This window comes from Trifolium pratense, linkage group LG3 (genome assembly GCF_020283565.1).
Source record: "Trifolium pratense cultivar HEN17-A07 linkage group LG3, ARS_RC_1.1, whole genome shotgun sequence".
Lineage (NCBI taxonomy): Eukaryota > Viridiplantae > Streptophyta > Magnoliopsida > Fabales > Fabaceae > Trifolium > Trifolium pratense.
Genome location: NC_060061.1, coordinates 31,689,513 through 31,761,601, shown reverse-complemented (window position 1 = coordinate 31,761,601; position 72,089 = coordinate 31,689,513). Strand labels below are relative to the sequence as shown.

At 34.6% G+C, this 72,089-nt stretch overlaps 4 protein-coding genes and 1 long non-coding RNA gene across 14 annotated transcripts; 2 read left to right on the top strand and 3 right to left on the bottom strand.

Annotated features, from left to right (window-relative positions):
* Positions 1-18,040: 18,040 nt before the first annotated feature.
* Positions 18,041-18,904, bottom strand: LOC123914959. Its single transcript, XM_045966121.1, has 2 exons — positions 18,702-18,904; positions 18,041-18,503 (listed from the first exon to the last, which is right to left on the bottom strand). Exons 1-2 carry the CDS (start codon positions 18,902-18,904, stop codon positions 18,041-18,043), a joined length of 666 nt encoding a protein of 221 aa, XP_045822077.1.
* Positions 18,905-23,889: 4,985 nt separating this feature from the next.
* On the top strand, positions 23,890-24,514 carry LOC123916394. Its single transcript, XM_045967845.1, has one exon. The coding sequence runs from the start codon at positions 24,100-24,102 to the stop codon at positions 24,316-24,318; it is 219 nt and encodes a 72-aa protein (XP_045823801.1). The 5' UTR covers positions 23,890-24,099; the 3' UTR covers positions 24,319-24,514.
* A 15,912-nt stretch (positions 24,515-40,426) lies between these two features.
* LOC123913320 (glutamine synthetase nodule isozyme) lies at positions 40,427-45,103 on the bottom strand. The gene is made up of 12 exons (XM_045964028.1): positions 44,809-45,103; positions 44,275-44,314; positions 44,071-44,174; positions 43,899-43,947; positions 43,675-43,781; positions 43,287-43,374; positions 42,524-42,652; positions 42,240-42,314; positions 42,067-42,120; positions 41,859-41,896; positions 41,424-41,583; positions 40,427-40,783 (listed from the first exon to the last, which is right to left on the bottom strand). The coding sequence occupies exons 1-12, from the start codon at positions 44,880-44,882 to the stop codon at positions 40,631-40,633; spliced, it is 1,071 nt and encodes a 356-aa protein (XP_045819984.1). The 5' UTR covers positions 44,883-45,103; the 3' UTR covers positions 40,427-40,630.
* A 6,342-nt stretch (positions 45,104-51,445) lies between these two features.
* On the bottom strand, positions 51,446-54,169 carry LOC123918799. 10 transcript variants are annotated; one of them, XR_006812921.1, is made up of 6 exons: positions 53,889-54,169; positions 53,539-53,590; positions 52,687-52,816; positions 52,540-52,605; positions 52,274-52,378; positions 51,464-52,172 (listed from the first exon to the last, which is right to left on the bottom strand). It is a non-coding gene; the product is annotated as an uncharacterized LOC123918799 (long non-coding RNA). The 10 variants fall into 10 exon arrangements; XR_006812925.1 differs by having other exon boundaries at positions 52,585-52,605; XR_006812923.1 differs by having other exon boundaries at positions 51,466-52,165; positions 52,540-52,584.
* A 5,812-nt stretch (positions 54,170-59,981) lies between these two features.
* Positions 59,982-64,879, top strand: LOC123914107 (NF-X1-type zinc finger protein NFXL1). Its single transcript, XM_045965110.1, has 2 exons — positions 59,982-60,184; positions 60,975-64,879. The coding sequence occupies exon 2, from the start codon at positions 60,993-60,995 to the stop codon at positions 64,482-64,484; it is 3,492 nt and encodes a 1,163-aa protein (XP_045821066.1). The 5' UTR covers positions 59,982-60,184; positions 60,975-60,992; the 3' UTR covers positions 64,485-64,879.
* The last annotated feature ends 7,210 nt before the right edge of the window (positions 64,880-72,089 follow it).

Genomic DNA, 72,089 nt, shown 5'->3' with positions numbered 1-72,089 from the left:
CACTAACTACCAAACTCAATAATTATAAGTACCGTTTGGCGGATTTTTTTTTTTTTACTTTTTACTCCATAAAAGTAGAAGTCGGGTCAAACAAGGTTTGAGAGAAATACTTTAAAAAAAAAACTTATTTTTATTGGACAAAATGGGAACAAAGAGTACTTGTATAGAAGTAGAAATTAGCTACTTTAAAAAAACACGCTAAGTTTTTTTCCTGGAACTCTCTTCAATCCCTGCCATTTCTTTCTCTTTTTTGTTTTTTTTTTCCTTTCTGAATTTTTAATATATTAAAAAATTGATTCATGAGTCGTGACTCTAGCTATTCCCCCCCCCAAAATCTAAATGATTTTTTATTTCTGCATACTATGCTTGCTTTACATAATAAATTGATACATTTACGCATTTACATTTTCATGGATATAATGACGTTGTTGGACATAAATTTGGTATTTATCAATTAAATATAATTGGTGGGTCCAATATTTATTTTGGAGGTTATATTATCAAAACAAAACTTTCAAAGTTGGTGTCGAGAACTCCCTATGTCGAAGCAGAAAAGCGTTTCGAAAGCTGTAGAGGATGCGTATAGTTTTGGTTTTACCAGAAGGCTATCGAAGGCGCAAAATCGAATCGAGAGATAGTTGGGCCAAGCCCAAAAAAGAAACAACGAACGGCCCAAAAGGCCTTGGCGCGCGCTGAAGGAATGAAAGATGAAAGTGGAAAACGTGGTCGACGTGGCAAATGGAGGAGCGTCCAGATGATCGAAGAACAGTTACCACTTTGTAGTAGTATTTATAGCAGTTTTTCATTCAGAACTGGGGTCACAAAATTTATACAAACATTCTCTCTAAAAAATTCTAAGTACTCAGCGATCGAACGAACGGAATTCGAAGGAGAAATGTATGTTTTGTGAACCATCTTTATTTGTAATTGTTTTTCATTCAATGCAATGCAATTTGTTTTCCAGTAATTTTTTCTAAGTCTGAATCCAGATACTTGCTTGAGAAACTGCTACTTCGAGGCGATTCGAATTAGTTTCTCTTGTATGCTTTAAAATATTTTAATTCCTAAATGTTTGTTTCCTTATTCAAACGAACATTCAAACAGTTTTCTTGAAGCGAATAAACACAAAATTGTCCTGAGATTTACTAGTTGATCTCGCGAGTTTAAATACTTAAACTAGCGGTTGTTTACCAAATTCCAACGTAAACAAATTGGCACGCCCAGTGGGACTGGTTTTGTGTTTGTTAAAGTCGTGTTTATTTTTATATTGTGGAATAAAAAACTTGTTACTTGCATATAACTCATGATAAGTTAGGTTATGGTTAAAACTACTCAGAGATCTAATCCTAGTAAAACTCCAAGTTCTAGTGCGATGAGTAGCGAAGCAAGTTCGAGTGGTGGAGTCGATCCACCTCCACAAAGTGTGGTAACATCTGAGTTAGTGAATGTTCCAATATTCTCCAGTCCAACTATTTCGACTGTGCATGATGTTATTCCAACTTTGCCAATTCCAACTATGGCAATTCCGTCCGTAACTGCTGGTTTTGGACGTTCGAAACCACCGTCAGGTCAGGGTTTTATGTATGGGCCTCCCCCTACACTTGGTTTAGGGATGCCAAGTTTCGAATCTGATAGGTATACTTCGTCAAGGGTAACTCCTACACCCTTAACGACTGCATCTGTGTTGTCTTTGAGACAACAAATGGATGAGAGCAACCATGAAATGGTTAATCTCTTAACACAACAAATGGGTACTGTGTTTAATCCATTAATTCAGAATACCAACGAGAGTTATCAAATGTTGGCATTTCAAATGAGTCGAATTGCAGATTTTTTTGGGACACCCCCACCACCTCCTAGAGTAAATCCCATTACTCCACAAGTAATACTACCTGCAATGTCTTCGACTCCAGTGCAGCAAAGGCCAACCTATGTGGCTACTGAAACAGTTCCTAACCCAACACCTACACCAGTTGTACAAGAGGAAACCTATTATCCTCACGAGGTTAATCAAATGCCTCAATTAGTACATCAAAACCCTCCTGTTATGAACCCAAATCCACAAGTGGTACATCAGAACCCTCCAGTGGTAATGGTTAGGAGGAACCAGGATCCTGACGAGGTAGTGCGAGAGGTGCAAAACAATAATTTGCTTGGCCAACACAATTTGGCTAACATGGTCGAAACGATTTTGGCCCAAAACGGCCTAAACACGGGTTGTCGAAGGCCAAACTTTGTCTCTGCCTTCACTGAATATGTGCTGCAAACCGAGTTACCAAGAGGTTGGAAAGTCCCAAAATACACTAAGTTTGCTGGGGACACTAATGAATCAACCGTAGAACATATTGCCAGGTATCTAGCTGAGTCTGGGAATTTGGCGAATAATGAAAATTTGCGAATGAAGTATTTTCCTAATTCGCTTACCAAGAATGCATTTGCTTGGTTTACAACTTTGCCTCCCAATTCGATCAATAGTTGGGCCCAATTGGAAAGGATTTTCCACGAGCAATTTTATATGGGCCAGACCAAGATAAGTCTGAAAGAGTTAGCCAGTGTAAAAAGAAAAAACCAAGAGTCAATTGATGACTATTTAAATAGGTTTCGTTTGCTGAAATCCAGGTGCTTTACTCAAGTGCCTGAACACGAGTTAGTGGAAATGGCTGCTGGTGGGTTAGATTATTCAATTCGAAAGAAATTGGATACCCAATACCTTCGAGACATGTCACAGTTGGCTGATAGAGTGAGACAAATCGAAAGGTTAAAAGCTGAAAAAGTTAGAAATTCTAAGTTTCAGAAAAAGAAAGAAATAGGTTTTGTTGATTCCTATGATAATGAAATTGATTATGAAACGAGTGATGAATACTTAGATTTCGATGATAGTGATATTAATGTGGCTGAATTAAAGCCTGGGCCTCCTTACACTTGCAAATTGTTGAGGCCGTCGAATGGAAAAAATCCTATCGAACCAAAAAATGATAAGTTTGTTACAAAGACTTATACTTTCGACATTACTAAATGTGATGAGATTTTTGATTTATTGGTGACTGACGGCCAAATTATTGTGCCAAAAGATATGAAAATACCACCAATAGAACAAAGAAAGAAAAGAGGTTATTGTAAGTTTCATAATTATTTGGGACATAAAACTTATCAATGTGTTGTTTTCAGGGATTTGGTGCAAAAAGCGCTGAATGAAGGAAGGCTGAAGTATGCTGATAAGGCAAAGCCTCCAATGAAGGTAGATTCAGATCCCTTGCCACCTGCAGACGCTACCTATGTCGAAGTCTATGACTGCAACATGGTTGAAGTGATAGACGCTGCTGCTCCAATCAAGGCTGTGCCTGAAGAGGAGTATGAAAAGAGGGTACGTGAGGTGTACCCCAATGCTGAGGAAGAATTGGTGGACTTCCTAAATAGGTGCAAGCTGAAGAATGCTGAAGTGATGCTTTGCCCTAGATGCAGTGCTGTGTGTGACAAAGAGGCTGCTGCAGGCCTTCAAAGTGTTGTACCTTATGCTGAAAACAAGAGAAAATGGCCAAAATCTAGGCCAAATCAAAAAGCTTGGCCTTACAAAGGGGCCAACTGGGGAAAGCCTATTACCAAAGGCCTTTCGATCCAGCAAAGGCTAGGCCCCCAAAACACTTTCAAACCATCTGGGAGAGCACCTGTTAACCAATGGGTGAGTGGACAGTACGTCACTTTCAATCGAAGGATGATGGAAAATGGAAGCTCTAGCAATGTTAATGTGAACATTGTATCTGAACCCAAGGGTTCAAAAGTGGTAGCTGGGAAGGAAAAAGTGAATGCTGCCACTGAAGTCAACAAATACTCTTATAGGAATAACTATAAGGGAAAAAATCCTATGACCCGCACTCAGTGGCGAAGGTTCCAGAGGAAACAAAAGTTGACAACAAAAGAGGCTGAGGCTGGGGGCAAGGCTGTAGCAACCCAGAAGGCTGAAAAGGTTGAAATGGCCAAGAGGCCAGTAAAGGAGAGGCTTTCCATAATATTGGAAGAGCCAATAGCTGAAAATGCCCAAGGAGGGGCAGAAGATGAGGATGACATGGAGGATGATGATCTCCTGGATGAGGGGTCTGATTTTGATGTCATGGTCAATGTGGTGTCGATTCTGCCACTGGAATATGATATACCTACTGAAGTCAATGAGCTGGAAGAGGACTTCGAAGCCCTCAATTTGGCTGATCATAAGCCAATGTGTTATTATGTTATGCAAAATGGTTGTGTCGAAGAGCAAAAAGCTGTCTTCGAAAAGCCAGATCTGGGAATGCAAAACCACTTGAAGGCTTTGTTCATCAGGGCAAAAGTGAATAACGTGGGAATCAATAAAGTCTTAGTGGATGGAGGAGCTGTGGTGAATATCATGCCTCACTTCATGTTGAAGAAATTAGGTCTCTATGACACAGACCTTCATTCCCACAATGTGGTGTTGGCCAACTATGAAGGAAAAACTGGTCATTCCCTGGGGGCAGTGCAGTTGGAAGTTTGTGTTGGTAGTACAGTTCGAAAGACCTTGTTTATGGTCATAGCTGCCAAGCCTAATTACAATCTGTTATTAGGTAGAGAATGGATACATGGTGTTGGAGCTGTTCCCTCAACCATGCACCAAAGATTAATCATCTGGAGAGAAGATGGTTTAGTCGAGAATGTAGAAGCAGATCAGAGTGCATATGTTTCAGAGACAGGCACTGTGACTTTACAGAATTTCGACAAAAACCTGGCTTCGATTGCTCCTTGTGGTGAGCAAGATGCTGCCTTCGATCCAAATGAAGTGGTATCAAAAAATGTATACCACTCAGTTAAGTTGCATCCAACCCATGGCTTTTGTTGGGAAAGGGAAGATATAGAGAAACCCTTATGTGAGGATGCATACCCACCAGTATCTGGATGGGTCAACCATGATGAGTTTGATGATTGAGTCCCCAGCATGGGATCGAATTACGGCTTACGCAGCCGAGAATAGAATCAAAATGGCTCTTGAGGCCATTAATGTTCAAGAAAATATGGCTGTCGAAGCCAACGATGACTTAAGGAACGAACTGGCCTTGGAGGCTAGTGAAGTAAATGATGGGAACAAGCAAAGGTTAGATTGCATCTATGATGATGAGCCTTTGGGTTTTGAGAAAGATCCACATAGTTCGATTCAGAGAATGCAAGCCCAAGACCCTTTGCAGGAGGTTGATATTGGAGATGGCTCTGTTAAAAGGCCAACTTACATTAGTGCCAATATAGACCCAACCTTAAGAGAAAAAATGGTCGAGTTGCTTAAGAAATACAGAGATTGCTTTGCATGGGACTATAACGAAATGCCTGGGTTAAGCAGAAATCTTGTGGAGCATAGGCTACCCCTTCGACCAGATAAGAAACCTGTAAAGCAGCTTCCAAGGAGGTTTGCACCAGAAATCATGACAAAGATCAAAGCAGAAATTGAAAGGTTGCTCAAATGCAAGTTCATTCGAACAACCAGGTATGTGGAATGGTTAGCTAACATTGTTCCTGTTATTAAGAAAAACGGATCACTTAGGGTTTGCATAGACTTTAGAGACTTGAATAATGCTACACCTAAGGATGAATATTCCATGCCTATAGCCGAAATGTTAGTTGATTCAGCAGCAGGGCATGAATATTTGAGTATGTTAGATGGCTATTCAGGTTATAATCAAATCTTTATTGATGAAGATGATGTGCCAAAAACCGCATTTCGTTGCCCTGGTGCTTTAGGCACCTATGAGTGGGTGGTGATGCCTTTTGGATTGAAAAATGCTGGAGCAACATACCAAAGAGCTATGAACTTAATTTTTCATGATTTATCGAAATATTTATGCAGGTTTATATTGATGATATTGTTGTGAAATCCGCTTCCCAGGATGAACATATCGAACATCTTAAAAAATCGTTCGAAAGAATGAGAAAATGTGGATTAAAAATGAATCCACTGAAATGTGCTTTTTGTGTACATGCAGGAGATTTCCTTGGCTTTGTTGTGCATAAGAAGGGCATAGAAATTAACCAAAATAAGACAAAGGCTATCATGGAGACAGAACCTCCAGGAACGAAGAAACAGCTTCAATCTTTGCTAGGAAAGGTCAATTTCTTGAGAAGGTTTATATCAAACCTAAGTGGTAAAGCTCAACCTTTTTCTCCACTGCTGAGGCTCAAGAAAGGTGATGTATTTGAATGGGGAATGGAACAACAAAAGGCATTTGATGATATTAAGGCATGCTTGTCGAAGCCTCCAACTTTAATGCCTCCTATTCGAAACAAAGCAATGAAGTTGTACATCGCAACATCAGATTCGACTATTGGAAGCATGCTCGCACAAGAGGATGAAAATGGCGTAGAAAAGGCTATTTACTATCTAAGTAGAATCTTGAATGATGCTGAGACTAGATATAGTCCAATTGAAAAGCTTTGTCTATGTTTGTATTTCTCTTGTACCAAACTGAAGCAATATATCAAACCAGTTCATGTTTATGTTTATTCTCATTTTGACATCATTAAGCACATGTTGTTAAAACCAATTTTGCATAGTCGAATTGGGAAATGGGCTTTAGCTTTAACTGAATATTCATTGACTTACCAACCCCTGAGGGCTGTAAAGGGTCAAGTAGTGGCTGATTTTCTCGTTGACCACTCGGTGACTGAGACCTCAATAACATATGTAGAACATGAACCTTGGATGTTGTACTTCGATGGCTCGAAGCACAAACATGGTACAGGAGTTGGAATCTTAATCATTTCTCCTTTAAAGATTCCAACAAAATTTAAGTACAAGATTAATGGAACATGCTCCAATAATGAAGCCGAGTACGAGGCTTTAATTGTAGGTCTAAAGATTATTTTGGACTTGGGGGCAAAACATGTTAAAATCAGAGGAGATTCTGAGTTAGTAATAAAACAATTGACAAAGGAATACAAATGCATTCAAGAACATTTGATGAAATACTTTGTCATTGCCTTCTCGTTACTAAAACGGTTTGATTCGTGCGACATTCAACACGTGCCTCGGATCGAAAACCAAGAAGCAAATGACTTAGCCCAAATAGCTTCTGGTTATAAGGTAACGGGGAAAAAATTAGATGAGATAGTTGAAATTAAAGAAAAACTAATCTCATGTGAGGTAATACCCTATCAGCTGGGGGCAAATGAACCAAATGGCGAAAGGGAGTCCGAAATGGCTGATGCACATTTTGATGAAGTAATGACTGAAGTCTTTGTGATTGACAATTTGGCTGACACGGATTGGAGACAACCCATTGTTAAATACATAGAAAATCCAACAGGTACAGCCGATAGGAAGGTTAAGTATAGAGCCTTGAATTACACAATCATGGGAAATGAACTATTTAAGAAGACTCCTGAAGGGGTTTTGTTGAAATGCCTAAATGAAAACGAAGCGTATGTAGCAGTTTCAAATGCCCATAGTGGAGCCTGTGGTGCCCATCAAGCAGGCCACAAGATGAAATGGCTTTTGTTTCGACAGGGTTTGTATTGGCCTTCCATGCTTAAGGACTGCATAGAATATGCGAAAGGTTGTCAAGAGTGTCAAAAACACGCGGGGATACAACACGTCCCTGCCAGTGAGTTGCATTCGATTATCAAACCTTGGCCTTTTAGAGGCTGGGCTTTAGATTTAATTGGTGAGATAAGGCCCGCGTCATCCAAGAACCAACGTTATATACTAGTTGGGATTGATTATTTTACCAAATGGATAGAGGCTGTTGCCCTGACGAATGTGGATCAGGAGACAGTGATCAATTTTATCCAAGACCATATTATTTATAGGTTTGGGCTTCCTGAGACGATCACTACAGACCAAGGAACGGTGTTTGTTGGTCGAAAGATGCAAGATTTTGCTGAACAATTGGGTTTTAAGCTAATGACTTCGACGCCTTACTATGCTCAAGCAAATGGCCAAGTTGAAGCAGCCAACAAGGTTATAATTAGTTTAATTAAGAAGCACGTTGCCCAAAAGCCAAAGAATTGGCATAAGACCTTGGATCAAGTCCTATGGGCATGTAGGAATTCCCCTAAAGAGTCAACAGGTTCGACACCTTTTCGACTAACATATGGTCACGATGCCGTGTTACCTGTTGAAATAATGATGCAGTCGATTCGAGTACAAAGGCAATGGGAACTACCTCCTGATCACTATGAGAACATAATGTTAGATGAGTTAACAGACGTGGATGAGGAAAGGTTGCAGGCGTTAGATGCTTTGATTCGACAAAAAGAACGAATTGCTAGAGCATATAACAAAAGGGTTAAATCCAAACTCTTTGACGTAGGAGACTTAGTTTGGAAAGTCATCCTCCCCATGGACAGGCGAGATCGAGTCTTTGGAAAATGGTCACCCAATTGGGAAGGACCATTTAAGATTTCTCAAGTGTTGTCAAATGGAGCTTATGAGATTGAAGAGTTAACTCCTGAGAAACGTTCAGTCAACATGAATGGCAAATATTTAAAGAAATACAAGCCAATGTTGCAAGAAATAACCATAAAAAATGAATAACGTAAGAATAAAATTTGCGAAATGGTAAAAGAAAATGCCAAGAATCAATTTTTATTCATACAAAATCAACAATACAACCAATCATTCAAGAATGTTCAAGAAAATACAAGAAATGGTTGAATGTTGAAAGATAAACACTTAAGGTTTACCCTGAACCCGAGTCCCCTCATCCTTTGAATCAGAATTGGAAAGTTCTGAGATCTGAGAGTCTTCATCCTCAGAAGAAGGAGTTGGAGTTCCTGGGTATTCTTCATCAGGCTCTAGGGTACTGAGGAACTCAAGGTAATCCTCATCTTCATCATCTGAACTAGAGCTTGAAGAATCAGAAGAGAGAATGATGGTTTCTACTACCTTGGCTGGTGCCGGCCTAGGGCGAAGGATTCTAGTGCGTGGAGGTTTGGAAGCTGGAATCTTGATTCGTCCCCTTCCAAGAGGACGTGGTGTGCTTGAGCCCGGGGTAGAGGAAGGAAGATCTTTCTTGTTATCCATTCTTGGTGGGGAGGTGTTGATGCGTTAGTTTGTATGAAGTGACGAGCAAAAAGAGTTGCAAGGTGTGGGTATTTATAGAAGAATTAAGACGCGTTAATGACTGGGCAGTTACAACTAACCACGTTCAGTTTGCATAGGAAAGGCCATTGCATTAATGCTCAAAGCCATGTAGTTAATTATGTTGACTGCTTTGGAAACATGTTCGCTTCATTCCTTACAAAGTGTCATTAATAAGGCTTGGGAGAATAGCCCAAAAGAGGGAAAGCAAGCAACAAGAAAAATAAAATACTCAGCAAATATATGAACATGCAGCATAAAAGGCCAAAAAGGGCATACATCTAAAAAAGCATGTACGACATTGTTCGACGGTTGCTAGTGTTAAAAGATTTACAATTACGACATCCAAAAATAACAAAAACTTGAGACTAAAAGGAAAATTTATAAAGTCAAGGTTGTTGTTGGGATGTTGAAGGAGGCTTTCGATTGGCCGCTTGAAATTGGTAATACTGAGTTCGAATGGACGCCAGTTTACGTTGTAGCATTTCCTTATCACTAGCAAGGTGCTCAACTCGCTTCTGGACAGCCAGACCATCACTGTAGTGTTGGATACCTTCACGTGCTAGCTCATCAAGCTTAACCTTTTGTGCTTCAATGGCCACTGCAGCTAGCTTTTCCATCTTAGCCTCCTCTTGTCGAATCTTTGCCTTTAGCGCTTCGATTTCAGATTGCCATTGAGCAATATTGTTCTCACAAGCCACAAGTTGCTCAAGAGCTTCATCAGAGGCAGCCTTGATAGTTGTGACCTCTGCATTGCAACTATTAGCTTGTTCGAAATGGTGTTGCTGGGTGGCAAGCAGAGATGTCAAAAGGCTGCTAGTCCTGGTTAGGAGCTGAGATTGACTAACGAATTGTTCTAAAAAGGTTTCAGCCTGAGTCACTAGAAGGAACATGGCTTCGTCAGTCCTTGGGTTCTGCAGCTTGCGAAAAAGGGCTTTGATATTGTAGTATATAGAAGAATCATGTTCAAGCAGGCCCAGCATATCCCCATTAAGGATCTCTCGCCTAAATCTGATTTCGTGCTCAAACTGTTCTTGCGCAAGTGCATCTTCCTTATCTTCCGTGTTCCCAACAGCAGAGCTAGAGGCGCCATGACTTGATAAAAGCTTGTTGAGTGCATCTGCCGGGGTTAAATCTCTTAGCTCTTTGGCAAGTTCAGCCGGTAAGACAACAGTAGGAGGAGGTTTCGACACGGAAGTTCCCTCTTCACCAAGTGAATCACCAATATAGGAGTTCCCATCTTCAGAGTCGAAAGTGCCAGCACTGGGTGAACTGGACTCATGGTTTGACCCACTTGGTTGTGGTTGATTGGTAGTGGAATGTTCGCCATCAACGGTTGGCCTTTGTTCACTGGAAAGGTTGGCAGCAGGGTCAACTTGAAAATTGGTTGGAGGATCATTTTCAGCTAATACTTGGGCAGGGTTCGTCAAAGGATTTTGTTGCGGTAGGCCTTGATCAAGTTGGTCCCCTTCATTGCTAGGCTTAAGGGTATCATCTTCGAAAGCGTGGTGAGGCGAGCCAGGAGCTTTGGGTGGTGATGAGGTTTCAGTAAGGACGGCCGTTTCGACAGGCTGAGGAGATGAAGGTTTTTCTGCCACACTTGCAGGATGCGTACCACTTGGTCCTTCGACCATCCCTTCAGCCGCTTTGCTAGGAGTAGGCTCATCCTGAGAAATAACTTGAACAGAGTTTTGTGGCTGAAACAAATAAAACCATGAAAGAATGAGTAACATAGCCAAAAGCTGGAGAAGTAACAAGAAATAAGAATGGCTTACTTGGGTGTGAGGGGTAGCAGAAGCTTCAGGTTGCGAAGTTGTTTCTTTTGCAGTAGCAGAAGCCTCGACAACAGTAGTTGCAGCAGGAGATTTTTTCTGCTTCTTTTTCTTCTTTTTCTTCCTCTCCGATTGTTCCAAAGGAGGATCTTCAGGTGATGCCAGAGTATCAGTTTGTGCCTCAATCTCAGAGGACTTGCGCTCAGGAGTACTTTCTTGGTTGGTTTGGCGCTCTTTCTTCTTCTTCTTCTTTTTCTTTTTCTCATCAGTAATGGGTTCAGCACTGGGAAAAAGATCTTGAGTGGTAGCAGCGGTAGTATGCTCAGGGATGGTCGAGAGAACAGGAATATCCTGCAAGCCACAACTCCGTAAGTTCGCAGGTAAGGAAAAGAAGAGAAAAGTCTTTTGCTAGATAAGTACCTTATCTGGAGCACTCGAACAAGTGGCTGGAACAGGCTTTTGTTTTTTCGAGACAGAAGGAGTTCCAGTTGAATGAGGCCTCTTGCGTGAAGCAATCTAGGAAGGGCATATCAAAGTTAACATAGAAATCTTACAGAAGTGTGAGAAGCTACAAGAAGATAAAAGCCTACCTGTAGTTCAACCTTAGATGGTGGAGGAAGAGGCTTACTAGAGTCGCTGGAACCTGCCTTCGACTTACTCCCTGCATCGAAGAGGTGCGCATAAGAGAAAAGCACGCAAGGTAAAAATGATGCAAGTAAAAGTAAAACTAAAAGAATACCTCTGGCGTTCAATTTCGACTTAATCTTGTTCAAAATAGATGAGTCGAACCCATTAGAGATAGCAGTGAGTAAGGCAGTCTTGTCAACCAGGCGTCCTTCATAGTGTCGAGACCACCAGGTAAAAAATTCCCTAGTGCAGGCATGTGAGGGAGCGAAGTCGAATGGGGTAAGCTCATAAGAAGGCTGATTGAAGTGGTTCAAGAATGAATGGAACTGTGGTTCTGTCATGCCATGCTTGCCTAAACAAACCTCCCTCTCTTCCAAATATATGCTCTTAGGGAGTATTTGAGTTAAGCCAAATTGGCGAGACACCAAGTTTGGGAAGTAGCCAACTAACCCAAAATCTCCAGAGGTCAAGCCAATTCGACAAGACAAGACTGTAGGCATCAAGTAAGCATTCCAAATGCTGTTGGTTACCATCTCAAATTCTGGTGGAGAAGGAAATCTGTGAGTAAACCAAGGAGGACCAAGTGGCCTATCCACAAAGGGAGCAAAGCTAGGCTTGAACTTCTTCAGGCTGAGAAAAGTATTAAAATACTGTTGGAAAGCCACATCATAACCAAGGCCTCTTTCCCTAGGCACCATTCTCGCCAACCTCGTGCCTTCGACTCGACGTGTTCTTGATTCCTCATAGTATGGCTCAGGCAAGAAAAGGTCAAGCTCAGCATGAAAAGTGGCAGTTAGCCATAATTGCAGTAACCAGAAAGGGCCAGCACCTAAAAAGGTGGATCCATCACCTGTTCTTTTAAGATGTTCACAAGCATCCCTCATGGATTCATAAAGACATCCAAGAATAAGTCGAGCGAAGTTGAATTGCTGGCACTCATGTAATTGAATAGCCATAGGGATGAATTTCTTGGCTACTTGGAGAGATTGAGTGCAGAAGACATACTGCGATAGCCATAAGGTTAAGAAAGCGATGTGCTCTTCATCACTTACTTCATCACTAGTCTTTCGATTCTCCACGATGTATTTAGAGTAAGACTTGTTTCGAAAGTCGAATTTGATAGTGTCGGAAGCTTTGCAAGGATCATAAGTGTCGCCAAGAGGCGATAAGCCAGTAATGGCAGCAACATCCAGCAGTGTAGGAGTCATCATGCCACATTCGAAGTGGAAGGTGTTGGTGGAAGACTCAAAGAAGTGTAAAGCAGCAATAATCATCTCTTGCTGATATTTAAGGCCTGTCCGAGAAAGTTGAATAAGGTCATAAATGCCACAAGCTTGCCAAATGTCAGCTTTGTCACGTTGTACCCTGTCTAACCAGCCAAGGTATTGATCATTCAAAGAAGGAGCTGATCGAAACACTCTGTTAGGCGCCTTGATATAGCTAAAATTATAGGGTTCACTAATGAAAACCCTAGGAACACAAGGTTTATAAACAGGAAAGATAGACAGAACCTTGGAATTACGGCTTTTATCACTTGGTTTGGGTCCCCCAAACGCATGCACAAGGTTATCAACAGAATAAGGAAAGATTAATTGACTTTCCCAAAACTTTTGCAAGTCCAGACGCAACGATGGTTCTGGAACCACATTCTCATCGTAAGAAGAAAGAGTGGCGGCGGTCCACTTACCGGCGTAAGGAAGGAATTTTCTGACACCTGAATCTGACGCCATTGATGAAGGTATAAAGATGGCGTGAAAGAATGGTGATTAGGGTTAAATTTGGGAATCGCAGGTTGTTTGCAACGGTTGAGGAAAATCCGAGTGAAAAGAAAGTTAATGACTGGGTGATAAGCAGAAAGGTGAGAACAAGAAGTCTTTTGAAAGCAAGAATTCAAGAAAGAATCGCAGAAGATGAAGAAGAAGATGAACAGTTGACAGAGCGAAAATTGGAGAAAAACGCAATAAAGGAAGAATCTGGCTATTTATAGAGGCACACAGATTGAGGAAAATAGCAAAGTTTTTCAACTTCTTATGTTGACAAGTGTCCAAACCCCTTGACAGGTGAAAAGAAAAAAAAAAAAACAAGTTTTGGAGCCAATCCAAAGTTTTGAATGGCAGCCTAAACGATAGGAGAGATAAATGGAAAAGAAAGTTATCCATTAATACTTTCAAAAATGCCACTTCCTCTTTCGATAGACACCGTCGAAAATGGCATTTTTGGGGGGCAATTTGTTGGACATAAATTTGGTATTTATCAATTAAATATAATTGGTGGGTCCAATATTTATTTTGGAGGTTATATTATCAAAACAAAACTTTCAAAGTTGGTGTCGAGAACTCCCTATGTCGAAGCAGAAAAGCGTTTCGAAAGCTGTAGAGGATGCGTATAGTTTTGGTTTTACCAGAAGGCTATCGAAGGCGCAAAATCGAATCGAGAGATAGTTGGGCCAAGCCCAAAAAAGAAACAACGAACGGCCCAAAAGGCCTTGGCGCGCGCTGAAGGAATGAAAGATGAAAGTGGAAAACGTGGTCGACGTGGCAAATGGAGGAGCGTCCAGATGATCGAAGAACAGTTACCACTTTGTAGTAGTATTTATAGCAGTTTTTCATTCAGAACTGGGGTCACAAAATTTATACAAACATTCTCTCTAAAAAATTCTAAGTACTCAGCGATCGAACGAACGGAATTCGAAGGAGAAATGTATGTTTTGTGAACCATCTTTATTTGTAATTGTTTTTCATTCAATGCAATGCAATTTGTTTTCCAGTAATTTTTTCTAAGTCTGAATCCAGATACTTGCTTGAGAAACTGCTACTTCGAGGCGATTCGAATTAGTTTCTCTTGTATGCTTTAAAATATTTTAATTCCTAAATGTTTGTTTCCTTATTCAAACGAACATTCAAACAGTTTTCTTGAAGCGAATAAACACAAAATTGTCCTGAGATTTACTAGTTGATCTCGCGAGTTTAAATACTTAAACTAGCGGTTGTTTACCAAATTCCAACGTAAACAGACGTTATCAATTTTATTTACATACATTTTGTCCAAAAAAATTATTTGTATACACACTGTTTTTTTTCCTATTAAATTTGTATTTAATTTTAAATAATTCATTCTTTTAATATTTTTTTAATAGGCCAAATGCATTTAAGTATGTAACAAAAAAATAAACGTCTAATATATTATAAATTTAAAGAACCAATTAGATTTAAAAAATTTAAAAGAATAACATGTTACAAATATTAAACTTAAAATACCTCTAAATGTATTTAACCTTTTTAATAAAAACAATAGTTTTATCAGATATTGACAATTCAACCTGAAATTTTAATTAAATATTGGATTAAATATTTTTTTTCTTATAATAGATTGGTAGTTCTACCTGATATTGCTTTGCATGAGCGGTGGATTCTCTAACACTCTGTTTGGTTTGATGGATTTAGTCCAGATTAATTTACTGGTTTGCGTAATTTTCTTTTCTCTCATTTTCTTTCCATCATACCAAACGGACCCTAAATCTAAATTCCATCTATAAAAGAAAAGACTTAAATGCAATTTTGGTCCCCTTATTTTGATTTTTGTGAATTTTTGGTTCCCCTATTTTAAAACTCAGCTTTTTGGTCCCCTTAGTTTTAAAAGTCAACATTTTTTTTAGTCCCCCTCTCATTTTAATGAGGTGGCACTGCATTTGCTGGTGTGGCAATGATGAATAGGAAAAAAAAAAATTCCATATCATTATGTTATTTCTTTATCATTTAAAATTAAAATTAGAACTAATAAAATTAAAATTACAAATATTTGTTTTTTTTTGTAAAAACAAATTTGATTCTTCATGTTCAAAGAACGAAAAACACTAAAATTAATACCCAATCTTCATCTTCTACAATTCTCCACCAATGGGTATTGTAGAAGATGAAGATTGGGTATTAATTTTAGGATTCTTCATTCTTTGAACATGAAGAATCAGATTTGTTTTTACAAAACAAACAAATATTTGTAATTTTAATTTTATTAGTTTTAATTTTAAAAAATAAAGAAATAATATAATGACATGCAAAGTTTTTTTTTTCTATTTATTGCCACATCAGCAAATGCAGTGCCACCTCATTAAAATGAGAGGGGGACTAAAAAAAATGTTGACTTTTAAACTAAGGGGACCAAAATGCTGAATTTTAAAATAGGGGACTAAAAGTTCACAAAAACCAAAATATAGAGACCAAAAGTGCATTTAAGCCAAAAAAAGAAAAAAAAGTTAAGCTAAAAAATTTGAATTTACCGAACAACTTTCGCTTTATTTTAAAAACTCATAATTTTAACTTTATTCTTAAAGTAGCATTAATGTTGAAAAAAAGTCGAGTCAAACGTGTTGATAAACTTTTAATCTACAGAGTTTGTGGAGTGCATTTCATTCCATTATTGGCTATACGAAATATGAAAGCAATATGCTATGTAATGTATATGTAGATAAGGGGAACGAATTAGTGAGATTTTCACCGGATCTTCTTTGGTTTAAATCTCACCGATTCAAATTTAATCTCACTTAATTTTATTTTTAATTTTAAATATTGATTTTAATAGTTGAAATTTCATAGGACTATAATGTGACAATTATCGAGTTTTCAAACCAGCATAATCAAATTTGTTCATGCACATTCCAAAGTTTCTTTGACAATTATCGATAATTGCGTCAATGATAAACAATTGAAATGGCATAAAGTTTCTTTGACTTCATTTTTAGGTTCATCATTATTAAGGTCAATGTTTGAAAGAAAAAACAACAACAACAATATTATACTAATAAAATATAGGCTTAAATGCAGTTTTGCCTTCCTATTTTGATTAAATCGGAATTTTACCCCCCCTATTTTACAACGCGGACTTTTACCCCCCTGTTTTATAATTTTTTGGATTTTGTCCTTCCTAAAATTCTGCTTTCAAGTCACAACTTCAAAGCTTCGCACACAACCCAATTTGAATCAATAATTCACCAAACGGATATCGAAATGACCGTAATCGAGTTATCTTTCCACAGAATCAAACCCCACTAAATTTGGAGTTACAATGAGAGATTAATTGCCATTTTAGTGAAGGTATGTCCCCCAAAATTCTGCACAAAATCTGCTTTCGAGTCACAACTTCAAAGCTTCGCACACAACTCAATTTGGATCAATAATTCACCAAATGGATACCGAAATGACCATAATCGAGTTAGCTTTCCACAGGATTAAACTCGAATAAATTTGGAGTTACAAAGATAGATTAATTACAATTTTAGTGAAAGTCTGTCTAATTACTAATTTTGCAGAAATATACTTATGACCTTTAAATTCAACATCATCTACCAAACACATCGTAACTCCAAATTTGACGAAATTTAAATGACAACAAGGGTAATTTCGTTAGCTTTCCGGAAATGTAAATACTATTGAAAAACGAGCTACAGGGTGAGAGACATGACAAAAATACCAGTAGTAGTTCCATACATTAATAGATTTGGACAGACCTTCACTAAAATGTTAATTAATCTCTCTCTGTAACTCCAAATTTTGTGGAGTTTGATTCTGTGGAAAACTAACTCGATTTCGGTCATTTCGGTACCAGTTTGGTGAATTATGGATCCAAATGGAATTCTGCGCGAAGTTTTGAAATTGTGACTTGAAAGCAGATTTTGTGCAGAATATTTGGGGGACATACCTTCACTAAAACGGTAATTAATTTCTCTTTGTAACTCCAAATTTAATGGGGTTTGATTCTGTGAAAAGATAACTCGACGACGGTCATTTCGGTATCCATTTGGTGAATTATTGATCCAAATTGAGTTGTGTGCGAAGCTTTGAAGTTGTGACTCGAAAGCAGATTTTGTGCAGAATTTTGGGGGACATACCTTCACTAAAACGGTAATTAATCTCTCATTGTAACTCCAAATTTAGTGGGGTTTGATTCTGTGGAAAGATAAATCGATTACGGTCATTTCGATATCCGTTTGGTGAATTATTGATCCAAATTGGGTTGTGTGCGAAGCTTTGAAGTTGTGACTTGAAAGCAGAATTTTAGGGGGGGCAAAATCCAAAAAATTATAAAATAGGGGGGGTAAAAGTCCGCGTTTTAAAACAGGGGGGTAAAATTCCGATTTAATCAAAACAGGGGGGCAAAACTGCATTTAAGCCTAAAATATAACATTGGTATCACTATCACATCATCTTCAGGTCATAATCTTCACTTTAACATGTTTGTTATAATATTGTTTAGCAAAAACTAACTATAAATGGGGTGACAATCATGCCAACCTGAGCCGTGGATAAGGCAGCAGGACCATAAAGGCCATGATCTTAGGCCCTTTATAATATACTTAGGCCCCTTCCATAAAAAAGTATTTTAAAATAACCTTAGGCCCCATTTTTTAAATTTTATATATAGCAGGTATGTGAGTGTTTCTACTACTTAAAAAAATAAAAAAGAAGAAATTGGTATTTTCTTTTTTAATAAGCAAATCCAAGAGATAGTTTAAATCTTATCTTTTTTTTTTGTTACAAGGCTAATAAAAACAAAGGACAAAAGGAGAAAACTATTCTCTAAGAAAGAAAGTTCCAGTCGCGTCGCTTCGGAGAATATCTAAGAGACCTTCTGGGGGAGATGCGTGAATCGTAAGATCAGAATCTGAAGAGGCTCCAAGCTTGGCTAAGTAATCCGCGCAATTGTTTCCCTCTCTGAAAGTGTGGCAAATAGTAGTGTTACTTTGAGAAATCAACTCCTTGATGTCTTGAATCAACACGGCATAAACATGATAATTTATATTGGGACCTTTTATGAGGTTAATGCAGTGGAGAGAATCAGAGTAGCAAACCAACTCATCAATAGCCATATTTTTTGCCAAAGTGAGACCTTGGTAGATGGCAAGTAACTCTGCGTGTAATATGTCTGAGGATCCCTGAATGAAACCTGAGAAACCTGAGAAACCTGACATATAATAGCCTGAGTCATTTCTGATAATTCCTCCAAAGCCGGCTCTAACAGGTGATCCGAGGCAACTTCCATCAACATTGAGAATGATACCAGAGTGATTATTGTCGTTCTATTTAACATGTATCTCTTCCGAGTTGGTAGTTGAGTGGGATGAGAAACAAGAGGTTAGGGTGACAATCATACTTTGAATATTAAAGGAAAGACGATTAATAGACCAAGTTTCATTCTGTAAACACATCAAATTTCGGTGGCGCCAAGCCCACCAGACGCCAGCGGAGAAAGCAGAAATTTGAGAACCCGAAGAGCCAAATTTAAGCCACTCGTGTACATCCGTAGAGTTGAAGAATTTCGGAGATATAAATCTGAGGTGCTGCCAAATGGGTCTAGAGAAATTACAATCCCGAACACAGTGGAGAAAAGTCTCGTCATGAGTACCACATCTAGGACAAGTAGAGGATGAGGTCATCCTTCGATGGTAGATTAATGAGAGGGTGGGAACCGAGTTGTGGCAGGCCAGCCAAAAGAGAAATTTGATCTTCTTGGGTAAGGGAAGCTTCCAAATCCAAGTCCAAGAGTGAGTGAGGGAGGGGGTGGTAGCTGAGTCGTTTTGGGACAGGAGCCAACTATAACCGCTTTTGGCTGTGTAAGAGCCATTTTTGTTGCTGGGCCAAATAAAAGCGTCATCAATAGAGTCATTGAATCTTATGTGTAAATTATTAATGAGGACATATGCTGAAGGAGGAAGCTGAGTGTAGAGGATCCGAGAATGAGGACTATCAGAGGTGAGAACATCTCTGACAGTGAGGTGCTAATCATGGATGTCAACATATGGGACAAGGGTCCCAAGGTAACCTAAGGAGCTCCAGGGGCTGAACCAGAAGGAGGATGAACCTGAACCCGCTCGCCAAGATAAACCGTCTTTTAAGATGTTCTTAGCACGGATTATGGAAGACCAGGTGGGAGAGGCATTAGGAAGGCCATTGGTATGAAGGATGGCCGGACCAGAAGTGTATTTTTTTGAGAGAAGGTCGACCTATAACATATTCGAAGACTGCACCGTATCCCAAATGAGCTTCCCAAGGAGACAAATGTTGGCCTCCCTCGCTGGACGGATTCCCAAACCACCTTGAATCTTAGGTCGAGCAATTTTGTCCCACCCCACTAAGTGAATTCCCTTATTGTTGGGGTCTCGCCAGATGAAATTCCTTGTTGTTTGGTCGATGCTATCGCATATGCTTTGAGGGAGCCAAGATACCTGCATGTAATAAGTGGGAATGGAGGAAAGAACCGAAGAGGCGAGGGCCAATCTGCTTGGCTTGTTTAAAAGACGATTCAAGCGGGCTTAAATACAATTCAAGCGAATAACCCGACACGGTAAACACCTAATCAGAGCAATTCTATACAACCCATAAAAAAGATATACATATATATCTAAAGGAGTAGTCTAAGCTAAACTCCTCACCAAAAAGCGTGCTACCACAAAGCACGAGCAAGCTCTCTAACTCTGAGCCGGATCCTCAACCTGAGTATCTGAACCCCCAACGGTCCAACACATAACACAAAGCATGAGAGTTAGATCACATAATCAAAATATAAGTGTAAGTAAAACGGTACTTAAACACTTCTTCACAAAACATGCATAATCATACATTATACATATACATCATCATCTATCATTCAATTATAAGTTCTATATCATTATAATCAAACATCAATCCATCGAATAGCAATAAGCACACTTAGCAAAATATGTGTCACATAACAATTATCACATAAATGCACACATATCCTAATGCATTCTAATGCTTCAACTTCATGCAATGTCACCCTAGACATATCTAATGCATGTAGTACTGTTTCGTCTTTATTAGAGTATCTCACCTCTAATATTCGTCTTTATCGGATAAATATAATCTGATATCCGTCTTTATTGGAATATCCAATATACATGAACAATTCATGAATGCATATATGTAATTCATGAATTCACACTCAGACAATTTAGCATTTTGCTCGTCATTTATTAAGTGAACATAATTCAACTTACGTCTTATTAAGATACCTCTATCTTAATATACTTCCTTTATAATCATCATACAACGTCGACAATTCATCACAATACAATTAATCATGGTTATAAACACCTAATTGTATGTTAGAATACTTTAAATCCATGTTACAAGTGACTAATTACACTTACAACCATCCACAAAAGTTGCAGTTCAAGTACTGTTCGCTGAGCGAGCAGTGACGAACCACACCAGGGAAATAATGGCTCATAGCGAGCAGTGGCGAGCTGTTCGCTGAGCGAATGCCTGGAGAGCAGTGGCGAACCACACAAGGGGAACACTGGCTCCTGGCGAGTTGTGGCGAGCTGTTCGCCAGCAGTTCGCTGAGCGAAGGCCTAACGAAGACCTCATGTCATGAAAGTTCAAAACCTGTGATTTTCACTCCAAATCACCCAAAAATCTCATTTTTCATGTTATAAATCCTAAGTGAGTTTGTATTCAAGTGTAACAAACATGTGTAAACACAAAAGGATGGTTTGTTTCATAGATCTACATCATAAACATCGAAAAAGTAAAGATTTAACATTTTTACTCAAAACTCACAAAAACACAATGTTCTTAACGTTCTTTAACGTTTTTACCCATTAAATTCGTTCATACATCATGATAAGAGTATGTTAAACATGTTATGAACCTTAGATTCAATTTCCATTATGAAAAACTCATCTAAACTAAAACGAAAAAGGGATGGAGAAAGTTCGGGTAAGGAGAAATCGACATTCTCCCCTTCCTCGTCTCACCCACGACTATGAAATCTACTCTCATACTTGGATTCGAAGAAAAACTCGAAGATTGCTATTGAATCCCTTCACTTTCTTTATGCCCTAGCTCATCCTCTCTTCCTTCTCTCTAAAATCTCACAAGAACATGAGAAATGAATGTTTCTCTCTCCCTTTAGGCCATATGTGCGCCACCTCACAAGTCCACAAGGCCCATTGGGCCTCAAGCCCAATTGCTTGGCCCAATAACGCGTTAACAATCACTACTCGTTTAATAACTAAAGTATTCGATAAATAACTAAAGTTATTAACTTATTTAAAATGTCACGTCAATAAAATATTTTAAACACACAAAAACTAATAAAATGAAAATTGGGTCGTTACAACTGCCACCTCACGATATTCTCTACCCCTTTCTAGTAGATTTTTTGTCTTTCACGGGAATCGAACCACGTACCTTGAAATTCAAGTACGTGTGTTCAATTCATTCACACTATCAATTGAACTAGCTCACTCGACCATCTAAGATCAGGTGACCCTTAAATTCGATAGTAGGTTGTTCTAAAAGTTGGATTATATTTAGTTATTCGAAGTTGTAAACACATGGATATTGGATAATAAGCCAATTAAAGATTGTTACAAAACCATATTGGTGAAGTTCCTTACCCAACCGGTGGTTAATACTTAATAGCACCAAATCAACAAAATATACCAAAAATATGGTCAATGGTCATTGGTATCTATCTAATTTCAGCGCCAAATTCCAACTAACGGACACAAATCAAACATAAGAATATTAATATTTTCAAGTTGCGGAGGTTATAAAGTTCGTTGAACCTCCAACTAACGGTCACAAATCAAACATAACAGAGCTAGTATTTGATAAAGCTTTGACCAAAGCCTAGAATATAATAATATCATGTTCATGGTCACACATAAGAAACCCACCAAAACAATGTTCACACAGCCGACATACATATACACATGTAATTAAACTAATATTGATTAATTATTAATATTTCCTAAAAAAATTAATTACTAATTTACAATAGAAAAATATGCCAACTAGGATCTTTGTGTACTAGTTAAAATATATTGATATTTGTATACCTATAATTTTTATTTGTTTTTTTTTATTATGAAATACTAAGAAACTATTTTAATTATGTTTTTATATAACTAGCATCCATTAAAAGACCATAATATTGGTTTAGAGTTGACCGATATCCTGGTAATGGTATGAGTTTAACTTTTGTTGTCGGTTCTTTGAAATTTGATAAGTCTCAAAACTCAACTAAAAAATCTACCTTAATATCGAGTTTCCAATATTTAGTGAGCTCTTTGAATCTTGAGGCCTGCTCTTGCTCTTATGAGGCGTAAACTCAACTTAAACCTATAAAATAAAACTCAACTCAAATATAGTCCAACGCTAGCAAACTGTAGAAACTCAACTCGATCGGGTCTATAACAATTAACAATCGTTTTTTCTACCTAATCTCACTTTAAACTTTTTTTCTATTAAAAAATATATATATTAACTTGAAATATGCAAATAATTAAAAAGAAATATATTACAAAAGTCACAAAATAATGATAACTTTATTACAATAAACAAAAGAAAAGAAAAGACCGACCACTTGCTATAATTCTCCATCTTTATCCATTTCGTTAGCAACCTGGTAAAAAAGCATAGAATCTGAATTCAACGTGTCAGTATGATCCACTAGATTTTTTTTGCCATATACCCGAAGCATCGATCTCGAATCATTCATAACGATATAATCCTTTTCTTTAATTTTGACAAGAAAGACTCAAATGAATAAATATCTCTGGACTTAACTTAATTGGTAGAAACATTGCATTATATGTATAGATTGTAATTCAAACTCTGGTTATACTACTTTTTTTTTTAACCAAACTCTGGTTATACTACTTATTCATTTTAAAAATGAAATTTTTAGCTATTATTTTATTTTAAAAATAAAATAAAATAACTCAAATGAATAGGTATTTAAAGGGAGGGAAGATGTCTAATCTTTTAATATTGCTGGTTGAATTAAATTTTTAATGAAAAATAAATATTTTATAATGTATATTAGATATTTGTAACAATATAGGAGTAAGCAACATAAATAAATAGTCAAGTTGTTCCTAGAAAGTACAACATCCAAGTTGTACAAAATTTTTATTTTTATTTTTTACCGTCATAAGCGATAATTAATCTTTGTCGAAAAATCTGTGAAACATATAAGGTGGGTTCTTCTCTCCCAACAAAATTTTTCTGTACGCATTAGTCAGAAATCAAATCCACTTGAATCAATTCATTATTTGTAAAATATCATTTTCTCTTCATCTTTTAATAAAAATTAAGTACTAAAAAATGCGTGCCATACATGATACAATTAAAAAATGTGTGCCACACAAAAACAATAATAATAATAAAAAAATAACAACTTGGCATATGAATCACAATTACAAATCAGAATAACAGAATGTTCTATTTAAAGCAAATAATAATTCAATCAAATTGTTTTTGAATATGACTAACCATATATGATCTATGACCTAATACCAAAATCCAACGGTTGAAAAAACATGGTCAATAAAATAATATATAGAACCTTCTCTCTCTGTCAACGACATGGTCCAATTTAGTCATCTTCAAACTGATCCCATAAAATTAGATATTTCCCACCAAACTTCTCCAATCTCTTATCTCTTACGTTTCATAATTGTATTCCCTATGTGTCACACACATATATAAATACACATAAGGTTATATCTCTAGGTATGTGTTATATTATATCAAAGGTTAATTTGCTAGGAAACTTTGTGTGAAGAAAAATATTGAGAAATTTCCTTTGAGTAAGAACATGAAGAGCATGAAGATTAACAACAAAGTTGAAAGCTTTGGACAAAAGGGTATCCCAATTCATAGTCAAATTATGAAGATAAAGCAAGAATCAGAGAAAATCTTTGATTGGTCATCTGATCAACCTGAGATAAGACCTGTTCTAAGGGAGATTTCGCGGCGAATTTCCCGGTCACCGTTGGGAATTTCCGGCCAACCCATTTCAGTTGGTGATTCGTAGAGTTTGATTATGATTTAAGGTTTTAGATTAGTGTTTTGATGATGATGTATGGAGATTATTGAGGGAGGATTTGTATGTTTCCCCTGTTTCTGTCTCTCTGTTTTTTAATCAGAGATGTTTAGATATATTCTCTATTTCTTTTTTTATCTTTTTGTAAATATTAATAATATTTTTATTGAATATGTATATTTTCATAGTTTTTTTGTTTTTGTGTTTTATATGTTTCACATCAAGTTTATTGGTGGAGTTGAGAACTGATCTTATAAGGTTTCTAAATTTTGAATGGTTTAGTGGTGAAATACAAGGGAATGACTTGTTCATTTAATTGCATGCACCTAGTTAGGATCCATGATTTTGAAGAATTCCATGATCCTAATTTGCATGATTTGGTCCTCATGGAATTTTGATTTATGTTTCTTTCTTTGTAGGGTTCTTTAGGTAAATTAAACTAATTTTTGAAGTTTTAAACATACTATTATATTCAACCTTTTTTTCAATGATTCTAAGTGTTTTATTAGATCCCTTTGAACAATAGACCATATTAAGCTATGAAAATTTATCTCTCTACCATCATGAAAACATTTTCATCATCTCATATTGAGATTTCATATAAGTTATATATATAAAAAAAAAAATCTATTAAAATTTAAAAGTTATGTCCGCTCAGTCTTAAGAATACAACATCGTTAAATTTTTATATTTCATCTATTGGCGTCCTATTCAATTCAATAATTTGGTTTTTTTTTTTTGACCAAATCACAAAATGTTGACTATACTTGGTTTAAGAAAAATATTTCAATGAATTTGAACTTTTAATAGTGAAATCTTCCACAAAAATCCAAAATGTGAAATTTCAAGGATCCAAATTAAATCTCTACGCTATCATCCATGTTAATTTGAATTTAATTGAAAGATATGGTGGGATATTAGCCATGAATATTGAATGATGGTTTTTCAATAGCCAATCAACACATGAAAACTTAGGCAATATTTTAATAGTGGGATCTAAGAAGATTTGTTTGTTATGTTCATGTCACGCCAACCATGATTAGTTGATTAAAATTTTGGACTTTTGGAGAGTGGTAGGTGAGTGTTTGGTTGAGAAGTGCAACAACGGGAAACAAGGAGTGGGAAGAGGCCATGTCTAATTGGCCTAAGCATTCACGGCTCCTTATATTATACTCCTACTTAATTGTATATAAAATAGTCTTGCTTGGTAAAATAGAGGGTCAAAAGACCCGAGAGAGGGCTGCAATACAAAGATATAAGACAGGGATAGTTACGCTACCCCTGTAGTATCAGTTTCTAATAATAACCTAACTTGAGTCGGACAAGACCCAAAGAAAATTAAAGGACCACCGCCTAAATCACACCCTATGTTGGCTAACATAGAACACCTATTGTTTCTCAAAAAAAACATAGCACACCTATTGACTTCATGATAGGAGTGTTGAATCCAACAAGAAGAACTAACTATTTACTTCCGTAAAATACTTTACTACCACTTGAGAGTCAATATGTAACTCCACCTAACAAAATCCAAGTCTTCTAACATAGTAACATACTTCAAACCTTCCAACACCCCCCATAACTCCGCAACACAGGCACTGCAACGAACATGGAGAAACCATCGATCCATTCTAACCCAACCATCCGGAGGAGGTAATACCAATTAACAAGCACCTCAGTCTTAGAGACAAAAGTGTCTATCTCTCCAACACTCTTTGCTACGTTATAATTGGTCACATTGCTATATACATTGAACCAAGGATGTATTGGAAGTGACCAATTTTCTTCATGAATTTCTGTATTACTCCATAACCATAGAACATGACAAGCATAAGCGCAAAAAGCTGCCCAATCAACTTGTTTGTTGTCATCCTGTGCATAAATAATATTGAATTTTATCCATGTAACAAGGTCAGAATTAACAAAAAGATTTCTATAGCACTGTCATTAACAGTTTTCATCCATAAATTCAGCGCATAAGGACAGTCCCTAAGCACATGTAAAGTAGTTTCTTCTACATCACGACACCACTTACAATTCGGACTACCTAATCCCATTTTGCTCTTCCTTTTGTTGTTCATTAATCGGTGAATGTAATGACCTCTTGAAGTGCAGAAAAGGATTTTGATCACAAGCTGAGCAACGTAGCAAAACTTTTACTCGTTCACACGAACGATAACAAACGGTTCTTCTCTGGTTCCTGGTGCTAGCCAAGCGATCGGAGGTTACACAGAGTGGAGTGCATCATTTATTTTCTCAAAACGAAAATGTAGCCTTTGACTTTAGCATAAGTGTTCTATTTATAGAACCGCTTATGTGCTCTGTAAGTCAAGTGATCACGAATGGCAGGGGCGGACCTGTGTGAGGCTTGGTGTGGCTATAGCCACACCAGCCTAGCCCAAATATTTTTTAAAAATAATAATAATAATTTTATAATTAATTTTAAATTATTCTTTACACATATTCGTACAAATATTATGTAAATATTAGTTTAGAGTTAATTATTAATGACGGTAAGTCTCTCGATACATATTAGTTTAAATATTAGTTTATAGTCCACTATTAATTATTTCAATTCTTTGGTTATACATAGTGTATTATTTTAAGTTATATACTTTAATTGTCTAATAATCAACTTTAGCTTTGTTTGTCAAAAATACTTGAATTCGTAATATTGAGTAAAATTAACGATTGTGGCATATAAATATTTAATGACATAAAACAATAGGTTTAATATTTTCAAGTAAGAAGATATGAGTAAACTTGGAATAAAAATTAATAAGTTATAAGCTAATTGAATTAGTTTATCAAAATAAACTATAAGCTAGTAAAATTTTGGGTTTATATATTTTGATCCAAGTAGAATCTTGAGATGTATCAAACAATAGTAATATGTATGATTTCACATATATTCAATAATTTATAGTCGTTTCTTTTTTTCGAATAGAAATTTTGTGCTTTTCTAGATATAATATGTTAGTTTGTTAATTTTTTTTTTTAATAGAAATTTTCTGAATTGTTGGTATTCTTTTTCTAGATACACATGTTGTATTAATAATAATTTTATATGTTGTTCGTTGTTTAACTGAGTTATTAAGATAACGATGAATTTTTTCAGTAACGCCTAAAAAATTTAGCCACACCAGCAATTAATGTCTGGGTCCGCCCCTGACGAATGGGCTTCCTTAAGTCCATTAATCCATTTAGCCTTTTGCCAACTAATTAGTCCTTTTTGCTAATTGCACTCTATTAATAAGTCTTAATTATGTTTCTCCTTATGACTGTTCTTTTGTGTGATCCGTCAATTGAACTAAAATTTATATAAAAGTTGTACAACAAACTATAGATTTTTAAGTGTTGCTTTGGTTTTTATTTGATACAAAAGTATTTTTTTAATGTAGTCATAATCAAATAATATATTACTATATTATTATATTTGCAAAGTGTAATACAATTTTTTAGTCAAAGTATAATACAATTTATATTAAACGGCGGGGAAGACAAATTTATGGATGAGATTTACAGGGGCGAGCATGTATACATGTGATAGGGTTGTATAGCATTATATAATTGAAGGGTGGCGACTGCCCCTTTTGTTTAACACTTGGTTCCGTCCCTGAATAGAGGAATTACTCCATGAGAAGATCAAGGTGGTTGAGGTGTAGAGATCGAAAAGGATGCCGTGTCCGGGGTTAGAGATGTCCTGCTCTGTAACAACTGTGAAACAAGCCATGTGTAATGAGGCCAAATACCACCAAAATTCTAGAGAATGATGACTCAGCAAAATCACAGAGGGGCCCACAGAATGTGCAGGAAGGAAATTCTGTTAGTGGCAGCAGGGGAATGATTGGACCACGTAGGAGCATGAGAATGCGCAAAACGCACAACAAGTGGAAGGAGTTTGTTTAGCTATTGACAGCTATATAGAGGGAGTTGGTAGGATAGTATCTTTATGTGTAATTTGAATGAATTGTTATCCTCTCTCCCTTAAACTCTCCTTCTTATACACATCCTTGATTGTGTGATCATCATCTTCAACCACTACTTTTTGGTTAGAGATTTTGGATCTACAATCCTCAGTTTTCTTATTATCTTAGTTGTAATCGTGATTTTGTGATCGTTATCTTCTTCCTAGCATCTTATGTTGAAGATTCCGGATCTATCATCACTTGATTATTAATAAAACAGTGCTATTATCCTTCTTTATTTGAGCTCAAGTCTAGTTGTTATTGTTATTCAAGTTTATTCATTTCATTGGTGCTTTCATCTGCATCATGGCTAGCAAAAATGATAACGAGATACAGATCTTTCAAGCTGAAATACTGGAACGTATGGAGAGATTGGAAGCTAGCTCTGCTGCAAGGATTGATAAACTCTATGAAGCTGTGGACCTTCTCATAAGTCAATCATCTCCGAAACAACCATATGGTGCAGGAACTAGTAACAAACCCCCGTTTCAGGTGAGAAATGTTAAGCTTGAGTTTCCTCGTTTCGATGGCAAGAATGTTCATGAATGGATCTTCCGTGCTGAACAATTTTTTGAATATTATGATACACCAGATTTAGATCGATTAACTATTGCCTCTGTTCATCTGGACAAAGATGTGGTACCATGGTACTAGATGGTACAACGCACGCATCCTTTCCAATCTTGGATTGAATTTACGCGTGCTCTTGAGTTAGATTTTGGTCCATCTGTCTATGAATGTCCTCGAGCTACTCTTTTTAAGTTGAATCAGAGTGGTACTGTGGCTGAATATTACTTGAAATTCACTACATTAGCAAATCGTGTCTATGGCCTGAGTAGTGATGCCTTAATTGATTGTTTTATTAGTGGCTTGAACAATGATATTCGTCGTGATGTCATGATTCACACACCGCCATCATTGGTTAAAGCTTTTTCCCTAGCTAAAGTGTATGAAGAGAAGTATACTTCAAACACAAACCAGAAAAAGTTCAATACAACCAACTATGCCACCAACAAACCCTTCAATAAACCAGAAATTTTAACTAGAGATTCAGCTCCTATCCTCAACACACCCCCTACGAGGCCTATGAGTCAATTTCAAAAGAATCCCAACATTAGAAGAATATCTCCAGCTGAAAGACAGATGAGAAGTGAGAAAGGTCTATGTTACTGGTGTGATGAAAAATTTTCCTTCACACACAAGTGTCCAAATAGACAATTAATGTTGATTCAATGTGATGATAGTGATGCAGATCAGATGTTTGAACCAATGACTCAGCCAGAGGAATCAACCATAAATAGTTCCATCACAAATCAAACAGAACACCATCTTTCACTAAATGCTATGAAAGGGACTAGTAACATGGGTGTGCTCAGATTTACAGGTTCCATTGAACAAATTAAGGTACAAGTTCTAATTGATGGAGGAAGTTCTGACAATTTTTTGCAACCACGAATTGCAAAATTCTTGAAGTTGCCAATTGAATCAGGACCACAGTTCAATGTGTTAGTAGGAAATGGTGAAACAATGACTGCTGAAGGCATAATTCAAAAGTTACCATTAGAAATACAGGGTCATAAGCTAGATGTGCCTGTGTTTCTACTGCCAATAGCTGGAGCTGATGTGATATTGGGTGCATCTTGGTTAGCAACATTGGGTCCTCATGTTGCAGATTATGCATCACTGACCTTGAAATTCTTTTGGAAAGACAAATTTATAACACTTTCTGGTGAAGCTGTTCCTAGACCTATCCCTGCTCAATTCCATCATTTCAAAAGGTTAGCAACAACTGATTCCATATCTGAATGTTTCACAGTACAATGGCTTAAATCTGCTGATACAGAAGATATATTCAAAGACTTGCCAACCAATATAGACCCTGAAATTGCTATACTCCTGCATACATACAAAAACTTGTTCCAAACACCATCTGCACTACCACCAAACAGAACACATAATCACACCATTCCTTTGATTGATGGTTCAAATCCAGTTAAGGTTAAGCCTTATAGATATCCACACAGTCAAAAAGCACAGATTGAGCATATGATACAGGAGATGTTACAGCAGGGCATCATTCAACCCAGTACAAGTCCATTTTCATCTCCAATCATTTTAGTTAAAAAGAAAGATGGCACTTGGAGATTTTGTACAGATTACAGGGCCTTAAATGCCATAACAGTGAAAGATTGCTTTCCAATACCAACAGTAGATGAATTGTTGGATGAATTGTGTGGTGCTAAATATTTTTCCAAGCTGGATTTAAGATCAGGGTACCATCAGATACTGCTTCAACCTGAAGATAGATACAAAACAGCCTTTAGAACACATCAAGGACACTATGAATGGCTGGTAATGCCTTTTGGTCTCACTAATGCACCAGCAACATTTCAGAGCTTAATGAATCATATTTTTCAACATGCCTTGAGAAAATATGTATTGGTTTTTTTTGATGATATATTAGTTTACAGTAGCAATTGGCATGAACACATACAACATTTGGAGATGGTGCTAAAAGTCTTACAAGATAACACATTGTATGTGAAGCTATCCAAATGCAGCTTTGGAGTGATGGAAATTGAATATTTGGGACATATAGTCACAGGGCAAGGTGTGTCAATGGACAAAGAGAAAGTTCAAGCTGTGTTGAACTGGCCTATTCCAAAGAATGTGAAGCAGCTGAGAGGATTTTTGGGTCTCACAGGCTATTACAGAAGATTCATCCAATCTTATGCTAAAATAGCCTCACCTTTAACTGACTTGTTAAAGAAAGAAGAATTCAGGTGGAATGAACAAGCAGAACAAGCCTTTCAAAAACTCAAGGTAGCTATGACATCTGCACCAGTCCTTGCTTTACCAAATTTTAAACTTCCTTTTATTCTAGAAACAGATGCATCAGGAGTAGGCATTGGTGCTGTATTACAACAACAGGGACACCCTATTGCTTATTTCTCAAAGAAACTAGTCCCTAGAAATCAAAAGAAGTCTGCTTATTTTAGAGAAATGCTTGCAATTGCTGAATCAATAGCAAAATTCAGACATTATTTGATGGGGCATAAATTTATTATCAGAACTGATCAAAAAAGTTTGAGAAGCTTGATGGAACAATCCCTACAAACACCTGAACAACAAGAATGGCTTCACAGGTTTCTAGGATATGATTTCACAATTGAGTATAAACCAGGCAAAGAGAATATAGCAGCTGATGCTCTATCTAGAGTGATGACATTATCATGGTCAGAGCCAAAATATCATTTCATTGAACAGTTGAAAGTAGCATTGCAGAGTGATCATGACATGTCAAATATCATAAGGAAATGCAAGTCAGGCAAAGCTCCAATACAATACTCTATTAGAGATGGATTATTGTACTGGAAACAGAGGTTAATGATTCCTAAAGATAGTGACTTGTTGAACAAGATATTGTTTGAATTCCACACATCACCAATTGGAGGACATGCTGGTATAACAAGAACTATAGCAAGGATCAAATCTCAATTCTACTGGCAGGATATGAAGCAAGATATCACTGAGTATGTGCAGAAATGTGTTGTTTGTCAACAAGCCAAAACAACTAACACCTCTCCTGCTGGTTTGTTACAGCCACTGCCAATACCTGCACAAGTTTGGGAAGATATTGCAATGGATTTTATCACAGGCCTTCCTCCTTCTTCTGGATACACTACCATCATGGTGATAGTGGATAGATTGACTAAGTATGCACATTTCATTCCAATGAAATCTGACTACTCTAGTAAATCAGTAGCTGAGGCATTTATGCACAACATTGTGAAGTTACATGGCATGCCTAAATCCATTGTATCTGACAGAGACAAGGTCTTCACTAGTTCATTTTGGCAGCAATTATTCAAATTACAGGGCACTAGTTTGGCTATGTCATCTGCATACCATCCACAATCTGATGGACAAACAGAAGTACTTAACAAGGTTTTGGAATTATTTCTCAGATGTTTTACATTCAATTATTTCTCATGAGCAGAATACTGGTATAACACAGCTTTTCAGACCAGTATAGGCATGACTCCATTCAAAGCACTATATGGAAGAGACCCACCATATCTGACTAAATATGAAGCTCAAGAGATAGATCCACCAACACTTCAAGAGGAGCTCAAGGAAAGAGATAAGTTGTTACAACAGTTGAAAAGTAATTTGGAAAAGGCTCAGCAATATATGAAACATCAAGCTGACAAACACAGAAAAGATGTCAAATTTCAAGTTGGTGAAATGGTATTGGTTAGATTGCAACCTTACAGAAAACAATCTGTGGCTTTAAGGAAGAATCAAAAATTGGGAATGAGGTATTTTGGTCCCTTTGAAATTTTAGCTTGTGTTGGTAATGTAGCATACAAATTGAAATTGCCTGACAATGCCAAGATACATCCAGTGTTTCATGTATCCCAACTCAAACCCTTTAAGGGTAATGTTACTGAACACTATTTACCATTACCTTTAACCATGAATGATACTGGCCCAATTATACAACCAGTTGCAGTCTTACAAGCTAGAACTATAAGGAAGGGGACACAAAAAGTCCATCAAATATTAGTTCAATGGGAGCAGAATTCAAAAGATGCAGCTACCTGGGAAGACTTGCATGACTTGCAGTTCAAGTTTCCTACTCTCAACCTTGAGGACAAGGTTGTTTTTAATGGGGAGGGTATTGTAATGAGGCCAAATACCACCAAAATTCTAGAGAATGATGACTCAGCAAAATCACAGAGGGGCCCACAGAATGTGCAGGAAGGAAATTCTGTTAGTGGCAGCAGGGGAATGATTGGACCACGTAGGAGCATGAGAATGCGCAAAACGCACAACAAGTGGAAGGAGTTTGTTTAGCTATTGACAGCTATATAGAGGGAGTTGGTAGGATAGTATCTTTATGTGTAATTTGAATGAATTGTTATCCTCTCTCCCTTAAACTCTCCTTCTTATACACATCCTTGATTGTGTGATCATCATCTTCAACCACTACTTTTTGGTTAGAGATTTTGGATCTACAATCCTCAGTTTTCTTATTATCTTAGTTGTAATCGTGATTTTGTGATCGTTATCTTCTTCCTAGCATCTTATGTTGAAGATTCCGGATCTATCATCACTTGATTATTAATAAAACAGTGCTATTATCCTTCTTTATTTGAGCTCAAGTCTAGTTGTTATTGTTATTCAAGTTTATTCATTTCACCATGGTTGTTGCTTCCATGGATGTAGTTGTCACTTGTCAATAGCCATGAGTCTGTAAGTGACGCAATCAGAGAAATGGGCACAAAGATTGTGATAGATGCATTTGCAATGGCTCTTAATACAACATTTATGTTTAGTTGTTTGAAATTTTGTGGTTAACTCAATCAAGCAGAGAAGTTGTCTGATGAAATGCTTCAAAGAGGGATGAAACCTATTGTCAACACATTGATAACAGAGAAAGAGGGATGAAACCTACTCCTTCAGTTTAGACCAAGCTTTTCTACCTGTTTGAATCCTATAGCTTGTTTCTGATCTGTGGAGAATTGAGTATGGCGACGGAAGCAGGTCGTATCGGTTTTGGATTGGTTGCTTCCTGGTGTAGGAGTTTACTGCCCAGAATTTCCTAATTGTTTGTGTAATAGCAGTGCAATTTCTACTGCCTGTAGTATCAATGCAATACGGTTGTAACATGAGATTGAAAGGTAGAAGGAAAAATGATTCATTATTCTCAATTGTTGTGCATATATACTGGTGGTACATAGTTCATATATATAGGCATCTGAAAGGGTAAAATAGCTATTACAAGATACATTGACTAGTAATCTCAGTAACAATTAAGCTAGAGTTAGGACTAGTGTTAGTTTTAACTAATCCTTCTGACTTTGATTTTAGCAGTAGCTTGGTGTAATAGGTTGATGTTGTGATCTCTTGTATATGTATAATAGTTTCTAGTAGTTTGTTAATTTCATCAGGCTAAACATACCAAGCTAACCATTGGAGTTTTTAATTGTTTATGATTGGCTTTGGTGTATATATTTTTTTTAAGACTTTGCTGTATATCTTGTAACTACAATATCAGACTATGATCTATCATTAATTTCATCAAGCTAAATATTTGAATTTTGTCTCACCTTGTGATTCTTGCGATATGCTGATATATCATTTTTAAGTTTCTTCACTTAAGTTTGAAATCTCCACTGTTTTCAACAAGTAGAAACATAAAAAAGTTAAATTGCCACATAATTGTTATTATTATTGTGCTTAAGATTGAAATCCACTACTTCAACAAGTAGAAAATAAATATAAAGGTACTAAATAGTTACATGGTGTTGTGCCTACAAAAAGAACACATTCACAAAAATTGATTATCTAATTATATAAGAAAGTTGATTATTCTGGAAAATCCAAAAATAACCTTATGATGACAATTTTAGCAAGTGAACTAAATTCGTCGCTAAGTAATAAAATTTATAAGATTCATATCTACAGGGATTGTTCTTATTTCAACGAAACAATTCAATGAATTTAAGATTAATAAATAAATTGCAAAGCGGGGTTTTCAGATTGATTTGTAGTAACAATGACAATAATTAAAATTGCAAGAAAGTTGAAACGTAAACTTTTATAAGAGAAAGACGATTAGGAATTATTTTGAATCATCTCTTTGTCCCTATCTGGTACTCTAGGTTCTAGTCCTCAACAATAAAATTCTTATAATTACGATAATTTAACAAAATAGACCGAGTCCAATTCCTTGGCTCATCGATCCCGTTTATCTAATATAGCACCCTAATTCCTTAGGTGAAACTAATATTATCAAAAGCATGAATGAACGTTAAATTCTTAATCATACCAACTAATTCTTTATTCCTAAAGCAATTACGATTGGCAAACAATTAATCTAGTTCCAGTATAAACCCTAGAATCAATAGTAATTTATAACTTAAAATCAATTCGAAAGTGATCAATTAACAAAAAGATATAAACACAAGATTAACTGAATAATTATAAGTTTTTATTGAATAAACTAGAACATGTAGTTACATGGCTCAGATAGTTTCAAAGAGAATCATCTATAATTCTTAATCTGATGAAATTAGTTACTCATAATAATAATTGACATAACAAAAGAGTTAAAAAAATTATACATGAATAATCGATGAAAAGACGACGAAACCCTAGAATTGTACCCGTCTTGTTGTTGGGCGTAATGTTCTTTCTTTTCTAATAAGAGTTATATATATATATAGGCTGTAACAGTGAGTAATTTAATGCACATATGTAGCAATTTGCGTCCTCCTATGTGTATATGTTTTACCTATTTTTTGCCTTTTGTCTTCAAACTTTCGCTATGTCAATTTCTTCAAATATTCTTCTCTTTGACCATGATTTATTACTAAAAAATAATTAAAATAATATAAAATAATACTTAAAAATACTCAAATGACTGTCTGTCATCACAACCCCAAACTTGAACCGTTACCTGTCCTCAAGTGACATGCTTGTCAAAACAAAACTAGGGAATTAACAAATTAATTTGAATGATAAAAATCTCATAAACCTTTTTCTCTTCATCCGGCAAAAGAACCACCAATGTTAACTTCAGTGATCATGCTCAATCAACATTTTGGCTTCCAAGACTTGAATCAAATTTGGTCCAATAACTGTTCCACACAATTTACAAAGTTCATCTTTATCTCTCACTCACCAATTCACTCAATTTGATTGGGTATTTACTCCATCAACATGCAAATGCTATCTTACCATAAACTTGAAAAAATTCTAAACGTCAATCAAAGTAAATACATCACACACATTCTTGAGGTTTTAAGGGTTATAACTTGGCTTGGGTAATGGGTGGACAAAGTTGGGAAAGAAGGTTAAATTGGAGTTAGATATCCACTATCATTCCTTATTGAAAAATTATCATTATCGGGGCTCACTTCATTGTTAATAAGGTACTTAGAGAACTTATCTTTCATTTTTTTTTTAAGATGCCACTATTTTTCATGCTTAATGGCTCTTTATTTATTTTAATTTTTTTTTTTGACGAAACTCAATTTTTTTTTTAGGGTCTCTGTTATTATTATTATTATTTTTTTAAGTTCTCTAGTACCCCTATCCCAAACTTAAGATGTTGCTAATTCCAGAAGCAATCCCAAACTTAAAATGATGTCATGACAAGAAAATTTAAAGCTTCTACCTAACTCCAAAGAGGGCAAACAGATAAAAATTTCAGGTTTAAAACGCTTATAATTTGGTATGTCACCGAAAGACAAGGGGATAATTTTTTTAGGCTCAAATTGGTTTAACAACGGATAAATAATAAACAGGGTAGCTTGAAAGGCTCAGAGTACAAAACAAGGCTCTGTTGTTCAGTTAAGCCTTGCCTAGATTTGGACATCATCTGTTGTTCGTAGCAATATAGTTTTAGATTGCATTTTTCACGTAACAAAGGCTGAAAAAAATTGCAATTCAAACTCAAATTGGTAAATTTTTCAATATTAAGTTTGAGAGAGACTATTAAAAATAATAACAGTTAGTTTGTTTGTTGGTGTTAATTAGTTAATTACTATAAATTTAGTTTGTTTGTTTGTTACTAATTTAGATGGTTAGTTAGCTAATCCTCTAAAAGATCTATATAAGGACATCAATTTTACTCATTTTACCGTCATTTTTTATCAAAATAATTCCTCAATGGTTTTAGTACCATATGAGAATGGTAAAAGATATTTGATAGTATATTTTAGAAATGATCCTTCCGTGCATTACGTAGTACTTTGATGCAGTTGCAAGCTGGACTGTTTTATCTTGGGAATGATGTAACTAATAATCTGTTTGCACAATTTTGAACAGTACCCCAAAATATCTTAAAAAGAGTGATTTAGTCTGCGAATCATTCCAATAATCTCTTTGATGGCTAAAACTTATTTTAATAATTTTTTTTAACTCCAGTAACAATAATGGGTGTAAAAAAAAGAAAAGAAAAAGAATGTGTATATGTGCTTGTGCGTATACATTATCAAGCATAATGCTTTCGTTTTTCTCCGTATCTCTTCTTTTTTCCTTAAGAAGCTAGAACACCTCTTCAATTGGATAAAACATATAAGTGACTCTAGTTCATATAAGACAAAACATATAAGTGTAGAAGTTTGTGGTATAGTAGCAGAAAGATATATAATAAAACATCTCTTGAGAATTTGATATGTTCAGCTAGGGCTGGGCACAACCGACCCAATCCGATTGAAACCGTTCGGCCCAAACCGAAACAGAGCATTCGGGTCGGTTTCTGTGGAACCGCGGATTGGAATTGCGTAAATCGTGGATATTAAGACATTGAATGAGTGGTTTACGGTTGGAAGGTTTCGGTCCCACAAACCGAAACCGAACCGTTATTAATTTATTATTATTATTAATTATTAATTATTATCAAGCATATAGCTACTAACAGCATAATCATTTAAAAAAATAAGTAATTAAAAATTTAGACCAAAGATTTAGACAAGATATTTGGATAAAAAAATAGAAAATAATGGGCTAAGAATATGGCTAAGTTTAAAGGCCCTGAAATTGGGGAAAAAATGTTTGGACAAAAAATGACACAAGTAACCTGCAATTATATTGGGCCAATTTTAATTAAAAAATTGAGAAAAACAAAATTTTTAAAAAATGGTTTAAACCGTTGAACCGAACCGAAACCGAGTCAATCCGAGAAACCATAAACCGACCAAACCGAGTATTTAATTGGTTCGATATGGTTATGCATATGTCACCTATCAGTTCAACTGGTTCTAAGGTTTGAGCCCGAAACCGAACCGAACCGAACCGATGTCCAGCCCTATGTTCAGCCATAATTTGACATATAATCCAAAAAAATTCTCACTATATGAATAACATATTTATTGGAGGATATTACCGACCTCATGGGATTGTGTCTTTGGTGGAAAGATAGACACACATATCTAATAGCACCCCTTGTGCCCACATGCACACTACATTTATAATATTTTTCTGACAATGATTTCATCAAAAAATTGCTACTTATCATCACATGACGGTTGCACCTCTTTCATTGATAATAATAATATTCAATTATTACTTAATATTAATATGTAGTATATGGAATGTATCATAGCACCCTAGAATACTTCCTTATGTATATTATTTGAATATTTGAATATGTACAATATCGAGGTAGACAATTTTAATAGATTTATAAATAGTATTTAATGTAAAAAAATTAATAAATACAGTTTATAAATTTATTAAAATTATATACATCATTGATATATCAATATATATTTAAATAAGACTTGTACCGAAAAATTCAACTTTCATCGATTTTCACACAAATGGAATAAGAAAATATATCTTTTTGTTTTTTGATGCAATTATTCATGTGAGCAGACTTCAAATTCATATTGAATTTGCATTTCCCCTTAAGGTATAAGGTTAGGTTGGTGGTTCATTCATTAATTAACCAATACAATACAACTCATAGGCAAGTGAGATTCTTTGGTTTCTTTATGTTTTCTAGAACTAGAACCAATTCCTTTTATTGTCCTTGCCCTTACTTTAAAATTTATAAGTATCTCAAATTTTAATTAAAGTTCAATGAACATACTTACTAGTTCTGGCAGCATTTTTTAACCGTTGTTGAAAAGTTCAATGAGCAAATCTAATTATAAATCTTTTTCGATAAGTAATCTAATTATAAATTTAAATTAAATAGTGTGCATCAAGTTATCATAATTAATTAAAGCTAAATTTTAGTAAGTATCTTTGAGTTTGGTTGAGTATATGGATGATCTATAAAGAAATCAATTTTTTTTTTTATAAGCATAAAGAAATCAAAATTTAAATTTATTTTAAATTATTGAATATTTTTGGATGATTAATAGATATATTTGAGTTATGTTGAGCTAAATTTCATTTTATTTAAAGCTAAATTTCATTTTAGTAAGTATCTTTGAGTTTGGTTGAGCTAAATTTCATTTTATTTAAATAAGTGATATCCACACACTTTTTAGGTTTTATTCGAGTTTTCTCTCTTGTTATTGTTTCATGTGATGTTGTTTTAATCTCGTCTTAGTGCGGAGTATTTGTTGTTTATCCCGTCTTAGTACGGTGTTTGTCCCGTCTTGTTACGGTGTTTGTTCTTTGTTCAGATTTACATGTTTGTTTCGATTCAAATTCAGTGCAGATTCAATGACTTTAGCATCATCAACGTTGCAGATCCGGATACATGATTATTCCGAACTTTTGAAGTCTGTCAAATCAATCGTAGGCTTTGTCAATAGGCCGTTTTATGCTATTAACTCGAATGCTGTGAGCCTGTTTGCAGATTCATCCTTATTAATTTTTAGTGAAATTGAATATGTAATGATTTTGAATTTTTGATTGATGTATTTCCCTATGAATTTGAATGAATGAATATTGTTGTTTTTGCATAAAAAAAAATAATTAAAATTAGGATTTATAAGGGGTGACAATTTTTACATATCTTTTATTATTATGCTCTTAATTCATATATATATATATATATATATATATATATATATATATATATATATATATATATATATATATATATATATATATATATATATATATAATAGTAATTTTAAAGTTAAACTTAAACAGTGAGTTTAGAACTCGAAGATCGATATACATTTTACATGCAAATGTAATGTCTCTACCAACTAAACTATACTCAGAGACTAAATTGACCGAGATAAATAAATCTGATTAAAGATAGATTCAATTAAATTTTCAAGTTTGATTTTTTAAATGGTTTGTCTTTAATTGAAATATGTTAATTAATTTATTTATTTTTCATCACTAGTATCCGGTTCACTGGACCTAATTTAGTTTGGAAGTCAATTCTGGCATTAAGTGGTTTCAGTCTCATCCCAATCGCAGTTGTTGAGGATCGAACCATGGTCTTCCATACCAAATTCAGCGCTAATCACCACTGAATGAACTAACATTAATTTATTTCTACATACTAATCTTTAATTATTATTTTTAAAATGTTAATTTCTTTACTTAAAGTTAAGAACATATAAATGGCCAAGCTATCCCTAAATAAGCAACACAATGAATACAAATAAGAGCAAATAAACAATGCATTATTGATCCATTCGTTATCAAGAAGAAACCCTTGTTATTATTAATGATAAAATTATTGCCATCCAAATTACATGGACACAAATGCTTTGTGCTTAAAGACCACATACCTATTACTACTAATGAAGCAACACTTTGCATATAAGAGAATAGATATAAACTACACTAATAAATGTTATTGAGCATATATGATATGTAGTGGTAGATAAGTGGCTTCAACTTCATGGTTTCCAAAGAAGGGTGGTCTCTGCAATCAAGGAGGTGACCACATAAGGATCCATGTTAGAAGAAGGCCTTCTATCCTCAAAGTAACCTTTCCCTTCCTTTTCTGTGTCTCTTCCAACCCTAATGGAGCTTCCACGGTTTGCCACACCCTATACAAAAAAATACACAACATAAATCTTCAAGTTAGTTATTGCAAATCCAAATATTAATGGTAGGTTTAGATCGAGGGTTTTTACTGAGAGGATTTTAGAAAACGAAATCTATGTTATGGCATATAATTGAAATTTTAAAAAGCGGAAGAATAAGATGATAAATGTTTGTGTAACATTGTAATCGCACCGAATAGTAGGCTTAGATGAAGGGTTTTTAATGAGGGTTTTAGAAAATGAAATGTATGTTATGGCATATATTTAAAATTTTAAAAAGCAAGAGAATAACATGATAAATATTTGTGTAACATTGTAATCGCACTGAAAGGTAGGTTTAGATGAAAAGAGTTTTTAATAAGGGTTTCAGAAAACAAAATCTATGTTATGGCATATATTTAAATTTTAAAATGCGAAAGAATAACATGATAAATGTTTGTATAATATTGTAATCGCACTGAAAAATGACCAACCCTTTAAAATTATCCATCCGAATCTACGAAAGAAAATTTTCAATTAACTTCCCTAAATTTTCAATTGAGAAAAAGATGAACCGTTAATTTTTTTCTCCTTATACTTGAATACCTAGTTGAATGTCAAATATTAATCTTTTGAGATACACAAATGTATTTAAAGAACTTACCCAAGTAAAAGTATTGATATCGGCGGTTTCATGCTTTCCGGTGAGACGCCTTTCATTTCCTTCTCCATAAGCTGCAATGTGCTCCTTATGCCTCAATCCAAGCTTTTCAATGGCCTTCTTGATGATCTCATAGCCTCCATCCTCTCTCATTGATTTGGTGCTGGAAAAACCAATACAAGTATAATAAGAATACAACTATATTTCAAAGAAACCATTGAAGACCGTTGTCAATCGCAAAAAATAGTGATTTTTATTTTTTTAATTCTACTATTGTAGATCACAATACCAGTTATGCAATGACATTTTGTGCTATTGCTATAGGGCCATCTTACATCGTAATGGCACAATAGCATATCACAAAACAATTTAAAGGTCGAATTCATCTATACCATAATGGATAGCGCTATAACTACTATTTGACAACACTGATATTACCTATAGTTTGTGTGAGCACCAGCTCCATTCCAATCACCCTAGTAACAACAATGTAACAAGCAAACAAAAAAGTCAAAATAATGAGAAAATAAATTAAAAAATAATAAGATAATAAATTGTTCTTTCTTTTTCAACTCTTCAACCAAGACAAAGGTTTACAACAAATTGAAAAATAATTTAAAAAAAAAAAAAAAAAAGGCATTCTAACCGGAATAGGCTTAGGGTCAAATGAAACAACAACTCCAGCTATCTCTGTGATCCTCTGTAATATAAAATATAAAATTTACATCAATTCATGTTTATTCACTTTCACTAATTATCTTAATCATGTATAATAATATAACCCTTCAAAATAAAATAAAAATAAAAATAAAAAATTACCTCTAGAATGTAACGAGCAGCCCATATCTCATCTCCAGCAGAAATACCAACAGAAGGGCCAACTTGGAATTCCCACTATATAATTAAAAATATTTAAATTTAATACAAACTAAAAAATAGTAATAAGACAACACACATGAATATTGACGTTACGTCTCTAAAGTGAATAATTCATTTTATTTAAAATGGAAAATAATATTGATAAATAAATCATCGGTTGATATTATATGCACATACATAATAAATTATAATCGAATTAAATCAAATTATGTTAGATTAAATACCTGGCCAGGCATAACTTCTCCATTGATGCCACTAATGTTAATGCCAGCATAAAGGCATGCTTTATAATGTGCATCAACAATATCACGTCCATAGGCTTTATCAGCACCAATCCCACAATAGTATGGGCCCTGTTCAAAACAAAATATTACTAATTAATTACACAAAATAAGCTTAGATATATGAGGGGGAAAATGGAAAATAAAATTTATGTAAGGAAAAATTATATGCAATAAAAGGATGTACACATATTATTTGCAAAGAAACATTAATGTAGCATGTTCAGTAGTAGGTGCATGTGAAATAAAACTAGAATTTATTGTCACAAAACAAAAATTCCAACAAAAAGAATTATTGACATTTAATTGTCTACTTGTAATAATTAGAAAAACAAAACAACTTTCTTGGCATAAAAAAAAAAATTTCAAAACTGTGATCGGAAGGGAGTTGGAATCACTTAATGCAAGAACTGACCCTTGAATCAGATTAGACAATCAAATGAATCGGATACCAGGCGGATGAAAACCACAAAAAAATGATTCCAATAATAGTACTAATGGTAAGGAGAAGCAATCTCAAATTTGTGACAGACAGAATGATAAATTAGAATGTCTAATGTGGTAACCAAAAATCATGAATCATGGATTTGGTTGAAGAGTTTGACATTTGGAACAAATCCAAAACAAAGATAAACTCAAAAGGAACTAAAAACAAGAAGAAAAAAGAACACACAAATAGGTACTAGTAGTACATTTCATTTCATACCTGTGGTCCTGGAAAGCCACCAATAGGCCATCCTAATGGCCAATTAGTATCTTTCTGCAATAATGTATACTCTTGCTCAATACCATACCTGTTAATACAATCAACAAAAATTAATTTTCAATATTAATAATAATAACAATAACAAGTTGTCTAAAAAATTGTTCAAATTCCGCTACACAATAATGCTATAGAATTTTCACTAAATAGCGTATCACATAATAATAGCAATTTGTTCAAATTATTTATGGTACGCTATAAATAATGCTACTATAGCCGACATTTAACAACGCTAAATTAAAGAACTTTATCTATACAATATAAAAAAATAAATTATTTTTAGAATTGAAAATCAAAGAATTGAAAATAGAAGATTATAAGAAATACATACCATGGTACCTCAGCAGCAACATCAGGGTGACTGAAAATCTTGGCAGCATTGTGCCTCTTGTTTGTTGGGAGTGGTTCTCCAGCTGGGGTATAAACATCACAAATCACCTAAACAATTTTTTTACCATTAAAATATAATACATTTTGAATAACTTATTAACTAGGAAATATTTTCTTAATGAATTATAATATATAAGAAAATTATTTATAAATTGAATAACTTACAAGAATATTGTTGCCTCTTCTAAATGGGTCCTTGAAAATAGCTTGTGGACTATTTTATTCAAATATACACAACAAACAAAAGGGAAAGAAAGACTCATAATTATATCTTGTTGTGAAAATAATTAGCAAAAAAATAAAAGAAAAACATAATAGTGAATGAATTTAATCATACTATAAGATAACTTCACTATCTTGTCCTGGAGCTTGATTTGTGCTAGACCCATCATAGTTCCACTTAGGAAGTTTTGCAGGGTCACTCACTGGTCCAGGAATAGTCTGTTTATTCAATATCACAACAAAAAAAATATTAATTAACTTAATAAACATAAAAAAATTATATAATGATTGATAATAGTGATCAAGAAATATTAATTACCCTGGCTTTGCTTCTAAGGTCCATACCAGATCCACCAACCCTGTTAATAAGTACATAAAAAAACAATTTTATTTAATATTATAGATTGTTATAGAATATTCCATTCCATGAAATATATTAACTAAGGTAAAGGGTTTTAGGATTTAGACATGAAATATATCATCTAAGCAAAAGGGTTTAAGCATTTAGCCATATTAAAACTATATAACATAAAAAAAAAAAATAATCATCTTTTCTTATTGACTCTTTAATCCACAAATAAACCATATAACTTAAAGGATGAAGACATAAAGACAACATTTAAATTGAAGAAAATTCTTAAAGAATCAACCCTTTTAAAATATACTAAGAATCATAAAGAATAATGTATCCATAAAGTTGTTACGTTTTATTTTATTTTTTTGGAGTTAATCTTCAATTTTCATCAAAAGATATTCAAAAACAGAACACAAAACAGAGTCCCCTGTTTCAGAAAGAAGAAAAAAACAGAGTTTCCCCTGTTTTCATAACATTAGAAGATCCTTAAAAACTCACCATATGTATTCAGCAATAATCTTTTCAGTGGAATCTGAAAGATTGAAGTTGATGAGATCTGAAAGCAAAGACATGATGATGAATAGTTGTGAATGAAGAAAAAAACAAGTTGTAGACAAATAGGTACAGAAGAAGAATCTCTAGCTTTTTTGTTTGTTAGGTTCAAAAGAAAGTGTTTGATATGATCTATTTATAATTGAGTGATATGAAGAAACCTAGTGGTAGTGTGAAGATTGTAGAATGACTTAGACGTGCTTTTGGGTGCTAAAAAAGATATTTATTTTATCTTTTAGATTAGTTGAATTTTGAAAATTGGAATAAAATGGATTATCTTTTAATTTTTTCTAAAGGAATAGGAATAAAATGGGTTATTTTTAACTTTTTCTAAAAGATAAAGAAAAAACATGATAACTTTGAATTTTTTAATGTATCAAATGAGTATAATTTGCGGTGTAGATATGATTCTTTTTACACAAAAATAATACTCCATCCTCTCAAATTATAAGGAAAAAAAACTCATTTTATTTTTCCCAAATTATAAGAGAAAAAATTATTTTTAAGAATGTTTTTCCTTTTGCATTGAATTTTCTCTTTCTCCCATTTTCTTAATAAACAATAACCAATAAAAATTGCTTTTACATCTTCCTTTGCAACTTTTTCAAAAAAAAATCCACGAAAACATATTTCAAATTATCATGTTTTACTTTTTCTTAATAAGTGTGATTTTTTATTTTTTCTTATAATTTGAGAATGTAGAAGTATAAATTTTAGGTGAGGAGCAATGCACGATGCGGTTAGTGAAAAGTACTTTCAATTTAATTTAAGTTAATAAACTTAAAGATGTGGTTGGTGGATAGTTCATTTAACTTATATTTACATTTTTTGGGTAAAAATTTATGTTTCTTTATGTTTTTTATTAGAAAATTTAGGATTATTTTGTTTCTTCTAAAAGTTTGTTTCGAATTGAGTTTATCTTCCATAATAAAAAAAAAAACAGTTTCTCTCTTTTTATTAAGAAAAAGTATTTTTTGTTAAGTTAAAAAAAGAAGAGGTTTAAACCACTAGAGGGCAGAGGCTCCGTTTGGCCCTACTTATTTTTCACTTTTTTCTTGTCCTTAAAAGTAGTAAATAATTAAAAAATTGTGTTTGACCAAACTTCTCCTTATTTTCTACTTCTTTACTTTATGACCAAATACAATTTTCTACTTCTCTATTACTTTTAAGGAGAAATAGAAAAATGAAAAATAAGTAGATCAAACGGGAAGTGGTGATGGAATTTGCATTGTATACTATAGATTCTAGGTTCAATTTTGAGCTTCATCTTAAACAACAACAACAAAAAAAAGAGATTTTTGTTAGGTTCTACAAAAATGAGTTTAATTAAAATTAGTTTATCTTCTATAAAATAAATAAAACAGTTTATCCCTTTTTATTAAAAAAAAACTATTTTTTTTAAGTTAAAAAAGGAATAATTACCAAAAAAAATGAATAGTTTCAAACCATTAGTTTTCGTCTACCGATGAAGATTTGAGTAATATGTTTGAGGACACTTCGATGTTCGTCTCCATTATAAACAATAGAAAAAAATGAAGAGTTTTTTGTTAGGTTCTACAAAAAAAAAAACATAAGAGTTTATCTTTATCTTTTTCAATTTTGTTGATGTATGTTATGACTAATAAGTCTTAGTGAAAGACTTAGGGCCCGTTTGGATTTACTTATTTTTGAGCTTATGCAAATAGTTTATGCAATTTTTATGTATTATTATAAGTTTGTCAAGGTAGTTTAAATAAAATAACTTATAAAAATACAATTCTCACTAGTGTGAACTTATAAAATATCATAAAATCTAATTTATATTGCATAAGTTGTTTGCATAAGCTCAAAAATAAGCTAATTCAAACGGGTCCTAAAGTGGATGTCCATCCTAATATCTTCCTTTTCCTATACTCCTACTAGTTAGTGGACCTTAATTGCATTTGATCTTTCACTTCTTTTTTTGTATCCTATAAATAGGACTATTGTTTTGATTTAAAGACACACATGAAAAAAATAATACAAAATTTTTCTATCTCTATTCTATATATTTTATAGCTCTAGAAATTTATTTCTAAGACGTTATCAACACGAAGCTTTAACATCACAACTTGAGCCTGATCAATGACCGGAGCATGAAGATCGAATTCTTTGTAATAAAGAATTCTTGATACCAAGTACATATATATTCTAAACTTAAAACCTCATAAGTTTTGCCTTTTATATTGAATCAGATTGACTGTGTTGAATTTGTTAAAAATATAGTGATTATATATAAAAATTTATGTTTTGGACCATTAACGTGATAAATTTAGTCTGTGTTTAGATTATGCTATGAGCATTTTTATATATGTTTGTGGTCTCTCATATTCATTCTTTTAATTTATGTTATCATGTATTGCCTTTTTAAGTAAAAAAGAAAAAATGTATTGCCTTGCTAGAACCTTAAGAATTTATTGCATATATTTCATTTTCTTATTGTACAAACGCAAAGGAGAAAATGACAATTACTAAATGAAGTAATGGTGACATAATACATTATCAAGGAAAAAAAAAACATGGACAGAACTTGTGTGGATAGTTTTAGACGTTCTTTTAGTGATGCCCTTCATTTAAAGTATTCATGATCATGATTTCCTTAAATTTACAATTTTCTCAAAGATGTTATAACTAATAATTATAGTATCGTTTAAATAAACAACAATATGAAAGGTAAATTCAGCTAAATTAATTGTGTGTGTGTGCGTTACATGTTTGCATGTGATAAGTGACGATGCAATGCAACTAACTAAAAACAAAAAGTTGCGTGGTGGTCTAAGTATAATCATTGATGGCAAGCAAACACATGCTAACCAATGGTGCTCAATTCTCTACGAATCTCATGTTCAACAATAATTCTGTCGACACACATTTCACATCATTTGATTCCATCATCTTAGAATTGCCCAATTGGGTATTAAGCTTAACTCATCCTTACAAAATCGACTTGTAAAATGAGAATTGCCTCTTGTAAAATGTTTTAGAAAATTGAATCGGAGTAGCACTTTCCGGAAGACTCTTTGATTAAGTTCTTCAAGATGGATGGAGGTGCTCGGTTAGAAGCTACGGCACACCGATTACAGCGGATTAGCAGCAATGATGTCTTTCTTTTCTTCTTCTTTAATTTTTTTTATCAATAACGTTTTCTTTAAAAAAAATCTGCAACAATGTCTATAGGTTGGTGACAATACAAATACAAATACAAATAATTAATTTCCGATATATTCTACGCATATCATCTTGAAGTTTAATCGCAATCTCATGTGTGCTACTTCACAAGTGAAACGTTGTTTGATTTTTTCTTTCAGCTTAAATGCAATTTGGCTCTAAGTTTTGCAATTGTTTGATTTTGTTCCCCAAGCTAACTCCCTTTTGTATTTGTTAATCTCGTTGACTTTTTGACTAAAAATTTCTTACGTCATGTGTGACATTTTAAAGTTTTAAAAATATTTAAAATAAAAATGAAAAAGATTTTTAAAATAAATAATTAATTTTTTTTATAAGGTGAAGAGCATCTAAACATCAGGGGACAAAGCAGGCTTCGCCCCCATCTTTTGCCTATATCTCTTTATTATTAAAAGGAAAAAATATATACAAAAACTTGGGAGAAATAGACCTAACTCAGTAAGTCCGAGGATAATGAAACATAAACATACCAACTTCTAGTTTATCCTAAAGGAAAAAATAGAAGTCCTAAAAATTCTAGGCGAATGAATCGATAGTCGACACGAAAACGGTCCATGTACCGCTACTGATACGGATATTGAGAAAGAAGTAGAGGTAATATGAGACCTCTATCAATCTCTTGACAAATCACATCTTATTGAATGCAACTCAGACCCAATCAAAAGTCAGATCGAGGGATGACCAATCAACCAGTCTGAGCATCAGCACGAGAAACACCAAGACTAGCGACCCTTTGGCACGACAAACAATTGCTACCGTCAACATAGAGTATCTACGCACCAGCTCTTTCGAACAAAATCAGGCCGACTCAAGGCCAATGAATCTAGCACTTGAAAGCTTCCAACAAAATTGATTCTCCAACAGCCAATGTTGATATTTCATTATGCATATGTTGTAAAGTATGTCGCGTAGAACACGACCCAACAAACCTTTTGTCAACAGTACTCAGATCAATGAGAACAATTGACCAATTCCTCCAAATCCGTTGAAACCAATCCTAATCTTGTTGTTAGATGCTATGAACGACATCATCTACCTAAAAAGGACGATCCCAAACAGAGTAAGAAGAACCAAGAAACTTGATATGAAGCCAGAACAGAAAACCACCACCACCGGTCATGGTGGCAGCCTTGACTGGCACCAATCCTGCAACAGATCAGAAAATCACTGCCACTGTTCACAGTGGCAGCTTTGGGAATGGAACCAACCCAAACGAAAGTCACCCGACAGTGACCAACTCATAAGGGTGAGGTGGTGTCGCAACCGTGAGAGGGTTGATCGCACCACCAACAGTTGTGGCTACATGGCGACGGCTACCTGATTCGTGACAGCAGAGGGTTAGGTTTTGGACATAAAATGTGGGTGGCTCTCGTGTGGGTGGAAGAGTTGCGTGTTAGTGGTGAGGGAGAGTGAAAAAGATGGCGGCGCTAGGGTTTTGAGAGAAGGAGAATAAATAATTATTTAAAAATAATTTTTTTTTAAGCAACTTATAATTTTTTTTGGTTATATGTAGTTTATAAAATAATTTTTGCTCATATTTATTATCATGATTCTCATATAAAGATATAATTCATATGATTATCTTTATATAGGAAATATAGGAAATATGAATTATATCTTTATATGAAACCAACGCTTTAGATTTGATGTTAAAATTTAGTTTGACACCTGTTCTAATCCAATTCTAAAAGTGTTACACCAATTCTAATCCATTGATTTTAATTACATCCTGCGGTTGCAATTTATTAAGTATCACGTGACATTCCCAAATACCCATTCCACAAAGCAACTCTATATCCTCCCGGAAACCTATCCTCGTTGCTGCAGTTACATGGACTCCATATACTTGTTCCTTGAACTTTTTTTTATTGCTTGTAGGTTGCTTTGGAAGTAAATTAATGGAAAATTGAGAAATTTATTATATTTATACTGCAAATTAGAACCCGTACACTAGTAGGTTTTTTCTTTTCCAATAAGCAGAATAGTGTTTTGGTGTTTACCTTTGAAAGATCTACCAACTTTATCGAGGCCAACACCTTTCAATTTGAAATTCATATACCTGTTATTCTCAATTGGAAGGAGCTGTATGACTAGACCTTCCATAGAAAAATTCACAACAATGCTAAGAGAACTTCGCTAGTGCTGCTAGATGAATGAAAATCCATGAATTAATTTCATGTTTGGTGATAGAATATAGAATTAAAACAGAGAATCGGAATTGGGAAGAAAAATTAATTGATTGCTGGTAATTTGATCACCAACCACCGTTGGGGATATAACAAAGTTCCTAATTTTATTGGTCGGAAAATTGCATTCTTTTGGACTACCCGGGTGATTGGGTGTCACAAGTTTGGACTTTCAGCACCAATACTTGTTTGGCGGGGGAGATTGGTTTCAAGGTAGAAGACTTCAGACCGGAATGACGTGATGCAATTTCCAGGAAGAAGAGGTGAAGGTGAAATTTGAAGCACGTGATTAATTTTACTTAATAAATTAAAATCAATGGATTAGAATTAGTGTAACACTTTTAAAGTTACACCGGTGTAACAAAAAATATTGATCAACTCTATTGATAGAAATTACTAAGAAGAATCAATAATCGGTGGATCTTACGGCTTTTCCAAAAAAGAACAAGGAAGGAGAATTTTGAGGGAAAACAATCATGTGCAATTAATTTTATTTGGAACCAGGGACGGATGCACTAAGGGGCATGGTGTGGCTAAAGTCACACCAGATTTTTTGATATTTTTTTTATAAACATGTATATAGATATATATATATATATTGTGTTAAATATTGTCTTCGGATACTAGTTAAATATATTAATAAGGAAATTTTATCTTGTATTTTGTGTGTTTAATACTTTAAAAATAAACTACTACAAAGTTATCTTTTTAATATTAATTTTATCTTTGATTTCCTCTTTTAATATGTTTAACAAGTGCTCCCGAGTATTGTTTAGTACGACTCATAAATGAGTTTCATATTGGGTCATTAACTAATTAACGTTACAAACACTACAAGAAAAACTGTGTATACCCACGGCCATTTTTGCCATTATCCACGGCCTCTCCTTGGGTATATGAGATTTACCCACGACCTACCCACGGCACGGATCCGTGGCATTTTGCCTCGTTGGTAATTCATTACCGAGAAAAATACCGTGGGTAAGGTTACCCACGCAATTCCCACGGCCTTGTCCACAAAATTACTTGGGGTTTAGCCGTGAATAATACCCACGGCATTACCATGAGTATCCCATTCCTTCCCACGGCTTTACCATGGAAAGTGTGGCTCCCTTACACGCGACACTACCCACGGCCTTGCCGTGGGTAGTGTCAATTTTTTTTTTTTTTTTTTACTTTCTTAACCTGTTAGCACCAACTTTTGCCTATTGTCAGGAGTGTTAACTTACTCCAATGTCATCCAACATAAGAACCAATTCCAAACAAACTAAACAATAACTAAATTCAAAACTAATTAAATTGAGTCATCAAAAGATCATTTCCTCAAACTAAAATGCAGTGTTAACAAAAATTGACACTATTCCAAGTGTCAAAATAAACAGATAAGAAACTAGTAGTTTGGACAAAAGATATAGTCGTTAGTTTAAGCTTAATCAGTCATAATAACAAAATGCACCATTAATAATCTAAGCATAAAGATGAAGTCATAGTAACAACACACACTAAATACCAATTTTCCTCATTGTCATCATCCTCGGATCCATCCTCGGAATCATCCTCATCATAACCTGTATGGCAGCTACATTGTTTGTCAACATTATCAGCTGCCTCGGGAAATCTGCAGCACGCTGCTCTGACTGCTGAACTTCCTTTTGTCGCTTAAGCTCGGCTTGCCTAAGTTCCTCCCTTGTATTTCGAACCTCATCCTCTGCTGCCTTTGCTCGCTCCTCAAGTGTGTCTGGGGCGACACTTGAAACACCTGGTCTATAATTCGAGGACCTATCTCCAACACCATAGAGACGTCCTCGATTTTTCCCCCCAGCTGATTGGGCCCACATCTTTAAACGAGTCGCCGAGTTGACCAATTGGGAGCCACTCTCATCCGCACCTTCTGAGGCCTGATTCAACTTAATCTGAAAACTATCTTGTTCAAAATTTAAAAAAACAATGTAAATGCTACACTACTAATTTTAAAACCAAAAACGAAAAAATTAATGAATCAATGCTTTAATTTTCCTTACATAAGTGTTTTGAGATCTAAGATCAACCCAAGATGAGTCCTTCTTACGAATATGAGTTCTTAGAAAGACCTCGTCCACTGTGGGTTCTTTACCCAACTCTTTAGCCTTTCATATGCATAAAAACAAGACAAACTTTAATTTTGTGCCAAACACTTTAATGTTGTTAAGGTACAGACAGATCAAAACATGAGGGAATCAATCATGAGGCAAACAATAATAACAGTTCAGTAGAAAGATATAAGTAAGAAATGAATAGAAAGACAAACTTGGCTGAATCATTGCCATCGCAGACCTCAACATCAATCCTATACCTGGAAGTAAAATAGGCGAAGCTGAAAATCCATAAATATAAAATGAATAGAAAGATATAAGTAAGAAATGAAATTTTAATCAATAACATAAGTTAAGACAACCTTATAATTGGAACATTGGTTGAATGTCCATCTCTACACTTGAATGGCGGTGTCGAGCCGTAGCATTGTTTAATACAATCAGTGCAACCATGAAAGTGCTAACCATTGTTAGAAACAGTATCCAAATTCACTGCAAAAATCAAATGAAAGCATTAAATCATGATACACAAAATAAATGAGTCAAGTTTCTAAAGTACCAGAACATAAATGATTGCATCAAGGTCTGAAAAACAAAAACCAAAAGAATAAAGTAAAAACTAAATTAATTAGACTAGCACTTAATCAGCGAGTGATACTTTTTTTCAATGACTAAGAATTCCAACATATTAGACTAGCACTTAATGAATTTTGCAGGTTCTATCAGGAATGTTTGCTTATCAATTTTGCTGATGCATTACCTGAAATGCAGCAATCTGAAGCTATGCCAAAGACGAAGCAATTGTTGCGACAAGAGACCAAGAAAACTTCCAATTTTTTATGGAGAACAAATCTAATAGATCTCTTTCCATTGGTATAATATAACCAAAATGCTTCAAAACAAACTTGTCTAATAAATAAAATGCATATGTACCTAATCAATTTCTGCAATATGAATATGAAACAAGCTTGTATCACCATATGCATATGTAACAAGATTGTATCACCATTTCTGCAATATGCATATTTACCTAATATACATATGTAAAGGGATCAAAATTTATGAAAGTTATATTTCAATTATAGTATATATAATTTTAGAATATACCTTAAGCAAATTTTCAACCGTCCTAACTTTACAAATTGCTAGAACAAACATCTTCAAATATCCTTAATTTATAATTCTGATTAAATATATAGAATAGAATTACTTACCCTGGAATGGTGCAGCAATTGCAATCCAATCCTTAACATATTTCTCAAAAATCTGCAAACAACAATAAGACTTTGCAAATTAGTTTTCACAACAAATTCATAAACCAATTTGTGGTACTGTTTTCGAACTTGATAGGTTATGCATCTTATGTTCAGATTTACCCATAAATAATCATAATCAAAGACAAAAATCAGATTACAATCGACCAACATAAGAGTTGTTTAACAAAAACCCTAAAAATGACATAAACCAAAGACTCTAAACATATCACAATCAAAGGAGAAAAAAAATGAATGCTGAAACTAAACAGAACAAAGATCAGAACACAAAGCTTCAAAACTCAGCATACCAGCACAAAACTTCGTTCAATCGCAAACAGAACAGACGCGAAACTTCGTTCAATCGCGAAAACGAAGAAAAGTTCACGAACAGGAGAGAGATTGGTTAGTTAGGGTTTCAATGAGATTCACGAACAGTTCACGACGAGAGAGATTCAGTGAGGGATTCACGAACACGAGGGAAGAACAAAGAGCTCACTGACGCCAATGAGAAGATCTCCGTAGCTGATATGGTGGTCGGAGACGAGTGGGTCGCCGGAGTAGAGAGTGACAAACAAATGTGTCTGAGTAAATGAAAAGGCAAAGGTAAAGTTAATAAGTATATTAGATAAAAAAAATTATAAATACATTTTATTAGTATAGACGGAATTGCCGTGGGTAGTGAAAAATTACTTTTTACCCTTACCCGCGGCCATGCCGTGGGAACCATTAAAAAAAAAAGAAAATTATATTTTATACTTACTTGCGGTCATGCCGTGGGTACTAAAAGTTATATTTTCTGCTTACCCATACATATGTCGTGGGTACTAAAAAGTGCATTTGGCACCCAACAATTCTTTGGGTGGGAACTATGTTTTCGTGAAAAAAATTGAGAGGGAAGTAGGAATTTCCTTATTTTTACGTTACCCACGGCTTAGCCATGGATATTACCCACGGAAAAGAGCCCTGGGAAAAATGCCATGGGTATAGACAATTTTTCTTGTAGTGAAATCGTCCCTTAACTAATTAAAGTTACAAATTGATCGCTTAACTTTATTTATGTTTGGCATATTGGTCATTTCCTTTAATTTTACTAAAAAAACGTTAACTTTATCTTTGGTCTAAGAAAGATGTCTGAACTCGTAATCGTATTTCTTAACATGCCTACCAATATTACTCATAAATAAATCATTTATGCGTACATATAACGAATAACATAAAACAAAGTTAACTTTTTTTGAGAAAAACTAACGAAAATTATCAACATGACAAACAAAATTAAAGTTAAGGGGCCAATTTGTAACGTTAAGAGACCAATATGAAACCAATAAATAAGTTAAAAGACCAATTGTTCAATTTACCCAAAAAAAAAAATTGTCTTCAATTGAAGTAGTGAACACAAAACACATATGTTTCTCTCCCTTTTCATCAATCAACTTCATCGCACACCCTTCCCATAGCCACCACTCACCAAGTTTGAGTCCCTCATTGTCATTTGGAGCTTTAGATGTGAACAATTATTGAGAATAGTTGAGCTTTAGCCAAGTGATTTTGTAGATGAGCCAAAAATGGTGGTGCGACATCAACTTCAAAATTATATTAGAGGTGTTTAATTTTAGCCACACCATTTTTTTATGTCTGGATCCGTCCCTGTTTGGAACATTTAATCTACACCGTAAAATTTAATCTAATGGTTATTATTTGCTCCTCTCATCTCTCACAATAACACACTCCTCTCACTTGAAGTACTCCATATATATATATATATATATATATATATATAAAGGAATTAATATTTGATGATACGTTCTTGCTGAGAATTGAGGGGGTATGCACTTAGCTAGATGGTGTTCTAGGTTTAAGTCTTTGTATTAGTCGGTGTATTTGATGGCCCTTCTAAGGAAGAGGAGGTCTATATATAGATGTGAGGCGTAACTACCAATGCGTGGACGAGCCCTCCCACGATCTAACCTTACAGGTTCGTATTTTTAGGGGAACTGTAATCCATGCATAACTATAGTTTCGGCCCTCTTGTTCATGGGGAGTACGTGCGTGCTTCTTCTGGGCCTCCTGAGGGAATCCAACCCATTTTGGTGAATGGGTCTATTAGGGCGATATTGGGTCTGGTGGATAGCCCCTGGGTATCTCGCTCAGTACAGATGATATATAGTTTCAGATTTTATTAGCAAATTTATCTCGAAAGATAATTTGATTTAATAAATATAAAAAAATAAGGGTACGTGCGTGCTTCTTCTGGGCCTCCAGAGGGAATCCAACCCATTTTGGTGAATGGGTCTATTAGGGCGATATTGGGTCTGGTGGATAGCCCCTGGGTAGCTCGCCCAGTACAGATGATATATAGTTTCAGATTTTATTAGCAAATTTATCTCGAAAGATAATTTGATTTAATAAATATAAAAAAATAAATTTCAAATAAATATATAAAAAATTTCTATTGATAAATGTAACAACCCGATTTTTAAAGCATAAAAGTACTTATTTTTTTACAACTAAAAGCTTTAAATTAAAATCAGATTAAAACTTTTTTAAAACATTGATTCCGGAAATTTACCACTTCGCAAAGGATCTTATAGGCCACTCCTACTAAAACCAATAAAATCTCAGAGAATTAGAGTGGATCCATTCTCATTAATCACACATCATGCAGTCTCATCTGACAGGGAATGGATCCTCAGAGGCTCTCCAATTTATTTTCTCTCCCATGAAATCTTAACCATCCACTTTTTTTTTTCTTTCTGCAAGTTGGTCAATAAAAACCAATTGAGGATAGAGATTAACACATGAGGGATTCCAGTGAGAATCTCACCGGAGACTACCCCCAACCCCATCTGACATATACGTACTAGACTCAATAAAAATCTCGTAAAATTAAAGTGGATTCATTCCCCTTAATCACACCTCATGCAGTCCCACCTGACATACACGTAACTATGAAATGCATGAGCATAAAATTGCCACTCAATATATACGCTAATGCATCACATATCATATAGCATATAGAAACACATCAACATGACAACACTTATACAATCAAACATAAGCAAGACATTTTATCAATCATAAGCAATGCATATATTTTTTCACAAAAACATATGAAAGCATGCATTTATCAAGGACATCAACACATTGATAAACTCATAAACAGCTCACCACACACATAGATGTGATCGTTAGAAAGTGTCATTACCCTCACAATGTTTTCTTACATAAAGAAAACTCAAGTTACTCAAGCACATATAACCCATCTTTCAATTGATAAGGTCTCCAATTTTGGCTATACCTCTTAACCTTTAATTATAAAGTTTCTTTCTTGTTAAATCTAGGTGACTCGTATGCAAAAGGGTAATGTATGCTTTAACATTAGATCCAGTAAGGTAGTGATAAAAAATTCACTTTTTTAAAGTGAATGAGTGCAAGTATTAGAGTTCGAACTTCATTCCCTACATATTACATATAATATTCCTTTTAATTGAGCTATGTTCACAATGACTTTTTTTTCTCGATAATTAAGAATTTATTAATAAGATCTAACCAAAAGGTTAAAAAGAAAAAAGGTACAAAATAAGAGAACACCTCCACAAATTCCTAACCAAATGACCAAAAAAATTCCGAAAAACAAAATCAACACAACACCTTAGGATTAGTAAAAACGATTCTCATAAAATCATAGTCTACTACCATTTAAGAAACTTATATAAAATCATAGGAGCTAACTTTGTTTCCAAACTTTAATCAAATTCAATATTTTCAAACTTTTCCTTTTAGAAATCTCAACGCTTTATGATGAGAATTGATTTTATACTTTAATTAACTTTCATTTAGTTTGAAAATCATCATTTTTGTTTGATTGATAGCTCTTAGATGTATTTTATAATTATGGGTTTAACTTCTAAACAATATTAATTTTTGGATTTTTACTCATTTTGACATTTCTGTCTTCGGCAGACCATATCCGAAGCTGTAAATATTAGGTTTAGATGATCTTTGCGCCCATGAAAAGATAAGACAAATTACTACAATTTTGGGTTTCACAAGCTTCATCAAATTTAACTTAAATCTAGGTGAAATTTGGCTTCAAAGTTGGTGGTCGTTGCTGCCAAATGGTCAAATACCTCTCTCATCACTAAATGGGCTCTCATTAGTGGTCCAAATTGAACAAAACTAGAGGCCCAATTTAATTAAAAGACAACCGGTTCTAAGTCATAAAGAAACAGTTAGGAGTTTTTTCAGTTCTTACTTCCAACATTGAGTTTAATTTAATCCTTAACCATAAATACATATCATATGTTAATCTCATTCTTGGTTTTGAATTACAATCATAAGCTCATCATAATCCCCAATTTTAAAACTAGAAAAGCTTCTAGGATGAAGATTAATCAAGGAAAATGAATTAAGCAAACAACAACTATCAAATACTCCTTGAAATTTTAAAATTCGTCAAATATCCCATGAAATTTTGAAATAGTCAAATACCTTCCTAAAATTATAAAAAGTCAATCAAATTGTCCCCTGACACTACTAGTCAGAGTACACGTCAGGAGTAATTTGATTGACTTTTTATAATTTCAGAGATATTTGTCTATTTCTAAATTTCATGGAGTATTTAACAAATTTTAAAATGTCAAGGGTATCCGAGAGTTTACTCTCCACATAACCCATGAAATTTTGGGAGTGAAAACTAAAAAACCTCTCCTACCAAACTAAGTAACAAAGAGGAAAGTGAGGAAGAGAGAAACTTGCCACCACTAAAATCACTTTTTCTCTTGGGAGTTTCCTCAAAATCTCTCTCAGAGCTCTCTTAAATTTTCATGTTTCATGGCTCAAGCACAACATTATCTCTCTCTCTCAAGAACAAAGAAAGAGGAAAAGAAAATGATTTTAAAGGGAAAATGGAAGCTGCACAGTTCTTGAAATGGAAAGGAATTTGGTTTCTATTTTCCTTCATAAAGGGATAAACTTGGTCGCCAAGTTAAACTTGGTCCCCAAGTGCAGAATAATAATATAATAATTAATGTTTCGTCAAAAAAATATACTCCCTCCGTCCCAAAAAGAATGACCCAGTTGACCGAAACACGCATGCCAATGCATAACTTTGGCGACTAATATCTTTAATTGTATAATAGTAAAAATTATAAAAAATTGATATTTTGAAAATACTCATCGAGACGAATCTAACAACATCTTATATGTTAATATTTATTTTTATTTATTAGTAGAAAAATATGGTCAAAACAATTATATGAATAGTGCATATATTCAAAATGGGTCATTCTTTTTGGGACGGAGGGAGTAATAATTATTAATTAATGTTTCTCTCATCCTTTATTCCTTAACCTACTTGTTTCCCAAGTCTTATAATTATCAAGTCAACTTTGTAGTAGTCTTCTTATAATTTTTTTTGACTTATAATAATAATAATGTGTCATTAACTTTTAGTTTTAGTAAAAAAAAGTGTCATTAACTAAACTCTAAATCCTAGTTCAACTGGTAAAAATACTGAAATTGTATATCAACAATATTTAAATTCCAAATTAACTTGGTCACCAAGTTCAAAAAATTAAGTGTTAAATCAAAAGACTACATGCAAATTATGGGTCTTACAACTTACAATAAACATATTTAACAAATAGAATCTTACTTAAATACATGCAATAAACAACAACAAGCAAAAAGACTCTTTCGAACTAAACGATAACAGAATTCGATTGCTAACACAAAACATCGAAATCTAGCACCAACCATTTATCGTGAGCATCAATAAACTTGAGGTCATTTCTAGCTAGCTAACTAGTCTCAATCCAATCACAAAAAACTGAAGTAGATATCAAGAACCTAGAGTCTTCAGACATATGATGAATCTAGATTGAAGAATGAATCTTAAACGATAGAGAGTTGTCCAAATTAATCGTATAAATAAATATTGTTTATCTTATTTATAAGAAACTACATTAATTATTTGTTAATATCTATTATTTATTTATTTTATTTCCTTTTGTAATTAACAATAAAATACTATGTTGAAAAGATAAATAATCTTTTATCTTTTCAAAGATTAAAGTATAGAAGCAATAATATTAATAAATTTAATATTACTATTAACTTTCTTAATTTCTATAATTAAACTAAAAGAGCTGTATATTTCTTAATTTTTCCAAATTTTAAGTTTGATAATTTTTTTTATGAGAGATCGATTATGAATCAAACTCAATATCCGACACTTATAATATTCGGAAAAAAAAAAACTCGTACAACTTCCGACTACAAAAAAAATCTTATTATCTAACTACTCATGCATTAAATTTTTTCATTCAATGAATATCAAAAATAATTTTTATTCATGAACATCAAAATTACAGGAAAATAAAGAAGTTAAAATTCTTTTTATCCTTTTCCCTAGTTCTATTGAACCGACCCCATAAAACTCTCGTGAGACACACATATAAATAAAGGAACAAAAAAAAGAAAATAATCAAAAACTCATTCACAAAACAAAAAACAAATCTCAGAAAAATTCAGACACAGCTTCAACAACAATCTAAGCATTTCTCGAAGTGCTATTTCTGAATTCTGTTCCTCTTCTTGTCAGGTATTTCACTCATTTTCTGTTTTTCAATATTGCTTTCGTCGTTTGTTATTATCAATAGAATAAAAATCAAATTTTTTAATCAATAGATGAATGAATAAACATGGTTAAGGCTGTAGTTGCGTTGCTGTTATTAGGGTTTTTATTTATTTTTTCATTTGAAAGTTGTAATCAAGCTATAATATGTAATCTGGAATTGAAAAAATTGATCTTTTTGTGTTTTTATTTCTGGGTTTAATTTTTTGTATTTGTTTCTTGTATCTTACTTAGGGAGGAATTGAGGGGTAGTTAAATTTTGTGGTTTTATTGATTTAACTATTTTTTGTAGTTTTGAGTTTTGGTTTAGGGAAGAATTGAGGGGTAGTTGAATATTGTGTTTTGTATTTGAGTGTTTGAATTGTTGATTCAACTTATTGTTATAGTTTTGAGTTTTAGGTTTGGGAAGAATTGAGGGGTAAGTTGAATGTTGTGGTTTTATTTTGTTAACTGTGTGTGTGCGCGCGCGTGTGTGTGTGTCTGAGATTCCTTGAGTGTTTGAATTGTTGATAGAACTTATTGTTATAGTTTTGGATTTTGGGTTATGGAAGAATTGAGGGTCAGTTGAATATTATGGTTTGGTTGTGTGTGTGTGTCTGAGATTCTGAGTCTTTGAATTGTGTTGAACTTTAGTTTTGAATTTTAGGTTTGGGAAGAATTGAAGGGTGGTTTGGTTGTTGATTTTATTGTTATGTTATTTGTAACTGAGATTGTTTTCGATTTATATTATTGTTAATAGTTTGAATTTTGGGTGCAGAAGGAACATTCGAAAGGAATGAGCTTGCAGACACGAAGAGATAGGAGGGAAGGGGGGTCGAGGTTCCCACCACAACGTGCTCCTCGTCAAGAATGGGTTCCGAAAGGAACTGGAGCATCCACCACCACCTCTACCACTGCTCCCACAACCACTGCCACCGCCACCACAGCTGTTGTCGACCCTACAAGTTTGCACTCTCATCAGAAGAACACTAATGGTGATGGTGGTTCATCCAATCAAGGATCTGTTGTTTCTCCTCCGTTGGCTAGGCATAGAAGTAATCATCATGTTACTCATCGTGTGGAAAGGGAACATGTCGCTCATCGTGTTGAAAGGGAACATGTTGCTCATAGTGTTGATAGGGAACATGTTGCTCATCAAGTGGAAAGGGAAAATGTTGCTCATCGGGTGGAAAGGGAAAATATTGCTCATCGGGTGGAAAGGCAACATGTTGCTCATCGGGTGGAAAGGGATAAAGGGAGGAGTGGTAATACGGCTGGGAGGGAATACGGATCGAGGGACTCTAGTTTGCCTCAATTGGTGCAAGAGATTCAGGAGAAGCTCACAAGAGGTACAGTGGAGTGCATGATTTGCTATGATATGGTTCGTAGGTCTGCACCTATTTGGTCTTGCTCCAGCTGCTACTCTATCTTTCACCTGAATTGTATCAAGAAGTGGGCTCGTGCTCCCACCTCGGTTGATTTATCGGCAGAGAAGAATCTAGGGTTTAATTGGCGGTGTCCTGGTTGTCAGTTCGTGCAGCATACATCTTCAAGGGATATTAAGTATGTTTGCTTTTGTGGGAAGAGGACAGACCCTCCGCATGATTTGTATCTGACACCTCATTCGTGTGGTGAACCGTGTGGGAAGCCTCTTGAGAAGGAGGTGTTGTCTACTGAAGGGAGAAAGGACCAGCTTTGCCCTCATGCTTGTGTCTTGCAATGCCATCCTGGTCCATGTCCCCCGTGTAAAGCATTTGCCCCTCCTCGTTTGTGTCCTTGTGGAAAGAAAAGAATCGCCACCCGTTGCTCTGATCGGCAGTCTGATCTTACCTGCGGTCAGCGCTGTGATAAGCTTCTTAATTGTGGACGACATCGCTGTGAAAATGCTTGCCATGTGGGTCCTTGTGATCCTTGTCAGGTGCTAATCAATGCCTCTTGCTTTTGTAGTAAAATGACGCAGGTTATTTTTTGTGGAGAGATGGCTATGAAAGGTGAATTTAAAGTAGAAGATGGAGTTTTTTCTTGTGGTTCTAATTGTGGAACGGAACTTAGTTGCGGTAATCATATATGCCGTGATGTTTGTCATCCAGGCGGCTGTGGTGAATGTGAATTTTTACCAAGCCGGGTTAAGACATGCTGTTGTGGAAAAACAAAGTTGGAGGACGAACGGAAGAGTTGTGTGGATCCGATACCTACATGCTCACAAGTATGTGGCAAGCTCCTTCCTTGCGGGATACATGCTTGTAAGGAGTCATGCCATGTTGGGGAATGTCCACCGTGTAAGGTCCTAATTTCACAGAAATGCCGTTGTGGCTCAACTTCGCGAACTGTTGAATGCTATAAAACAATAACGGAGAATCAGAAATTTACTTGTGAAAAGCCATGTGGGGCAAAGAAGAATTGTGGAAGGCACCGATGTAGTGAAAAATGTTGTCCATTGTCTGGTCCAAATAAGGACTTGACTATTGCAGATTGGGATCCTCACTTTTGTTCCATGCTTTGTGGAAAGAAGCTGAGATGTGGCCAGCATGTATGTGAAACGTTGTGTCACAGTGGTCATTGCCCACCGTGTCTTGAAACAATCTTCACCGATTTAACATGTGCTTGTGGTAGGACTTCAATTCCTCCTCCCCTACCTTGTGGTACAATGCCTCCCTTATGTCAACTTCCATGTTCAGTTCCTCAGCCATGTGGTCATTTGGGCTCTCATAGTTGCCATTTTGGAGATTGCCCTCCTTGTTCGGTACCTGTGTCGAAAGAATGTGTCGGTGGCCATGTCATTCTTAGGAATATACCTTGTGGCTCAAATAATATTAGATGCAATAATCCCTGTGGAAGGACTAGACAATGCGGTTTACATGCATGCGGAAGAACATGCCACTCACCACCTTGTGATACTCTACCTGATTTTGTGAAAGGATACCGAGCGCCATGTGGGCAGACATGTGGTGCTCCAAGGAGTGGCTGCCGGCACATGTGTATGGCTCAATGTCACCCTACCATATCTTGCCCTGATGTAAGATGCGAGTTCCCCGTTACAATTACTTGCTCTTGTGGCCGCATATCAGCTAATGTTCCTTGTGATGTGGGTGGTAGCAATAGTAACTATAATGCTGATGCAATTTATGAAGCTTCCATTATTCAAAAATTGCCCGCGCCACTTCAACCGGTTGATGCTAATGGCCAAAAAGTTCCCCTTGGGCAAAGAAAGCTGATGTGTGATGAGGAATGTGCTAAGTTGGAACGTAAAAGGGTTCTTGCCGATGCCTTTGACATCACTCCAAGTCTTGATGCTCTCCACTTCGGTGAGAATTCTTCTTTTGAATTGCTTTCTGACACATTTAGACGTGATCCGAAATGGGTTTTGGCTGTTGAAGAGAGATGCAAAGTATTAGTACTTGGGAAAAGCAAAGGAACTACACATGGTTTAAAAATCCATGTCTTTTGCCCTATGATAAAGGATAAAAGAGATGCCGTGAGATTGATTGCTGAAAGATGGAAGCTTGCGGTGAATGCTGCTGGTTGGGAACCAAAGCGATTTGTCGTAATTTCTGTTACTCAAAAATCTAAGGCCCCAGCTCGTGTGCTCGGTGTTAAGGGTACCACAACTTTAAACGCGCCACTTCCTACTGCATTTGATCCCTTGGTTGATATGGACCCAAGGCTTGTTGTCTCGTTTCCAGACTTGCCAAGGGACGCTGATATTAGTGCCTTGGTGTTGAGATTTGGCGGCGAATGTGAGCTTGTTTGGTTGAACGACAAAAATGCTTTGGCTGTTTTTCATGATCCTGCCCGAGCTGCAACTGCGATGAGGAGATTGGATCATGGAACAGTTTATCAGGGTGCTGTTTCTTTTGTCCAGAGTGCCGGAGCATCAGCGGTGTCTTCGGTTACCAATGCATGGGGAGGTACGAAAGATGGAGGAGGACTGTCAACACTGAGAAGTAATCCATGGAAAAAGGCAGTGGTTCTCGACCCGGGTTGGAAAGAAGATTCATGGGGTGATGAACAATGGGCTGCCGGTGGTTCTGCAAATATTCAACCATCAGTTTTGAAGAAAGAAGCGCCGATACCCGCTTCATTGAATCCTTGGAATGTTTTAAACCAGGAATCGAGTTCAAGTTCATCACCGACAACCGTCATGAGAAGTTTAACTTCTGGAAAACAAGCCGAAAGTGGAGATGTCTCAACTAGGTTGGAGTCTTCTTCACGTAGCGCAAATGTAGGAAACTTGGATGCAAGAGATGATTCTGAAGTTGTAGATGATTGGGAGAAGGCTTTTGAATGAGGGAAAGTAATGAAAATCAAACAAAAAGTAATCTTTTTATTGTTAGAAATTTGATATACTGTTGCAAAGTAGACATGAGGTTTAAGGTATCTCCTTGCCATGTTTTGTTAGTTTTGGCAAGTCAAGGTTATTTTCACCCATTTTAGATAAATGTTTCAAAATTTAAACTCATTGGATCCTCTTACCCAGACTGAGAAATGGGGTATTAGGCTTTAGGGAAAAATGCATATTGTTAATGCTCTATATTTTCTCAAAGTGCATTGATCAGTTAATGAAATCTTGTTTTGATCTTGTATTCATTGGAATTATCATATGAAGCCTTTAACTAAGGGTTCTCTTTTTGGATTCTGTTAGTGCTGATATTACAATGTAATGGCAGTTTTTTTTTTTGTTAATCATGTTATTGGTGTGAAATAGTCACTGACTTTGTCAATGATTAATCTCAATCAAAGAACCCGACTTATCAACAAATTGAGACTTTACTTAAGAGAAGCCAAGTTCAGTTCGACTTAGAACAATGTAATGTTCATAAGTTTTGGGGAGATTGTCTAGGCTTGAAATGTTCTTAAATATTCAAGTAATGGATATTTATACAACAGAAGTTTGATTAATGATCCTATATTGTATGATAATAACTTCATTTTCATTTTTATCTTTCATATTTATACGAGCTTAGTTCTTATTTTAGCTACAACAAATTTATAAATTTCTTAACCTGAGCTAATTTTTTTTTAAAATTATGTGATCCATTAATTACTAAATTTGTTTTTAATTTCAATTTATCAGTCAAAAAAAGTTAGATGCATAATACTCAATACTTAGGTTACATGAAGTAATGATGAAAGAGTTATGTCACAAAAATGAGCTTAAGATGAATACTCCTTCCAGTCTTTATTATAAGAAAAAGTTTACTTTTTAGATTTATAGAATGTTGGATGTATCTAGTCAATAATATAAACCAGATACATCCAACATTCTATGAATCTAAAAAATAAACTTCTTCTTATAATAAGGATTGGAGGTAGGCATGGCAACAGAACCCGTACCCGCGGGTACCCGCCCGAACCCACCCCGAGTTTGACGGGGAAAAACCGATTTGACTGGGTTTGGGTTCGGGTTTGGGTTTTCCCCGATTTCAAAACATGGGGATGGGGCGGGTAACGGAGATATTGGTACCCACCCCGAACCCGTCCCCGAACCCGCCCGTTTATATAAAATTACTATATTACCCCTATTTATTTATTTATAATGTCACAGATCATATAGTTTATCTACTTGAGTTAGGATTTTTAATGAACAATGGTTCTTAGTTATTTGTTTTTTTAGCAATTTCAGTGAACAATGATGTAGAACATTCTTGGTTATGTGGTTGTTTTGACGGTATTTTGGAATATTGGTTTGTACCGGTACTATTTTATGGTTTTGATAATTTTGGTTTGATATTTTGGAATATCATTTCATTTGTATGTTTAATGCATTGAAATTTTGGTTTGTACTTTATTATTTGAAAATTTTTGTATTGTATGTATGTCAGTGTTCGGGAAAATTTTGGGTTCGGGTAAGGTTCAGCAGGGCAGGGCAAGGTTCGGGGATACCCGAACCCATTTGGGTATACCCGAACCCATTTGGGACGGGGATTGGGTTCAATTTTTCATCCCCGTCGGGTAATGGGCGGGGAACGGGTATTTATCAATGATTCGGGTATGGGGAACGGGGAAGGTAAAAACCGTACCCGCGGGTACCCATTGCCATGCCTAATTGGAGGGAGTAGTTTGGACATTAGTCTGTTAGTGGGGAATATATGCTCACCAAGGCGTGATTAAGACACATGCATATTGATTCATGTGGAATTTGCCAAATTTTCCATTGATGTATTATTAACAAAAACTTGAAGAGACAAAAATTAGATATACAGTATTAAGCTTAAGTATACAAGAAATTACTAAGTGGAGATGAACAAATAAATAAGTTGATGAAGAATAATTTGGTGTTTTTTTTTTGGACTAATTTGGAGTTTGTTTGAATACATAGGAGTTTAAGTGTATAAAGTGTTTTTAAAATCAATATGAAAATATGAATTAAAATATAAAAATTAGTCAAGTTATTATTGTGTTATATACATTTATTATTGAGCCCCATTAATGGACTGTTAGATTGATTCTCTAGATTAGTTGGGTCTTACTGAATTTTTTAAAACAAGTTTTGATCTTTTTCTTATTATTTTTGGAGTAAAATTTATTTTATTCTGACCAAACAAGTTAAATTTTCTAAAATGTATGTGGTTTGTGTTTTCAGTTTTAAGGTCTCAAATATAAATTTTCTAAAAGGTCCACAATAACCAATTTCATTCACACCAAGTCACTTTTCCTCTTCACTAACACTGGCTATAAAAAACTAAAAACCTTAGACTATAACTAGGCCATTTAATTATTAAGGTATAGTGGTATGATTTCTAAGTTGATAGTTACTAAATTTCATAAACAATGACAAGAATTCTTGATATATACTGTTCTTATGGTAAATCCAAACTAGTTTATCAAGTACATTTAATCCTACTTAAGGTAAGACTCGAATTTGTTTGGAAAGACCATTAGTATAAAGGATACCAATTTACCGGTAAGGAAGTTATGATTAAATCTGTTTTACAACGGCATATGTTATGAGTATCTATGTTTTATCGGATTCTTTGAAAGAACGATCAATGCTTTTTGGTAGGGTGGTAATAACAATAAAGACATCTGGTGGCTTGCTTGGGACTCTAAGGAAGGGGGGGGGGGGGGGGGGGGGGGGGGGGTATAGGATTCTGTGACTTTCTAATGTTCAACATGACAATTGTGGCAAGAGTTCTCAAGGCTAGGCACTTTCCTCGGCCGTCACTTCTTGAATCTAACTTTGGGAGTAATCCTAGCTTTACTTGGAGGAGTATTTGGAAATAAAAAAAGACAATTTTTTTTTTTTATTTTTTATGTTAAGAGAAAAATATGATTGTTTTTTTTACACAAAATTTGATTTTTTTTTTTTTAGTCTTTAGGAAAATTTATCAACCAGAGATGAGGGATGTGAATACAAATATTGAATTGTTGGTCTAAGCATTTTTTGAAGTAAAAATAAAGTAATCTTAAAATTTTGTAATCAAAATAACTCTAACATGTCCTTTTAGACATTTGCATCTTACTGAATTTTTCAATTTAGGGGATAGGATTGAGATTTTGACTGATTATCTTGACAAAAAAAGTCTTGAAGATTTTAAAAGACTTTGTGAGATTATATTAACTTTGTGGGAGTTTAAAAGACATTTTTAAAAGTGTTCTTACAATCAGGATTTTTAGCGTAAGATTTTAATGGTTTCATAACATACATTTTAAAGATTTCAAAGTACTTTATGAATTTTTAAGATTTCAAATGTTTTTTTTTTAAGACTCGGTATCCGGTACATAGATAAACTAATCTAAAGGATACCAATTCCACTAGCAGGAGGTTCGTTTGAATTAGTCTGATACAAGAAACGACTAAGATGATTCGAACATATTACATCATTTAAGATCATAGTTAACACCACCAATGTAGCTAGATTAAAAATTATGGGAGGGTCGTATGCAGCGGAATTAGAAATTTTTTATGTGTCGTGATGAGTGTGCACGCGTGCGTGCGTATGTGTGCGTGCGGATGCGTGCGCGTGTAAAATGAGGTGTCAAAATACACTAATATAATATTTGAGTAATTTCATTAGTGATCTATTTCTTTATTTCTTACTGCTTGTACTTGATCCATTAATTAGTGATCTATTTCCTGATTATTGGACCATGTAAAGACAGTTTGCATATAAAATCATATTAAAAAATATACCAACTGAACCATAAGTAATTATATTGAATGATAAACAGAGTTACGAAGGAGGCAAAACTCCAATCCTTGTACATTATTTAAAAAACCAAAATAAAAAATCTATTTAATGGAGGAAAGTTGTACAACGCTTTAATGGAGTCAAAGGTAGTACATTTACAGAGCTCCTATTTTGAAAAGAAGCAACAACATCACAGATCACTTTGATGTCATATATACCTGACTTCCAAATAGCAAGTTTCCATCGAAATCTTCCGACAGCTATGATTCTCAAGCTCAAACTTCCATCCATATGAGCTCGAGTCAAATCAGGACCGACTGAAGGTTGGACACTAACACCTTTCCCACTTAAAGAAGAAGAGAAGAAATCTATTTCTCGTTCTCCTTGACTGCACGGTGGCGCAGTTGATTCCACTATGTTTTGATCATTGTAACTTGCATAAATTTGAAATTTATTATAATTTATGCATACTTTTCTATTTGGATTTATTGAACGTAAATTTATTATTATTTATGAGTCCATGATTGTTCCAGAAAGGCTCAATCTATGGATGCTAATTTTTGTTAACATGAATTGAGGTTTGGATGGTTTATAAGCAAAGATTAGATAAACAACAAAGATGAGCAGTAAAAGGGATACAAGGAGTGCTGATAAAATAATGAAAAAACGCTACGAAATTGCCATTGTGAGTAATTTTAAAATAAAAAAAATGAAGGAGTAAGAAATAATAGAGGAGACAGAGAGTATGATTAAGATTAATGCAGAACCTTAAAATAGATATGAATGGAAGTGAAAGTGGGTTTATAGTAAGAAGATTGAAAGTGCCTATTTATAGGCTTTATACACATTACTAGATAGTTCATACACATTACTAGAACACATCGAAATTTCATTTAATTTGTTTGCCTTTTTTAAAGAACAATCATTGAGTATTGACAATCATTAGAATTGTGAGTCGGGTGATAACAAGAACACATTGTGGCATCACCTCATCAATGAAAAAGATGTATCAACAAGATGGTAAAAGTAGGATGTCGTAAGCCTCTAGTAGGTTGGTAACACTTTGGGGTGATAACAAGATGGTGATGGTCCATACGTTAAATAGATATGAATGGAAGTGAAAGTAGGTTTATAGTAAGAAGATTGAAAGTGGGTTTATAGTAAGAAGATTGAAAGTGAAGTGGGTTTATAGTAAGAAGTGTTAGTAGTTGAAAGGTTGCTATAGAGTAGTATTAGAAGCTTGGTTAAAAGAAAGTTAGAATAATTGTGTGATGAAGGAAATATTGGAATATGGACTAAGAGCTTATAGGAGAAAATGTTATTGATTTCTTGGATTGCTCAATTACATGGTTGAAGTACCTATTTATAGGCTTTATACACATTACTAGATAGTTCATACACATTACTAGATAATACAATAATTTAGAAATTTCTAGCTTTACAATGTAACAAGTATCTTCTAGAAATTTTCATCACATTTCAACAAGAAGTTTGAAAGTGGGTTTTCAATCATCTATTTTAAACATTTTTTGCGTGTGTAATATCCGAGACTCAATGACAAAAATCAGTCCTGAAATACCAATTTCAGGTTAAGAAAGAATTTCCGTTAGAATTTTGAAACTCAACTGATTGAATGCAATTTTGAAACTAAACTGATTGAATGCATATATATACGCATAAAGTGAGGGGGGGGGGGGGGGGGTCCATGCTTAATCATACATGCTACAAAATATAAGCTTATACAAATGTTACATTTTCCATTCCAAATAAATCTATTCCCTTTTCTTTTACTATCTGTGAGTGTGTGCGTGCGTATGCATGCGCGTGTAAAATGAGGTGTCAAAATACAATAATATAATATTTGAGTAATTTCATTAGTGATCTATTTCCTTATTTCTTACGGCTTGTTCTTGATCCATTAATTAGTGATCTATTTCCTGATTATTGGACCATGTAAAGACAGTTTGCATATAAAATCATATTAAAAAATATACCAACTGAACCATAAGTAATTATATTGAATGATTAATAGAGTTACAAAGGAGGCAAAACTCCAATCCTTGTACATTATTTAAAAAACCAAAATTCCAAAATTAAAAATCTATTTAATGGAGGAAAGTGGTACAACGCTTTAATGGAGTCAAAGGTAGTACATTTACAGAGCTCCTATTTTGAAAAGAAGCAACAACATCACAGATCACTTTGATGTCATATATACCTGACTTCCAAATAGCAAGTTTCCATCGAAATCTTTCGACAGCTATGATTCTCAAGTTAAAACTTCCATCCGTATGAGCTCGAGTCAAATCAGGACCGACTGAAGGTGGGACACTAACACCTTTCCAACTTAAAGAAGAAGAGAAGAAATCTATTTCTCGTTCTCCTTGACTGCACGGTGGCGCAGTTGATTCCGCTATGTTTTGATCATTGTAACTTGCATAAATTTGAAATTTATTATAATTTATGCATACTTTTCTATTTAGATTTATTGAAAGTAAATTTATTATTATTTATGAGTCCATGATTGTTCCAGAAAGGCTCAATCTATGGATGCTAATTTTTGTTAACATGAAATGAGGTTTGGATGGTATATAAGCAAAGATTAGATAAACAACAAAGATGAGCAGTAAAAGGGATACAAGGAGTGCTGATAAAATAATGAAAAAACGCTTCCAAATTGCCATTGTGAGTAATTTAAAAAAAAAATAAAAATATGAAGGAGTAAGAAATAATAGAGGAGACAGAGAGTATGATTAAGATTAATGCAGAACCTTAAAATAGATATGAATGGAAGTGAAAGTGGGTTTATAGTAAGAAGATTGAAAGTGAAGTGGGTTTATAGTAAGAAGCGTTAGTAGTTGAAAGGTTGTTATAGAGTAGTGCGTGCGTGCGTGCGTATGCGTGCACGTGTAAAATGAGGTGTCAAAATACACAAATATAATATTTGAGTAATTTCATTAGTGATCTATTTCCTTATTTCTTACTGCTTGTACTTGATCCATTAATTAGTGATCTATTTCCTGATTATTGGACCATGTAAAGACAGTTTGCATATAAAATCATATTAAAAAAATATACCAACTGAACCATAAGTAATTATATTGAATGATAAACAGAGTTACAAATGAGGCAAAACTCCAATCCTTGTACATTATTTAAAAAACCAAAATTAAAAATCTATTTAATGGAGGAAAGTGGTACAACGCTTTAATGGAGTCAAAGGTAGTACATTTACAGAGCTCCTATTTTTGAAAAGAAGCAACAGCATCACAGATCACTTTGATGTCATATATACCTGACTTCCAAATAGCAAGTTTCCATCGAAATCTTCCGACAGCTATGATTCTCAAGCTCAAACTTCTATCTGTATGAGCTCGAGTCAAATCAGGACCGACTGAAGGTGGGACACTAACACCGTTCCCACTTAAAGAAGAAGAGAAGAAATCTATTTCTCGTTCTCCTTGACTGCACGGTGGCGCAGTTGATTCCGCTATATTTTGATCGTTGTAACTTGCATAAATTTAAAATTTATTATAATTTATGCATACTTTTCTATTTGGATTTATTGAACGTAAATTTATTATTATTTATGAGTCCATGATTGTTCCAGAAAGGCTCAATCTATGGATGCTAATTTTTGTTAACATGAATTGAGGTTTGGATGGTTTATAAGCAAAGATTAGATAAACAACAAAGATGAGCAGTAAAAGGGATACAAGGAGTGCTGATAAAATAATGAAAAAACGCTTCCAAATTGCCAT

Coding starts and splice junctions, on each gene's coding strand:
- LOC123914959 (XM_045966121.1), bottom strand. CDS start 18,904: ATGACCTCATCCTCTACTTGTCCTAGATGTGGTACTCATGACGAGACT. Junction 18,504..18,701: donor GCTTTCTCCGCTGGCGTCTG/GTGGGCTTGGCG, acceptor TGTTGATGGAAG/TTGCCTCGGATCACCTGTTA.
- LOC123916394 (XM_045967845.1), top strand. CDS start 24,100: ATGAAGAGCATGAAGATTAACAACAAAGTTGAAAGCTTTGGACAAAAG.
- LOC123913320 (XM_045964028.1), bottom strand. CDS start 44,882: ATGTCTTTGCTTTCAGATCTCATCAACTTCAATCTTTCAGATTCCACT. Junction 44,315..44,808: donor ATTATTGCTGAATACATATG/GTGAGTTTTTAA, acceptor ACTTATTAACAG/GGTTGGTGGATCTGGTATGG. Junction 41,584..41,858: donor GGTGCTCACACAAACTATAG/GTAATATCAGTG, acceptor TGGTTTTTCCAG/CACCAAATCAATGAGAGAGG.
- LOC123914107 (XM_045965110.1), top strand. CDS start 60,993: ATGAGCTTGCAGACACGAAGAGATAGGAGGGAAGGGGGGTCGAGGTTC.